The 63,755-nt window shown below is 38.1% G+C and overlaps 2 protein-coding genes and 1 long non-coding RNA gene across 5 annotated transcripts; all 3 read right to left on the bottom strand.

Moving 5' to 3' along the window:
• Positions 1-22,929: 22,929 nt before the first annotated feature.
• On the bottom strand, positions 22,930-24,672 carry LOC110896644. The gene is made up of 2 exons (XM_022143867.2): positions 24,355-24,672; positions 22,930-23,702 (listed from the first exon to the last, which is right to left on the bottom strand). The coding sequence occupies exons 1-2, from the start codon at positions 24,593-24,595 to the stop codon at positions 23,005-23,007; spliced, it is 939 nt and encodes a 312-aa protein (XP_021999559.1). The 5' UTR covers positions 24,596-24,672; the 3' UTR covers positions 22,930-23,004.
• A 2,604-nt stretch (positions 24,673-27,276) lies between these two features.
• LOC110896643 lies at positions 27,277-34,736 on the bottom strand. Of its 2 annotated transcripts, XR_004874836.1 has the most exons (5): positions 34,414-34,736; positions 34,262-34,317; positions 34,060-34,145; positions 33,209-33,342; positions 27,277-28,112 (listed from the first exon to the last, which is right to left on the bottom strand). It is a non-coding gene; the product is annotated as an uncharacterized LOC110896643 (long non-coding RNA). The 2 variants fall into 2 exon arrangements; XR_002568047.2 differs by lacking the exon at positions 27,277-28,112 and having other exon boundaries at positions 32,672-33,342.
• A 3,900-nt stretch (positions 34,737-38,636) lies between these two features.
• LOC110894784 (serine/threonine-protein kinase STE20) lies at positions 38,637-47,813 on the bottom strand. Of its 2 annotated transcripts, XM_022142013.2 has the most exons (9): positions 47,507-47,803; positions 47,180-47,322; positions 45,226-46,325; positions 43,476-44,610; positions 42,419-42,698; positions 42,222-42,329; positions 40,773-41,051; positions 40,178-40,321; positions 38,637-39,229 (listed from the first exon to the last, which is right to left on the bottom strand). In XM_022142013.2, exons 3-9 carry the CDS (start codon positions 46,316-46,318, stop codon positions 39,041-39,043), a joined length of 3,228 nt encoding a protein of 1,075 aa, XP_021997705.1. In that variant the 5' UTR covers positions 46,319-46,325; positions 47,180-47,322; positions 47,507-47,803; the 3' UTR covers positions 38,637-39,040. The 2 variants fall into 2 exon arrangements, with proteins under 2 accessions (XP_021997705.1, XP_021997704.1); XM_022142012.2 differs by lacking the exon at positions 47,180-47,322 and having other exon boundaries at positions 47,507-47,813.
• Between the last annotated feature and the right edge of the window lie 15,942 nt (positions 47,814-63,755).

Genomic DNA, 63,755 nt, shown 5'->3' with positions numbered 1-63,755 from the left:
ATCGGGTGGCACTCCATTACGTTGGACGAGCTGAAAATCGATTAAGTGTTGAAGCATAGTATCTCATGATCCGAAGAGTAATGTAATCAAACAGTCGTTCGATCGAACATCACTTCGTTCAATACTAGACTTCATCAAATTATTGAAATGTGGGGACCATATGTTAGCCGATCGGCTGGCCCGGTCGATTGGCTGGCATGTCCGATTGGCTGGTCTGTCCGTTCTGACAGCCTGTCCGATCGGTCAGCTTCCTGATCTGGTCGGCCTGTTCGTCTAACACTTGGCTGTTTTGTTTGTTTGTCGTTATATCGAGGTATTTTGACAACGTTTTGAACTATAGGGCCCTCGTTCCTACTTATTTCTCCTGCTCGGATAGGAATCACCCAAATCCGGCCGGTGAACGGTTCGGAACGGAGTTTAGAGTTTAACCCGGAATCGATGAACCTCGTAGATAGAATCCGAATCTTGAACCACACACCTATTAGAATGATTAGTGGGTTGGCTCAAGCTCCGTTTCTACCGGTTTGAAAGCGTTGAGTGTAAAAGAGTTGAAAGAAAGTTGGTGAATCCATCTTTCAATCCTTTACACCGTGTAAATGTTTAGATCCATGATAGATCTCTGTTTGTTTTTGTGGAAATCGGATAGATCTAAGTGATTCTTGGGGGGTTGAGGCCAAAACATGAAGTTCCTCAAGAACACCATGATGACATCATCCTAGAATACTTAGATCTTGATGATTTCACGGTTAGAAATCAGGATTTGAAAGATAGAAAGGTGTAGGAGTGTGCATTGTACAAGATTTAGGATGAAATCTTACCGAGATTGAGAGAAGTCTGAGAAATAGTGAAGAACACGAGCTGGTCGGTCAGAGAGTTTCCAAAAGTGGAAAGAATGACAATGACAGGGATATTTATAGGCTTCCCAAAGGGAAAAGGGCTGGCCGATCGCATAGCTTGTTCGATCGGACGGTCTGTCCGATCGGTTGGGCTTGTTAGGATCTGAGTTTGGATTGATTGTGATTTGTGTTTGAATTAAGATGAATAATGAAAGAGTAGTGCAGCGGAAATTAATGGAAGCAAACTTTTCACAATCAAACAGAAGAAATGCTTTCAAACATACATTTTCAACAAAGAACCAAATGCTTAAATTTATTTCAAACTTTGATTACAATTGCATGTATGCTTTGCAAACTCCCCCTCAGCCTGAGCTCAGTGATTTGTTCATACAGGAAGAAGATGGTGAAAGAGCTAAACAGAACAGTACAGAGCACTGTTCTATTTATAGGCACTAGCAAACCACTGAGCATCTAAGCTGACATCACCATGAAAGTCACATCTAACCTCTTAACAAACTCTTAACAACTGACCTATACAAACACTGTTATGCTAACTACTAATGTTACAATTCATTACATAAAGTAAACATAAACAGCTGCTGCATCCTTCCACTGCTGTGAACCCAGCAGTACTTGTCATGATCAGCAGTGCTTGAAATAAGGCAGTAGATTGAGCAGTAGAGCTTTAGCTCTTCAACAGTCTTTGACTTGATCAGCAGTTGTAGGTCAGCAGTTTGCATGATCAGCGGATAGGAGGTCAGCAGATGTTGAAACCACTTTCAAGGGGAGAGATTTGCATGCATAACATCTGCTTATTCTGGATCCACTGCTCTGATCCAGTTTTGGCTTTTATTATCTGTTCCTTTGGTGGGGTTCAATCCCAACAATCTCCCCCTGGAACAGATAATGCCAAAACTCTCCATTATTAAAAGATCTTTATTACCTCATCAGCAGTTCCCTTATTTGCCCTTTGAGTTGTAATTCAAAGGTTAAGGCGCCTGTGTCATCATCATCCCTGCTAAGTGGAAGATCAAGGAGATCCTGCAAATCTTCAATACTCTGGCGAAAAGCTTGTTCCCTTATTAATTTCTTCACTTCTCCACTAGACTTGAACACAGTCAGTACGTGGGTCTGTTTATCAGTTTTCCACTTTAGTACTTTTGAGCCTGGTGGGTTTCTTGGGAGATTTTTATTAGATGAGGTATTTGGTGATGCTGGCCTATTCATGACTGGCTGAGCAGTACTTGCAGATTGTTCCAATTCAGGATCTTCTTTCATCATTAACCTAATGCCCTCTTTTACAAGGTCATTACCAGCAATTAGATCTTGAACTGTTTCAGCACCCAACTGGTTTTATCTCCTTCTTTTGTAGATGGCAGCACCAGCAGGAGCAGTCGTTCTTTTGGCTTGCACCTTTGTTGGTCTTTTTGAGACCTCTGCTTTGGAGTAGTCAGGCTTTTGTGGAGCTGTTGGATCTTTCTTCCTAAGTTCCTCCAACCTTTTATAGGTGGCCCTGACCCTAGCTTCTCCCCACTTTGACATAGAATTCTTTGACCCATAATCAGTTGTTACCAGCTCCTCTTTCATTCTCTTCAACTCTAAGGCCTTGTCAGCTTTAAATTGTTTGAATTTTTCAGGAGGAGTCTGCTTGACCTTATTTTTTATCATTTCATGAATCCTGGCTACTTCTTTTTCAAGCTTAGGAATGGTCCAGTTTTTGTACATATGTTTCTCCCCCTTATATTTCTTGTAGGTCATGATGTTTTCGATGTAGTCCTTTCTCAAGGACTCATCTGCCCTTTCAGAGATTTGCTGACATACATTTTTGGCAAATTGCTCCATAGATCTGAACTGTGTGAGTAGAAATTGATAGTTTTGCTGAAATTCTCTATCAGATTTCCCATGTTTATTTTTGATTGGGATATCCTCTGCTTGCTTGGCCTTGATTTTCAAATATTCTTCAATATTATTTGGCCTGGGATATCCTTCAATCGATGGCAAACTCCTTTTGGCAGGGTTATCATCATAATAGAAAGATTTGATTTCTTCCCTAACTGCTATGAGTTCCAAAGGAAATATAACACCTGCAGGAGGTAATGGCTTTTGGATTTGAGCTGAAGAGAGAGGAATGGGTTTTGGAATTGTGACAAGTGCTTGGAATTTTGAAGCTGTTGGTGGTCGTGATGGAGAATCATCATCTGGTATGATAACCCTTCTCCTTTTTATTGTAGGAGAGGCAGATGATGTCTTGGATGGAACAGTGGTAATGATATGAGAGGCAGTGGTTTGTGATTGACAAACAGCTGTTGAAACAACTGGTGTTTCAACCACTGTTGTCATTACAGCGGATGTTGTAACATCTGCTGTCTTCTGCTTTTTGGCAGGAGATAATGGTGGAGATGTTGTTTTAAGTGGTTATGGTGGTGATGGTAAGGCATTGGTAGTGGTGTGTGTTGAAGTAGTGTGTGTTGAAATGAGAGCAGTTGTTGAAACAACTGAAGTACCGGCAGATGGTGATACAGCAGGAGTCTCAGCAGCTGTTTGGGTGGAGGTTTGATGTTGGTGGCTTTTGGATGGTGGTTTTGAAGTATACTTTGGAAGACTGGATGGTTTGGACTTGGGTTTCTGTTGGTGCAGTCATCTGTCGTCTTCGTCTAATGTCGAGTCTCGATCTCGTTGCGGATCCGATCAGGCGTGACATCACAAGTGACATCACCAAGTGACATCACAAGTGATGTCATGATTGAATGAATTATATAAGCTGCCGTTTTGAAGCCAAAGGATATAAACATTCATGTCTACAAAAGACAAATCACTAATAGGTCCAATGAAACATCACCAAATGAAGGTCCAATTACAATCCACTATTCAAAGGTTCATTATGGAGGATCGCTTTAAAGACATTATGGAGGATCGCTTATTTGGAATCAAGATGGATCGCTTATACGGCAATTTTGTCAGTTCGCTTTTATGGCATCCATGTGGATCGCTTTTATGACTGTCATTGGAGCGGTCCTAGACTAGTATAAATAGGCTTGATGTTCATTTCATTTGGAACATAGTTCAGATCTGGTACCGAGGTATTGCCGGTCTTCCTTGTAAACGAAAACATTGTAAAATCAATATACAAGAGGATTAAAGTGTGATACAAGCTGTGTACACGTCCGTTTCCTTGTTTCCGCCTCTGAAACGGATTTGAGCTCTTCCGAACGACTCGTTTAGGTCGAAATTCGATCCTACAATTGGTATCAGAGCCAAGGAGGAGGAGATCTCGCATATACAGCTCGTTTTCATCACTTTTTCTGCTTCTACACCCTTCTTTTTCGAAAAAAACAGAACTTTTTACGGTCAAAATCGCTTAAAATTCACACAGTATGTGCGTAATCATGAATTAACAAAACCTGGAAGTTTTCAGAACTTAAATCGGCCTAAAATTTGTTCAAATTGAGTTTTCGCTTGCATTCGGTTCGTGTTTTGCTGACGTCACATCTTAGGACCGCTCATAAAACATCATCAGTTCGCTCTTTGTGACATTTCTGGACCGCTCATATGGCATCACCATAACAACTGAGGATCGCTCTTTGTAACATCACATAGGACCGCTCAAATGGTTTATTGATATTTGGTCCGCTTTTCGTGACATTTGAAACTGAAATACCACTTGAAAAATACTTAGAGTTGTGTGAACACATTTAACGAAGTTGTCAGTAGTTAATCGGTGCAATTATAAAGGTGTAGAAGTGATAAAATTTGTGTAGTTCAAGATCTTTGAAAATAAGCAAATCAATGTTGGATTAATAAAATTTTGACGGCACAATCTTTTAATTGTCAAACCCTTTATAAAAATTGCCGCCCTCTTGAATATTAGTGGCCCAAGTCAGCGGCCCAATCAGATTTTGTTAAAAATATATAGCCGCCCATTTATATATAAATAATCAAGTTTTAAAAATTGTTGGAAGTTGGTGGTGTTGTCAGATTGCATGTGTTATATATTCAATACTCATGTGATCATGTCTATGTTGATGCCTTCATTGAGTTTGTAAGGTGCTTGAAGGTATTCTGTTTAGTCATACATCGGCCCTATCATAATCAAACAGTTGTCGGCACTTGGGTAAAAGTTTTGGTTGTGTTAGGTCAAGCCCAGTTACGGCCCAAGTTCAAAATTCAAAAAGAATAATATTCACGAGTTCGTTTAGTGTGTGTCAAAGTCAGTACATCAAATTTGTCAAAGGTCCTGATCTCACAGTTTGAGATTCAAAGTGTTCAAGAGTCCGCCAGATCGATTGGAAGTCAGGCAAGGTCATTTGAAAGTCAGTTAGTTTACACGAAAAAGGGTCACGCCATTCGTATTTGATCCAAGTCATGTCAGTCTGCACAGTGTGTCAACTTTCAGTCCGCACAGAAAATTCATCAGTTCGAGTACCAGTTCGTTTCCATTAATTGATAAATCTTTAAACTGATTGTGTTTTTGTTTGTTTGTTGTTCAGGTATTTCCCGAAGTATCGTCTGATTTTTGAAACATGGAAGAGAACTTTTACAATGCTCTTGCTACATCGGTTGATACAGTTTCAGCTGCGTTATTGAAAATCATTTGATATGTTTGTGGCTTTTGAAGATGAAACAACAAAGCAGACAATTGATAGATATTGTCATCTGGTATTGGAAATGGGTAGATTGGACATTAAGAAAGAGGATGATGAGTGGATCGATAAGCTAGCTGAGGCTTTACCCCAACAGAAGTGGGGAACTTATCTGTTGATTGTAAAACACATGAGGAAGTCTCAAGTTATGAATCTGGCACAGTTTATTCAGAAAATTGAAGAGCATGAGTTGGATATCCAGAAAAAAGCAAAAGTTGAAGAAAGTTCAACAAAGGAAGCTGAAGGACAGAAAGCTGAAAAAGAATCTGATGAACCAGTGACTGAGAAAGAAGTTGAAAAATTAGTGGATGTCGAGAAACTTGTTGAAGTTGAAAAGACTGTCGAAGTTGAAAAGATAGTTGAAAAGGTGGTTGAAGTCATTAAGCCTTGTGAGAAATGTTCAGAATCTTGCAAAGATTGTGAAGAAAAAGATAGAAAGATTGCTGAGCTAGAGAAAATGAAAGAAGATTTACTGTCAGATGTGAAGTATGTGAAAGAGTCATACGACGTATTGAATAGAACAGTTGACAGTTTAAAGAGAGCAAATGCAGAATTTGAAAAAGCAAATGACAAGATGAGTGCAACTTTGATGACAAAGCAAAGTGTCATAAATGATTACATTGAAGATTGTGCTAACTTGAAGAAGGAGTTGGAACTTGAGAGAATCGAGAGTGAAAGGATCAATCGATTACTTTTGAGTTATACTACATGTGATTATCTAGTTGATCGTGTTTATCCTACTGTCGCAGGTCTTGAAGCTTTCAAGAAGAAAGTAAAAGAAGAGGATACTGGTAAGAAACCAAGTGTCAAGTATAACAGATGTCCGCCTCCTATCTTTGAGAGTTATTCCCCCAGGAAACCAAATGAGGAACAAGTAGACAAGGCTCTAAACATCAAATTAAAGTCTGAAATCACTGATGAATTACCAGACAATATTGATGTTACATTCACAGCGTCTGACACTGATCATGAGTCCGAGTTAGTTAAGAGAGTTGTCGATCAGGTGTTGGATATGGATGAAGAGTCAAAGTCGGAGTCTAAGTCTGATAGTTCAAGTTCGTCTGAGAAAAGTCCGAGTTCGCCGATTAACAGGGTTTACAATAAAGAATTCCTGTTATCAAAATCTAATTTGAATGACGAATCAATCAAAGTAGCGTATACATTGAATGATTCAGACAAATTATATTCTGATGAGGAATTCCCAATAAGAAGTGTCAAAACTGAAATGATTAAACAGGTTTTCAAATTAACAGAAATTAATATTTCTGAAATAAAAGATTTAAATCTTGCTGAAAAACCTAAAAAGTACACTTCAAGAGTTCAACAGAGATTGAACAAGAAAAAGGGTTATGATTATGGTTCAGGTTATCGAAAGAATCCAAACCATAATGGTAATCTCAAAAAGAAAGTTCTTGGTTTCAATTCTTCAGAAAATCATAAAAATCAGAAAACTTATAAACCAAAAACAAAATTTGTTTCAGGTGGGAGTTCAGAGGATGAGCAGAAGAAACCGTTCTGGAAGCAGTCGAATAAAGAGTTTCTTGCTGAAGTGAAGAAGAATGTGCGAAAATCTGCTCAAAGAGTTGACAGAAGAACCTGTTTCAAATGTCAAGAAGTTGGCCACATAGCATGGAATTGCTCCAAAACCAACTACCAAAAACAGGGAGTTTCTTCTAACTCTGTTTGGAGAAAGACTTGTGCTGATAAGAAAGAACAATCTGAAAAAATTGTTAAAAAGTATGAAAATTCTACTTCTGAGGAAGGAGAAAGTTCAAACAGGTTTTACAAAAGAAGAGGTGATTTAAGTAAACAAAAATGGGTTGTTAAATCTGAGAGTAATTCTGACAATGAATCTGATTCCATAAAATCATAGGAGTCAATGGTTGATAAAAAGATTGTGAATTCCGTTCCAGTGGTGAACGATGAGAATTTTCCGAAATTGTCAAAAGAAAATTTGATGAAGAAAGTTGGAAAGGTTGAAATTTCAAATCAATTCTTCGCTGATAAAGGAGAATTTGATGTTGATAAGGCTTTCAACGGGAAAGTCAAACACATTTTTGGGAAGATGGTTGATAAGAAGGTAAAAGGTGCTAAAGAATTTTATAAATCAAAATGTTGGTGGGACAGATGTGTTCCAAAGTCACCCAAGCCTGGTGAGGCTTGGATAGACATTATGTTTGATTAAAACACCGGACTTGCCGGAGATCCCAAGTTTATATCGTGGATCAGGAATCGGCATCTTTCATGTTTAATTAGGATGATTTGAAATTGTCAAAATTTTCAGGTTGAAGGACTATGCCGGAGCTTCCAGGTAGGTAAACGAGGAGCAGGTATCGGCATCTTTCTTGAGGAATTTACTACGGTAATGTCAATCATGCAAATGGTAAAAAAGGTTTGTTTATAAGTGGTTAGAGGATTTGTTTGTGCATAACTTGTTCATACGGTAAATCAAGGACATTAATTTATACTTGCATTTTCCTACAAGTGATTGAGACAAGATGATGAACCACATCCCCGAACTTAGTATTGATATACCTACAAGTGGTAAAATCAACCAAACTTATTTTCCGGAAAAATCATTTTGATTAAAACAAACTTAAGTGTTTTGAAATCTAAATGAGAAAATAGTTTGTTGATAGGGGGAGTTCTGATTGTTTATGCCAAAGTGAATGGCGAATTGATGCGATTTGATATCGGTTGTCATGTTTCTGTACAGTTTGTTTTCAATTTTCGTTAATGTGTTTGCATTTTAGGGGGAGTAGAAAATTTCAGAAAATCCAAAAACATTAGAAAATTTGAAAAAGACAAAAACATGATAAAAACCAAAAATGAGTTTGTTGTGAAAAAGAGGAAATGATAGTACATCAGCGGACTATCACAACATGCTAAAGAATTGGAAAGATTAAAAGTGTTAAACAATCTTACTGTGGATATGTCAGTAGATTTTTGCACATTTAATAAACTGTGATGAGATATAAACATAAATTTCAAACTTGCTTGTTCTGTGGGTTAACACAAACTTGGATATATAGGTAACCCCTGAAATCTTGTTTGAAAGGTCCCTTATTCTGAGATACTAGGTCTTTATGCTCAGTGATATCTGGGGTATTATCCCGGGACTTCTGCTGTATGGAAGTACTGACCTAGTCCCCGGATAATACTTTCTGCAAATGCTTGAAAAAGCGCCGCCCTCAGCAAATCGATGAAACAATAAAATTGATAGTCATTGCTGTTGTAAAAAAGATCCTCTAAAGGGGACCCACCAAAAGTCGAGCCGTCATCTCTCTGCTGAACGGAAGTTCTGACCTAAGCTCTCACGGTTTCGCACCTAACCCCTTACAGATATCAGCTGTGGTATACTCACCTGTAAGACTGAATATTGGGATCTGGATACGGGAGTATATTCAAGTAGTGGGACACACGGATAAGTTTAAATGCTTAAAACATTAATATCGTATCTCGGATCAGTTGAACTTTGTGTGAAAATTTAAGTGGATCAGTATACTGACAATCTAGGTAAATTGTTTAGAACTTAAAATGAAATGAAGCTTAACGGTGTTGGTGATTTGTCTCATAAGCTGATATGATCCTATTGCACAAACTCACAAAAATAATGTTTGTAAATATTTCTTTACTGCATTTTATTTCTCTTATGTCAAAAATCCAAAAAGATTTTCAGTGTGTTTTAGCATAAATTTTTGAAAAATTCAAAAAGATTTTCGACAACTGGTATTGAAAAGTTGATGTTCAAAATTCCGAGTGCTAAACATGACGAACAGATGGTTTGGGAGAGTGTGTTGGTTTTTGAAAACAAAAATGATATATATCTTCAAGTGGTTCTTCAAATTGTAAAATCAATTTTTTGTGTGTGTACTGTCTGCGAATGATTCATTAGATCTTTACATGTTATCATCAGAAGATTTATTTTTGGGTAGAGGATGTGCAGGTTTCAAAGAGATAAAGAACCAGGTTCCGATACCTGAAGAATTTGTGATTACAACATGCCAGACTGCGATCCCAGCATATCGAAAGGGGGAGTCTAAAGACATCTGAGTAGAGATTGTGCGTGGAGAGTCTGTTGATGATGATGAGAAGAGAAGAGTAAGATTTGAGGATGCTTTCACTGTTAAAGACTGAAGTCGTTGAAGACTCGACACTTAAGACTCGTCAACATCTGAGGGGGAGTCTGTTGGTGCAGTCATCTGTCGTCTTCGTCTAATGTCGAGTCTCGATCTCGTTGCGGATCCGATCAGGCGTGACATCACAAGTGACATCACCAAGTGACATCACAAGTGATGTCATGATTGAATGAATTATATAAGCTGCCGTTTTGAAGCCAAAGGATATAAACATTCATGTCTACAAAAGACAAATCACTAATAGGTCCAATGAAACATCACCAAATGAAGGTCCAATTACAATCCACTATTCAAAGGTTCATTATGGAGGATCGCTTTAAAGACATTATGGAGGATCGCTTATTTGGAATCAAGATGGATCGCTTATACGGCAATTTTGTCAGTTCGCTTTTATGGCATCCATGTGGATCGCTTTTAGGACTGTCATTGGAGCGGTCCTAGACTAGTATAAATAGGCTTGATGTTCATTTCATTTGGAACATAGTTCAGATCTGGTACCGAGGTATTGCCGGTCTTCCTTGTAAACGAAAACATTGTAAAATCAATATACAAGAGGATTAAAGTGTGATACAAGCTGTGTACACGTCCGTTTCCTTGTTTCCGCCTCTGAAACGGATTTGAGCTCTTCCGAACGACTCGTTTAGGTCAAAATTCGATCCTACAGTTTCCTTACTTTTCTAGTAAGATTTCTTTTTGGAATAGGATTTTGAACATCCTTTTCACCAGAACAACCCTGCGCATTCAGCTTCATGAAAGCTCTCTTCTCCTCATTCCACCTTGACAAATCCTATGCCGCTCTATCCCTTTTTACACTTATGACACCATCATCAAGTGCATTATGGGTAACATCAACCTTCTTGCTACCATCTGGCAAGGGAATGTTTCTGAGCATTGCATCCTTTTCTGGATCAAGATACAACCCATTATCAATCCCTTTCTTTATCCACTCCTTAATTTTCTCCCCCTTTTTGGCATTATCTGGGGGGAGTTCATCAATAAAAAGAACTGTCGGAGGAGCAGTGCCAGTGGTTGTCAACAGATGGGCCTTGATAGCCTTGATGTCATCTTTTGTATCCTTGAACCTAGACTCCATTGTATTTTTCAGATCTTGAACATGTTTTTCATGTTGCTGTTCAGCCAGTTGATGTTGTTGTTGGAGAAAAGATTGAAAAAGGTTCCAGAGCTCATTTGTAACGTCTGCTGGTGGAGGAGCAGGTGCTTGAGGTGGAACAGCAGTGGATTGTACCATTTGAACTGTCAACAACTGTTGCAACATTTCTTTGATTTCTGCAACAGAGGTATCCAGTTTTTCGACTCTTTTCGTCAATTCCTGGTACTTTAAACCATCACCCAACTTAATGGGATCATCTAATTTCCCACTAGAAGTGGTTTTATCAGAGGTTTAGGTAGGGAGTGTTCTCCAAACATCAACAACTGATGCCCTTTTTTTGGTACTGGGGTCCTCTTCCTTCAACACTTGATAATCTTTTGATGGAACCAGTGGTTAAAACAAACTCACTAGCAGATAACAGAGGTGTTATGGAAGGAATTGCCTACAAGGAAGTCTGATTGATGTAACCACTATCCAAGTGTAAACCTGTAGGTTCAACACTTATAGTGGCTGCTTCACTTGGATTACCACCAAGAGTTACTTGTAACTCAAGGGGTGTAACCTCCTCAGGTTGTGTTGGTGGGTTAGCAAAGATTGATATATCAGGCCCAGTCTGTTGTTGAGGCATATTCTCAGGAACAGGTGATTGAGAAGGACTGGTTTGTGCCAGGTTCAAATCAATTGCATCCAACAAAATTTTGGTGTTTGGGGGAATTGTGGATGTGAGTTTGGGTGTAGAAAGAGGATTTGCCCCGGGTATTGGGCTGTGGATGATGGAAACAAGTGCTTCCAGAGCATCATGATGTGGTTACCTTGTTGTACAACCTGTTCTTTTTGTGAAGAGACAGGAGGAGTTTCAGCTATTGTTTGAGATATTTTTACCAACTGCTGTGAGGAAGTAGCAGCAGTGGTTTCTTGTGACTTTTGTGCTGTCACTGGCAGTTGCTCTGGTATCTCATCCTCCAGAGTTGCCTTTTTGGTAGGTTTGGGGGGTTTTTTTGTTTTCTTTTTCTGTGGCTTTTTGGTGATTATAGGTGTGGGTTTCAAGGAAGTTGGTTTGCTACCTTGATCACCTTGAGCAGTGGGCTCAGCAGCAGATACCTGAGGAGCAGTGTTTGCTGCTAAAATCTGCTCAGGCACCTCTGCTTGTGTTTTGCAAGGTGTTGACATTCTTGTAAAGGTTTCAGCAGTTAAGCTGTGCATTTGAAAGTAGTCACCTTGGTTTATTGCAAGAAGATCATCCTTACTGAATTTCTTTTCAAAATAATAGCTTAGAAACCTTCGAAAACAGTAAGAATGATTTTGTTTCAACATTTTTAACCAAATCATTGAAGATTACCGGGGAATAATTAAAGTTTTCTTCCTGAAGAATAGCATACCCCGGGTTTTGAATCTTGAATGGTATTTCATTAAAAGAAGTGGTTTTATTTGAAACACACATGAGGAGGGTATGGAACAAAAACCTTGTTGCAGGAGGGAAGAAACCTTTTTGCAAGGTATCCCTCTTCATCATTGTGTCTGCATACCCTCTCTCAATGAAGTCAATTTTCAACTCGTTTTTAGGGAAAGAATCTTTACCTTCCTGATTATCGAGCTGAAAGACCTCTGATATGGATTGCGGTGTGATGTTGACAGTTTTGCCCTTTAGAGAAAAGGTAATGGTAGTGACAGTTTCACCTTGTTTTTCAAGGGTTGCATTCTTCCAGAACTCTCTTTGGGTCGTCAAGTAAATTGGTGCATCGGCGGTTAACAAAGTTTTGTACTTTGTTGCATTAAGCATATCAAGGATGGAATCAAAGGTATCGGTGGTACCGGGCTTTGTGAGAAGGCCCAGAAGATTATGAGAAATTTTATGTGGAATTTCGGTGGGTGTAGCCTTTTGAGAGGCAGCTTTTGAAGATGATTTTGCGGAAGCCTTTGATTTGGTCATCGTTTTGAAGACGACGATTGAAGAAATTTATGGAGAAATTTGATGAAATGGGAGGAAACTGCTTTAAGAAGAGAATTTTTGTGAATTCAATTCGACAGTAAAACCCTGTTTGGGGCTTGAAAGGGGGTTTTATGGAAAAAAAAGTGAAGGCTGACGTGGCAGTGGTTACAAAAGGTCTGACCACTATGTACTGTCCACGTACCATCCCCTGACGAAGTGAAGGACAGTACTTTTGTGAAAGTTACTGAAGAAAGCAATGGTTGTAACGGTACGGAAGGCAGTGGATGATTTTTGCTATCAGTGGATAGCTCATCAGTGGATACAACACTGCTTTTGAACAACAATGTTTATCAAAGAAATGAGAGAACAGAGGATGGATTTCAGCAGTGGACAGTCTTTTGAGGTAGAACAGACTTTTGAACTCATCAGTGGTTATGGCAGACTTTTAAGGATTTTAATGAAAAATTCATTTTTAGCTATTTTTAAGGATGGATTTTTGATTTTCTGAAAACATTTTAATGCTTTTATTCATAGGAAAACAGGATTTTGCCTGTTATTCCATATTTAGCATGCCAATCCTAGAGATCAAGCTTTCAAAGGTGGATGTGTCTAATGCTTTGGTTAGCACATCTGCCAGCTGATCCTTAGTTGGAACATGATGCAGAGAAATCAAACCTTTTTCATAGCAATCCCTCACAAAGAGATGTCTGATGTCGATGTGTTTGGTGGTTGAATGAGAAACTGGATTTTTGATGATATTTTCTGTTGCCTGACTGTCCAACATAAGTGGTGTTTTCAAGGCAGTGATACCAAAATCCAGCAACTGATTTTGAAGCCAAAGCAGTTGGGCTGTGCAGCTTGCAGCAGCTATATATTCTACTTCAGCAGTGGATGTGGAAACAGCTGCTTGCTTTTTGCTTTTCCAAGACACTAAGCAGTTTCCTAGGAATTGGCACCCTCCTAAAGTGGACTTCCTTGTCTTGTCACATCCAGCAAAGTCACTATCTGAGAAACCTGAAAGCTCAATTTTACCATCAGCTAGATACCAGATACCAAGTGTGGGAGCACCTTTGAGGTATCTGAATATCCTTTTTACAGCAATAAGGTTTGACTTTCTGGGGGCTGATTGGGATCTTGCACAGACACATGTTGCAAACATGATGTCTGGTCTAGATGCAGTTAGGTATAATAAAGACCCAATCATGCTTCTATATAAGGTCTGATCAACCAAATCATCCTTTTCATCAGACATGACCAATTTATTGGTTGCAATGGGTGTACTGCATGGCTTACAATCATCCATATCAAATTTCTTTAAAAGTTCTTTGGCATATTTGCCCTGATGGATGAAAGTGCCATTTTGCAGGTGCCTTACTTGGAGACCAAGAAGGCACTGGAGTTCACCCATTGCACTCATTTCAAACTCAGTTGTCATGAGTTGCCTGAACTCTTCACATATTTTATTGCATGTGCTTCCAAAAATGATGTCATCCACATAAATTTGGACAATCATCAAATCCTTTCCTCTCCATTTTAAAAACAGTGTTTTGTCAATTCTGCCTCTGGTGAAACCAATGGAGAGTAGAAAGGTGGAAAGAGTTTCATACCAGGCTCTTGGTGCTTGTTTCAAGCCATACAAAGCTTTATTTAGCTTGTAGACATGATCTAGATTAAATGGATCCTCAAAACCTGGAGGTTGACAGACATATACCTCTTCTTGAATCTTACCATAGAGGAATGCACATTTTATATCCATTTGGTACACCTAACAAAGGCCAGAAAGAGTCTGATTGCTTCAAGTCTAGCAACAGGGGCAAAAGTTTCATCATAGCAATGCCCTCTTCTTGTTTGTAACCTTGAACCACAAGCCTGGCTTTATTCTTGACAACAATACCCCTTTCATCAGTTTTGTTTTTGAAGACCCACTTTGTGCCAATATTCTCTGGCAGTGGTACAAGCTCCCATACTTGTTGTCTTTTAAACTGTTGGAGCTCCTCTTGCATGGCTTCTACCCAGCTGTTGTCTTTCAGTGCCTCTTGGTACTTGACTGGCTGATGGAGTGATAGAAAACCAGCAAAAAGACAAATGTTTTGGGATTGACTTCTTGTGAGCACCCTTCATTGATGTTGCCAATAATTTAATCTTGTGGATGAGATTTCAAGAAGATGAGCTCTCCTTGGTATGGAACAATGGCATTGAGTGGTGAGGGCTGCAGATGTGTATCATCAGAGCTAACCACTGCTGGTGACTTTGATGACCCAGCAGTGGCTTCAAAAGGTGGTGGCATAGGGGGTAATGGAGAGGACACATGCTGACTTTGATCCACTGTTTGAGGACTTTTGTCAGCACTGTTTGATGAGGTGGAAGCAGGGGTTAATGGGCTACTTTGGTCAACAACTGTTGAGGTAGCAGTGGTTGAGCTTTGACAGCTGTTTTGAACACCTGCTGCTCTTCCCAAATTGACAGACTTTTGAGGAATGATGATTTCATACCCATAGTCTGGTGTTGAATCCTGTGATGACCCTGCACTATTAGTCTTCACAGCAGTGTTTTCAAAAGTGAATTTATCAAGATCAAACATATCAGCAGGATTTGTTGGGATTTTCATTGATGAAAGTTCATTGAACTTTACATTTAAAGTCTCCTCCGCTGCCTTGGTACGTGTATTAAACACTTTGTAGGCCTTGGCAGTGGTTGAGTATCCCAGGTGATATCCCATATCAATTTTGGCTGCAAACTTTGAGATAGAATCTTTTAAGTTTAAAATGAAGCATGGGCAGCCAAAAATTTTGAAATATGAGATTAATGGCTTTCTTTTATACAGCAGTTCATAAGCAGTCTTTTGATGCCTGGGATTGATCAAAACTTTGTTTTGGACATAGCAAGCAGTGTTTACTGCCTCAGTCCAAAAAGTTAATGGCAAACCTGAATCTGCAAGCATGGGTCTGGCAGCCTCAATCAAAGTTCTATTCTTTCTTTCAACAACCCCATTTTGTTCTGGTGTTCTTGGAATGCTGTATTTCCTCACAATTCCTTTTGACGCACAGAAATCATCCAACACCTTTTTCCTGAACTCTGTGCCATTGTCACTTCTAAAGATTTTCACTGGAAGGTCAAACTGCTTTTCAACCTGTTTCACAAAGTCTTGCAGAATGCATGTAGTCTCATCTTTTGAGTGTAAAAAGTAAGTCCATGTAAACCTAGAAAAGTCATCAACTATAAGCAAACAATATCTCTTTTTCTTGAGACTCATGACTTTAACTGGGCCAAACAAATCCATATGATGCATTTGCAAACATTTGGTTGTTTTGGACTCATCAATGGATTTGTAAGAGCTTTTATGTTGTTTTCCTTTTAGACAGGAAACACAATGCTCAGGACAGGAGAACAGTTTTTGAGGTAAACCCCTTACCAGTCCCTGTTTTGAAATGGCAGTGATTGTCTTAAGATTTGTGTGCCCCAATCTCCTGTGCCATAGTTTTGTTTCTTTGCTAGAAGCAACTGAGAAGAGACAGGCATCAACTCTGGGACACTCTTTTGACATATCAACAATATAAACATTGCCACTTCTTTGAGCAACAAGTTTAGTTGAGCCTTTGTTGATTATTGCTTCAATCTTATCGACCATTTCTGGTCCAACAATCCTACAACAATCCTTTGTGAAGAATGAGCCACACCCCTTGTCACTCATTTGTGATACACTCAGGAGGTTGAATTTTAGATTATCTATAAGATTGACATTTTCAAATTTTAAATTTCCAGATTTTACTGTACCAGACCCCAGAACCTTCCCTTTACTATTATTACCAAAGGATATATCACCCCCTCCATGAATTTTGAAGTCTTGAAGAAGGGCTTTACATCCTGTCATGTGCCTGGAGCCTCCACTATCTACATACCAAAGACTATCTAAGCATGCAGAAGCTCCCTGCACATGAAGTAAAAGGATTAGTTCATTAAGGTCTCCAAAGCCAATAAGGCTTTGGATGGGGTCTCAACAGTGTCTGGGATGGTGGCAAGTGTATGGACAGTGGTTAGCTTAGGGGTTTGAACAGTTTTGGGAATGTTCTTTTCTAACCACTGTTGGGGGTCTTGGCCCATCATCTGTTGATAACCAAAAGGATGCATGTTCACTCTTGGTTTAGAGGGCTTTTTGTAAGCCTCATAAACGTGTGGAATCCTTTGGTATGATGCTTTTTCCTTGCCTTTTCTGAAATGATTAGCTGGAGGTGCATCAGTCACCTGTACATCCCTTTGGACAGATGTTTGGTTCAGCTGTTTTGTGATAGCAGTTTGGACAGGGACAAACAGTGGTTGTTTCTTGGTGAATTTAACAGATGATGCTGATGAACTTAAGGATGTTTTTACAGTGTACTCCTTCTTTTTCTCATCAAAGTTTTTGAGATACACACATTCCTTAGTTTTGTGGTTATTTTTACCACAGATGGTGCAGCTTTCAGCAGGAACAGTGACATTTGTTTTGTTTAGATCATGTGCTTTTAGATGAAAACAGTCTTTTGTTAGATGATTCCTCGTTTCACAAAAATCACAAAACAGGTTTTTAATCTTTTCTCTTTTCTTCATTTTCTCAGATTCCTTTGCAACAGAGTTTTGAACCTCTGTTGGGATATCTTTGATAGGAATGACCCTTGCTTTTGGAGCTTTTACACCATCAGTGGTTGTGAAATCCATTGGTTTGAAGTTTTCCAGGATGTCACACTCATCAGACCATGTGGGTTTAAATTGGTATTTCTCAATCTCTTCAAAAGTTGAAGATCCCACAGATCTTTCCAGAATAATTTTGTTACCAAGTTTGTCAGTTATTTTAACTTCTTGGCCACTTTTGTTGGTTGGTATTATTTCAGATGAAACAGCTTGTATTTCAGCAGTGTTTACAAGATCATCATATTTTCTATGTCCTGTACCAAACTTGACATTGCTTTTAAGCTGTTTCTCAAGCATAACCTCATACCCTTTATAAGATTCTACCCATCTTTCACAAGTGATCTGGGTAGACTCTAACTCCTTTTTACAAACTTCGTATTTTTCTACCATAGTTTGAAGTTGAGTTTTGGTTATGCTCTGCTCTTCTTTTAGACTGCTGATCTCTTTATCTTTTTCAGCCAATTTGTTTCTAAGTTCTTTTAATGACTTTCAAATTTGACTTCATCAGATAAGACTTTATCCCTAAGGTTTTCATTTACCTCCTTGATGTTAGCAAATGCAATAATATATTTGTCTGAACACCGTTTTTCAAGAACTTGAGGTGATACCTTAGCAGCAGTCATCATGGCACAGTCACAGTGATGATCACCTTCTTCATCAGCTCTAACTTCTTCCTCACCAGCTTTCTTCTTTTCTTCTTCCTTTTTGTCTTCTTTGGACCAGGGGTCAGACAGTGGTTCAAGCAGGGTTTCTGAATTTTCTTCCAGCAGTAGTTCACCAGCAACTGCAGTAACCACTGCTTCAGCAACTTCATCCACTGTTTCAGCACTTAGCTGTTCACCTTCAGTTTCTACCCCTTCTGGTATTGACTCTAATGCCATCAAACAAAATTCATCATCAAGAGTATCATTAGAGGCATAGAGAGCAAAATTTTCATCACCAAGTTCATCAGGCATGCTGCTCCAATCAACAAAGCCTTGTGTGAAGAAGCTTTGCTGATCTGGTTGAGTCACTGTTGGAGCAGCTTGTTGAGGTGCAACAGGTTGTACTTGTGCCTGAGGAACAGGGGCCTGAACATACTGAATTTGTGGAACAGTGGTTTGAACATAATGCACAGGCACAGGGGTTGCAGCATAGTGAGCAGTGTTAACATGTGTTGCAGGGGCATATTGGGTATAGTGCACAGTGTTTTGTTGTTGTGGTCTAGGGTTTGAGCTAGGATGAGTAATTATTGGACCAGTGGTTTGACTCCTACATTCTCTAGCAAAATGACCTAGCCTATTACACTTGTAACACTTGATTTTTGACTTATCCAACCCCACTTTTAAATTCCCATGAAGCCCTGGGAATTTTCTCCCTGTTCTTTTGTAGAATTTGCTTGTTCTAACACTAAGCAAAGCCAATTGATGCAAAATGTCCATCTCTTCTAAGTCAGTGGGATCAAAGTGTTGCAAATCATTGAGTTCAAAGCACAAGTTATCTGACATCTGGTTTTCACAATTTGCAGTGAATGCACAATTTGCAGAGTGAGAATCAGAGTTGTTAAAATTCCCACCAGCAGTTATGTCAATAAAATGATCATAACTCTGATCCTTACTGCTGCTACCTGATTCTTCCTGACCAAGTAGAGTTGTGTTGCCAAATGAATAATCATCAGCAACTTTGCCAGACTCTTGCAACTTCTTTTTCTGGTTTAACTCCCTTTCATAAGTTAAGAGTCTACCATGAAGTTGGGTTAGGGTCAGATCTTTGAACTCAGCTGAGTTTCTAGTTACAAATGCAATTGTGTCCCACTTTTTAGGCAGTGATCTAAGGAACCTGCTATTTTGAGTTGAGTTAGCAAAAGTAACTTTAACAAGCCTTAGTTCACTAATGAGACAGCTAAAACGTTCAAATTGTTGGGTTAATGATTCACCCTTGATGTGACAAAATGTTTCATACTGCTGATTCAGAATTTCCCTATTATTTTCAATAACCTCTTCTGTCCCCCCAAACTGTTCCTTCAATGCATCCCATAGCTCTTTGGCACTGTTACAATGTAACAGTCCAGCATAGATCTCATTGGGTAATGCAGATGCAATGATGCTAAATGCTTTGGCATCGAGTTCAAACTTCTGAAAATCAGTTTCAGTATAATTTTCAGAAGGTTTTGGTACATATTTCATTGCATCCTCAGCACTTGGCACCATAGGAACATGTGGACCAAAAACAACAGACCTCCAACATCCAGTATTCTGTTGAGCAAGGATGTGACCCATCCTTCTCTCCCAGATGTTGTATTCATTACGTTTAAGCATAGGTGGTTTAAACAAAGAGCCAATGTTATTTTTATCATCTTGTGATTGTGACGACATCCTGGTTGTTTTACAAGCACTGATTAATCAACTTTGACGGTGATTAAACCTTGCTCCGTTTTTCAACAAAACAAACAAACTATCAGTATCAACGATTGCGAGCTGAACTATTTACGTCAAAATGATTGTTAAATCAAATTTGACTGTCCAAGCTCTGATACCAATTGTTAGGATCTGAGTTTGGATTGATTGTGATTTGTGTTTGAATTAAGATGAATAATGAAAGAGTAGTGCAGCGGAAATTAATGGAAGCAAACTTTTCACAATCAAACAGAAGAAATGCTTTCAAACATACATTTTCAACAAAGAACCAAATGCTTAAATTTATTTCAGTCTTTGATTACAATTGCATGTATGCTTTGCAAACTCCCCCTCAGCCCGAGCTTAGTGATTTGTTCGTACAGGAAGAAGATGGTGAAAGAGCTAAATAGAACAGTACAGAGCACTGTTCTATTTACAGGCACTAGCAAACCACTGAGCATCTAAGCTGACGTCACCATGAAAGTGACATCTAACCTCCTAACAAACTCTTAACAACTGACCTATACAAACATTGCTATGCTAACTACTGATGTTACAATTCATTACATAAAGTAAACATAAACAGCTGCTGCATCCTTCCACTGCTGTGAACCTAGCAGTACTTGTCATGATCAGCAGTGCTTGAAACAAGGCAGTAGATTGAGCAGCAGAGCTTTAGTTCTTCAACAGTCTTTGACTTGATCAGCAGTTGTAGGTCAGCAGTTTGCATGATCAGCGGATAGGAGGTCAGCAGATGTTGAAACCACTTTCAAGGGGAGAGATTTGCATGCATAACATCTGCTTATTCTGGATCCACTACTCTGATCCAGTTTTGGCTTTTATTATCTGTTCCTTTGGCAGGGTTCAATCCCAACAGGGTTGTTCGATCGGCTGAAGCCTGATCGATCAACAGCCTTTTTTGAGTGTTTGGGCGACGATTTCTGATATTTCGATTTCGATTGAGGACGATACGGATACGATAGAGTTTCCTATTCAAATTACTTTTAGTCCCAACCACTATATCTACATATAAGCATCTATATTACACACTATCTCTTCGCCACCAGTTATCATACTTCGATTTCGATTGAGTTTGATTGAGTTTCGAGTTTCGATTTGATTCGGTTGATCACCACACCCGTAGCATAAAGTAAACACACACAATTAACACATAAGGCACACACACACGTATAATAATACCAAGGTCGCATAATTCGAGTTCGAGTTCGATTTGATGATTTGATTAGCTTGCTTACTGATTAATTGACTTTATCGCATTGTTACTTCCTGCTATTCAAGGTTTCTTAACGTTTCGCATTGATGAACATTCGATTACTTTGATTACACAACACTTACTCCACATAATACAAAACATAAAATAAACTAATTACAGTCAAAGAGGTGAACCTTGACTTTGACTTTGACTTTTGAAAACACGGGGTGTTACAAAGATGATGAAGATGGATGAAGATGATGAAGATCGGTGTTGAGTGTTGAGAGTTGAGAGAGAGATTTAGAGATTTTTTGAGAAGTGTGATGATGATAATGATCGGTGCATTTGATATATATTTGAGATTATGTGGATATTAAGGGATAAGGGTATTAAGGACATTTCATACATGTTACAACAGTCAAACAGACGGCACACTGGCGGAGAGACTCAAACTGTTATGAATTCATAAGCTCGTGGGCTCAAAAAACGAAAAAATGAATTTAGGGGCTCAGGTTGATGTTTCGCACAAACCACAGGGACGCAAATTGCATTTTTCTCAATAGTTAATGTCCTATAATGTCTTTTTCATTCATTACTTTTCATTTTTTCTCTTCTTTAAGCATTAATCTAAAAATGTCTCTCTCTTTACACCCCCATAACGCCCAAAGGGACGATGTTGAGGACGTTAATCAAACTCTTTCACACTCTTATAATTCCCATTACGCATGAGCTAAAAGCTATGAACATGCATAAAGCACTCTACTTTAAATAATAACTTTAACTACAAATTTTTAGATTGCCATAACTGATCCATGCTTTTATTTGTGTTTAAAATAACCTTGAGACTTATATTTAGCAAAATTCTTGTTATTTTATTCCAGTGGCGGATCCGAAAATGTTTTCTACTGGGTTCCTTTTGGTAGATTTTCACTAATTCTCACTATTTTTTTAAAAAATCTACAAAATTTCCACTATTTTTTCATTTTTTTTTTCTAAACCGAGGGGGTTCCTGAGAACCCCCAAAACACTCCTGGATCCGCCACTGTTTTATTCACAATTAAAAGAATTATTTGGACATATATAAAAAAAAAGATAATTATTTCAGGGAATGTTATATTTGTTTTTGTATGAAAAAAAAGTACTTTAGACACTAAAAAGTACATGATATATGCTTTTGTGCGTTGTACTATAAGGTTGCTATGTCACGTTTTATCTTACGTATACGAAACAGATTTATGTCACGTTTAAGGTTGTAGAAAATATGAAGAAAAAGAAATAATAGTAAATTTATAAATAAAAAAGACGTGATATCAAACTTTCGAAAAAAAAGTCTAATTTAAGCCATTAAAGCATCCGTAATCAACCAAGCCTCGCCATGCCGATTTACAATGACGGATCTTAAAACTTTTTTCAGGGGGTAAAAATCCTCACTAATTCATACTATTTTTTTCCCAAAGAGTAAAATGCAAAAATCGTACCTGATGTTTGTTTACTTTTGTCATTCAGTCAAAAAATAAACATTTTGTATATGAGCCTCCAATATTTTATTTTTATTGTCATTTCCATCAAAATGGAAAACTGAGTATGAACTTTTTTTGTTAAATTAGATTTTCTGTTAGAATTTTGGCATTTTACGCTTTTTCTAAATCATACAAGGTTTGCATTAATTTTTTCCATTTTTTCCAAACCAAGAGAATTCCTGAGAAACCCCTAGATCCACCCCTGCCGATTTAGATGTCACAAGTTTCCCATTGTTTGTTCAGAGTTCCTATTGATATTTTGATAATATCTTTAGATAATGAGTAGTCTAGAAGAATAAGATGTAATTTCCTATAAGTTTGATGTACAAGATTAGCTTATTGGTACTTTTGTTTAAAAAACTTAATATCATGAAATATAACATAAATGTTGATATATTAGTTGCTACTTGAGGTGTAAACTTTGAGGTTTTATACAAAAAAATATGCAAACACCACATATACTATGTTATGAAGCTAGACAAAATGTGTTAACCCTCCAATGCATTAATATAAGGCATTTATTTTATTTCATTCACGAATAATACATGTAGTAGTGTAGTACAATGAAAGATGAACTAGGTATCCATCTTCGGAGCCCCATTTCGACTACCAAAACGGGAAACAATACAATCAGTAGCAAATATTCCCGAAGTAGAATACTTTGGTATGTTACCCATCACAGCCATATTTGCACTAACTTTAATCTTACTCACATAATTGCTCCTATAAGTTTGTCCCAAAACACCATCCACCACATCACTTAGGCTATAAAACTTAAACCTTAAGTCCAAATGTGCAAAACAATCATCATTTGTAATATTATAACCGTGAACTCTCGATTCATCCGCGCCGATTGGGACCACCTTGGCCATGATCCGGAAACTATTTTGCACTTCAATGGCAATGTTGTTAGTTGGACTTGTTCGAGTGATCATTAGGGACGAATTGCGATAATTCCAATTTTCCCCATTAAGGGATAGTGGCGTATCGTCATAGGATATATAGAGATGCTCTTCGCTATCGTCCCATGTTGATGTTTTCTTTGCCCCGACGAGGAGTTTGTGATCCTCGAATAATATTCCAATGGATTGCACCCATGTGAAGTCGCGAGTGAGTTTGGGGTTTCGTTTTCCGATGAAGTGACCGTTGATGTGGAGGTTGCGGTCGGATAGTAGGCAGAAATCTTGGTTTTTTCGACCATGGAAGTAGAATGTGACACCATCTCCGCCTACGAATCGAGGGTCTTGACACAAAGCTCCGGGATTATTGCAACCTTCAAAGGATCATAATCACACAATAGTTATTTTTTTTTTTTTTTTTGAAAGGATACACAATAGTTATTTATCAAGTTGAAAAAAAAAATAGGTAACATGCACTAATAAAATTATAGGGTATATACTTTTTTCCTTAGTGAGAATATGATGGCACAATTTTTTTTTAATTTAGAGTTAATTACTGTTTTCGTCCCTGTGGTTTGTCAAAAATCACTCTTTCAATCCATTAGTTTAAAAATTGTGATTTCAGACCCTGTGGTTTCACTTTCGTAACCATTTCAGTCCCTGTGGTTTCACTTTCGTAACCATTTCAATCCATTTATTCCGTTAGTACAGGGACTGAAATGGTTACGAGGTGGACTGAAATGGTTACGAAAGTGAAACCACAGGGACTGAATTCGCAATTTTTAAACTAATGGACTGAATTAGTGACTTTTGACAAACCACAGACGTAAACAGTAATTAACTCTTTTGTATAATATAACTAAAAGGCATAAAGTTACACAATTCTAGCAGAACTTGTCAAACCTAACAAAACTGGGAATTGAACCCGCGTATAGGCCTCAAGCTTCAGCTTATTTTTTGTATTTTTATTTTTTGTATTGTTGAGTCAGCCGAATAAAATGATTAGATCAATCGGTAACAACTTACCGCATACAGGCTTGCAAGAAACACAATCTATGTAGCAGTCTTTTCTACAGTCGGTCGGACAAGTGTGCCATTGACCAAAACATGACGGGAACAAAGGAGAACGACATCTCACTTGCTTAGGTATCAAAGGTGGCGGAGGTGGTATCGCGAAAAGAGATTGTTGCGAGGTGACTAGAGATTCCATGACCGAAGAGACTATCAAGAATGGAAGCCATAGAAGCAATGAACTCATTGTTTTCATGACTATAACAATGGGGATGTAGAGGTGATTAGTGTTAATTTGCAATTTGGTTTATGGTTTCATGACACTTATATATCGAATAATTAATCAGTTAAAGGTGTGGAGTTTAATGTAATGGTTCATTTTCATGTGTTAGATAGTAAAAGTGGCATTAAAAAGAACATTAAGGTTTAAAAGGGTTCTAGATCACATGCAAAAATCATAAGAAATGGGATTTACGTGTGTCAATGCTCTTTTTTTTTTTTTTTTGTAATTGGTCCGTTAATCAAGTCTTAAAAGCAAACAACCCTGGGAACAAAGGAGAACGACATCACATTTGTATAGTAGAAGTTAGTTTTGCTAATTATTAACCTCAACTTTCTTATTTAATTATGTAACAAATTGACAAACATACAAGTATACATTATGATACTTGATTTTTTTTAGAATATTGGATTTTAATAATCTAAACTATTCGTGGTTGGCTGCCAACAGTCTCAACTTCAAAAATAAACACTGGCAGTCCCACTATTGACATATTGGCCACCAATGGACCCTAACTAACAGAACTCTAGCGCCGTTGGTCTGTGGTCACCGAAAAACCGTTTTTGGCCAGAAAAAAAGTTTCTAAAGGTTCGATCTAAGGTTACAAAAAGGTTTGAGACGAAAATGTTGAGTATTCCGGCCAAATAGTTGAGTTTTTTGGCCAAAAAGAAGTTTTCCAGCGAAAAAGGAGTTTTCCGACGACTTCAATAATTGGGGTTTTTACAAAAAATCAAAACAACTTTGTTTTCTTCTTGGCTTGATCTCCCACAAGTAAAAAAGAGTAACCGGATTTGCAATCGAATTTTCGGTGTGTAAACGAGCCTAAGCTCTCATACCACTTGTTAGGGTATACGCACGCGGAAGCAACACACACAAACGATAACCTGTAGAAAATAAACGAACACAAGAACACAAGGATTTACGTGGTTCGGTCGACTGACCTACGTCCACAGGCAGCAACCAGGGTTTTTATTGCTTTCTACTTCTCACCACTCGTGATTAGGAATTACAAATACAAGACGCCTATTTATAATTACAAGATTAGGATTACAAACGCAGGGAATAAGAAAACTAATATATGGGCTCTAATTAGATGAAACGGGCAAGCCTTTATGTCTTTAATTTAACTAGGATTAGTACCCGCCGCAATACGGCGGGGTTCTTACATATGTATAAAAAGAATTAGTATCCAAACTCATCCGACAACCACATCCCAAACTATGTGCATGGAGATATCAATTGTTTCCAAATTCTTAATCAATTGTGCAAAGCTAATAGTGCAAACTTGATACTAAGCAACAATATTAGGGTCTAGAGTCATAACTGAACATAATAAGTCGATAGACTGAAAAATCGATTAGGCTTTGTAGGCCGCATTTGTGATACGGACACTCCATATCTCATATGTTCTCTGTTGAAGATAAATGGTGGAACGAAGTGAAAATCGGCGCCTCCTTTACACGTCACAATACCAAAATTCCACAAATGTGGACTAACAACATCCCACGCAGTTGCCACAATAGACCATGCAAATAAGGGGTAAACTTCAATAGTCGTGTTTCATTAGTCTTCTTTCTGGCCCTTGCTTCCGTTTTTGTTTCTGAAGAATGAAATATCTATTTGCGCTACATTAAAAACTAAATTATCAAGTGAATAGATAATAAAAATATATACAATTAAACATCAACTTCAATATCCAAATAAGGGGCTGTTCGGCAACTTCTGAATGGTTAAGTGCTGAACCAGTAAGTGGTCTGAACCATTAAGTGCTGAACCAGTAATAGGTCTGAACCATTAAGACAGTATAATGTTTAACCCTTCAGATGCAAATGTCTGACCAATTCAGACTAGAGGTCTTAACCATTCAGACTCTGTATAAAACTTAACCATTCAGAGGCAAATGTCAGAACCATTCAGACATCTGCTCACGAAACAAACAGTCTGAACCATTAAGTGCTGAACCAGTAAGAGGTCTGAACCATTAAGAGCTTCATTAAGAGGTAAACAAACAACCCCTAAGTTGGTTTAAGAATTTAAAAATAACACTATAGTTAATGATGAGATCCAAACTTCTAGAGCCATGTTTCTGTCTTTTTATTCTAGTAGTTACAACTGCAGAGATTACTATTATCATCATCATACTCAGTAAATCTCACCAAGAGTAAGGATAAGGTAGGATATTAGTGTTATTAACAAAAGACCATGTGGGTAAGCCATGACAAAATACTAAGTCGTTCTACAAAATAAAAAAAAAGTTATTTATAAATGAATCAAGTTTAATTACACATAAGGCAGTCTTGAAGAAAGAAAACGTAAAACCATGACAATTTAAAAAGAAGAAAAACACACGACTTTCACTTGCTTTCATTAACAGCAGACAACAATAATGCTTCTCTATCTCTATAAAATTGCAAACAAATGTAAACAACTATATATCATTTAGTCAACTATCTAAATTTAAGCCAATAAATAACTAATTCAGGCCCATAACGAAGAAACAAATTGCAATGTCGTAACTCATAAGAGCATATGCCTCATCCAACCTGACAAAAAAAAGATATAACTTTTTTAAACGAATATATATATATATATATATATATATATATATATATATATATATATATATATATATATATATATACACACTTTAGATCACCATACTTACATTTTCTCTAGACATCCAACATTGTTCTAAAACCATAAGACTTTTCTATCTTTCTACATAAAAAGTCTCAAAAATAACTTAATATCTAAAACAACAAAACAGCTGAAAAAGAGGGCATACATGCAACGTTAATCTATGAAGGTTGCTGAACAATTTTGAGTGAAGATTGGGATACCTTGGACTTTGAGCATCCACATCCTACCTAGCATACTACATACATTTGTATATCTAATAATCGGTATACAACTGTAAGACCATACGGTTAAAACAATAGTGAATGTGTGCAAATAAAATGATAAATATCCTACTTTAGGTAGCAGTATGTGGACCATGTATTGCTGATAAGCCATAAGGTATAAAAGACATCATCACCCAGATGATATAATCAAGGTAAAAATTACCTAAGTTGTAATGAGGCATGTCACCAGTTTAGATTGACAAGATACCGCAATATGCGGTTTGAACCATTAGAGCATGAACAAACTATTAAATAAGCAAATGCATGACAATTATATTAAAAGACGTCAAAGCAGACAAGAAATAAATGGGTTTGGGGCAGGGCTAAACGGATTCAGGTAGTATATATGGGTCAACATGAGAAACCCATATAACTAACGGCCTAGGCTCATGTTGGCCTACTGAACTTTATCCAACCCATTTAAAATGAAAATAAAAAAAGAATATCATTATTTGTTCATAAGATGCGCGGTTCTCCTCGCTTCTTGGGAAACCATCAATCAAAAATCTATCAGTTCACCAGATTTAATTGCACTTTTGAGTAATTTCGATGCTTCCTTTTTGTGATCGTCTCTGGTGTCATGTCACTACCTAGGAAAGGTGAAAAATATGTAAACAGGTCAGCTTGCTTTGTATTTATCTAAAAACGGGGTTGTTATAAGCATAGTTGTGAAAGGCGCAAGGCGCATGATAGGAACTGAAAATATGATTAAATTGAAACAAGAACAAACACGATAGTCGGCCCGATTCGAGAGGGGCTAGTCTCCTAAATTTTGATCAGAGATCACAATTCAAATAAAATATCCATACCCTTAAAAAACTAAACAAAACCTGAATATAAAGACTCTAAATCTAATGGCAGTTAATCAGCAGTTATGCCCCACTTCCCTCAATTTCTGGATCATCCAAACTTTCTGAATTTTTGAATACTTTCCCTCCAACCCGTTTACCTCTATCCAGCAATAATTCTGACCCAACAACTCTGGGTTTGTATCAGCGCACTCAAGACGCAAAGGGTTAGCTTTGGGCCTCAATGCAAGGCGCTTAAAAGGCGAGGACCTGAAAATGGGGCTTCTCAAGTGAAGCCTTCGAAAAGGCTACGTTGATATTAGAAAGTGGGCGTAGTCGCGCCCCTGGGTGAATGTTGACAACAGAGGTTACATGTAGCTAAAACTGAAATGGGACAGATAGGTTAAACAGGTCAAAAGCCATCTAATTTATTTAAGAAATATTTGTATTTATATTTTGTAACACCTCGTAAAATCACGTCCAATGATGTATTGACACGTGTAATAAACCCTAATAAAGTCCAATATTGAATTTAAGGGAATAATTTTTTGAAAAATCGAAAACTTTGATTATGAAAGGACTGGATGTGTTCGCATACCTAAAATAAGTTTCTAAATAACCTCTCATGATATTTATATTCACAAATGAGCCACTTGGCGATCGAGTGTAACCGTTTGCGGAATAAATTGAAAGTTTGCGCAATAAAGGGTTAAAAGCGTCAACATGTTAATTCTTACCTCTGAGTGACCTTTTAACTAACCGGGAGCTTCATGATATTTGATTATACTCTCAGGAATGCCAATTATTGGCCGATCAAGGTTTTTATGCCTATAAGTAAAGTTACGCGCAACTTTGCAAGTAAGAGGGACTAAAAGTGTCAATATGTTTAATTATACCTCTGAATGACCTTTTAGCAAACCCAAAGCATCGTGATGTTCAATAATACTTTCAAGAATTCCTAATATAGATTAGATGAGGCTTCAATGCTATTAAATGATGAGATGCGCAAGTTTGCGCAATAGAGGGACCTAAAGCGTCAACTTTTGAATCTACGCCTTTCGGTGACCATTTAAGCGAACAAGAGTGTAGTAATATTTAAGTATATGCTTGGTAATGCCCATTATGGGCCATGGAAGGCTTGGATATCATTAAACAACATTTCGCGCTACTTTGCGCAATTAAAGGACTAATTGCGTCAAACTGCAAAAGTATGTCGATTCGTAGGGTCTCGGACCTTCCGGAATATGGCCATGAGTTAAACATACCCTATTTATCCTTGATATAGCTTAGATATAGGCTTAGAGGTGTTTGGTGCGCAAAAATAAACTTTTATGTCATGCAGGGACTAAAAGTGTCAAAAAGTGCACAAGTTTGCACTTTCGCGCATATCTCGCATTCTGAATATCCCCGGACACCCAAAAATTTATGTAAGCAGTAGAATATTTTATTTTAGTGTGTGGCATGATAAAATTCCATTCATCGCGTAATTTGGTTCGTTTTTCGCGTCCGTCCGTGTTTCGTCGTAATTAACCGAACAACGTGACCGTACGACCAAACGAACCAACATCCGGCATATTTTTGGGCATGTTTCATGTTCCCCATACTTAGGCATCATTGTAGAGCCTTAAAAATGGTTTAACGGGCCTTAGATATGTCGGAAATGGCATTTGGAAGTGCAGGGGCTAAATCTGTCAACAAGTGAAAGTTGCTGTTTGCTGACCAGGTCCTTACGGACCGTATGCCAGGACCTATACGGTCTGTAAGCTTAGCCCAGTAACAGAAAAACAAAAACCAGCTTTGGTTTTGCTTCCATACTCTCATAATTGAATCTAGGGGCTGTCCATTGTTTAGTAAACCATGGGTAAGAGGTGTATGGCTCAGATTTGATCATGGTTTACGAGAGACGATCCTAACGGTTCTCAAAAACCTATAAATACCCCTCTTGATTTTTCTCTCATTCACACCTTGATCTAAATTGTTCTAAGTTGGGGCCCTTGTGCTTCATACCTCAACATCCAAGATTAATTCCCTCCTTGCTTGGACCCTTTGTAAGTGTCCTTTCGTGCTTAGTTTAATTTTAGCGGTTATAACCGAAAGTCAAGCATTTTCGATAAACGCTTTGACTTTTAAACGGTTGAGCCATGGTTCGCAACGAACATGGCTATGTGACCGTAATTAGGTAGGTGTTTAACCCTCAAAAGGGCCCTCCTAATTACCACGTTTACTTAGTTAAATTGTCGGGTCAAATAAAAGCAAACGGGTTAGTTTTAAATAAAATACATAACTACTAATATAAAAGCCATAAAATCAGTTTTATCACTTTAATAACTTGGTAAATATTAGTTGAACGTGCCTAAGCATGATTCAACCCGACAATTCTAAGTATAGGCTCGGTTCGGAACCGAAAGTCGCAAAAGTTGACTTTTGTTTTGACTTTTAGTTCTGACCCGATTTAGATTAATTTAGATATGCCTTAGGATACCATTAGGACCATATTATAGGTTAGTATAACCCTCCGAGGTTATACAACTTGGTTCCATAGAAATCCTAGATCATGCATGTTTCCGTTAAAATGCATAAATGTTGACCGTTATGCCCTGTTGACCCTAAAACAATAATTTTTGAAAATGTGAGAGAACAGTAATCTTTATTACTGATTTTATAAACTTGTCCCTAAATTTTGACATCAGTTTGAGGTCTAGATTAGGAGTTATGCTCAATAGCGTAAATGAAAAGCTTTTATGAATTAAACGGCATAATTAGCGTATATCCTATCTAAACCCAATTTTTGTTACCAAAATTTTTACCTACTGATATAAAATAATATTTTGGGATTTTTGAAGATTTTTATTTATTTTTAGACTGAGCATAACATAGGGTTCTAAGCTTGATTCGGTAATTGCCGGTTTTGCCCTTTTGGCTTATAAATTGAGTTTTACAAAACATTTTGACCCCAAACCTTTTGCTACTGATTTTATAAGATAAATAAAATATTTTAAGCCTTCTGGAATGATAAAAATATCATCTTTTCTTTAAAAACCCAGAAATTGCTTAAAACCTCCTTTTTACGCGTTTTAAGCGCATAGTATGTATAAAAACTATTTTTAATATATAAGACTTGATACCTACTGATATTTTAAGTAAATTTATATACTTTAACAGTAAGCAAAAGTTTTTAAACTCAGATTTTCAGTTTTGACCTTTAAGCCCTATGTGAAATTACCAAAATGCCCCTCCGGTGCATAGTTTGGTTATAAATAATAAAATTCACATATAGGTAAATATCCTACTGTTATAACTTATTAAATTAAGTATTTTTACTGATTATATCAGACCTGAAACTCAGAATAATATTTAATCTCTCTTATAACCTTTAAAATGACCAAAATACCCTTGCGGGGCATAAATTGGTTTTAAATTCGTTTTGGGCATAATGGAAGGTATCCTACTGATATCACAACATATTTAAGGCATATTAACTTAGGAAACCTGTTCATGATTTTTTTGGTTACCCGTTACGCAATTTTCGCGTTCGGATCGGCTTATGTAACTAGTTTGCATAAATTAGCCGAAACGGGTCAAACCTTATCATTTTTGTCTCAAAATCCAGAATGTGTTTAGTTTACCCTCATTGCACAAGTATACAAGCTTGTCGGGTCTAAACCACATTCTAATCCGGTTCTCGCTTAATCATGCGTTTTGAACCGTATCCTCCTTTAAAACTAACCGGTCTAAGCATACGCTTAATTAAGACCCGTTAGGAATCTAATAGGTTATCAAAAACCTTCGTTCCAGATTTAGGAGCCCAGTAAAAGCTATCTGTACTTGCTTGGTGGTATACGGCTGGGATAAATTATAAAAATTTGCTCAGGTAAATACTTTTAACTTATTTTCCCTTATACGGGCTTGGGGTACGATATATAAAATACCGCTTGGTCGGGCATTGAATCTTTAATCAAATGAAGGATAAATCATTGAAATGACCTGTTTAAATTGTTTTGTTTGCTTAAAGCCTTTGGGGGGTTAATGACCATGTCCCGGATATCCTTGGCATCATTTTAAGAAATGGCCACGACCTAAGCATACGGGTGTAGGCGTACACCCGTTAGTGCAAAAATAATTAATAAGGTATAAACGCCGGTTTCGGAATTAACCGTTGCGGGACTATATCATGTGGTGTGTCTATTGATCTTTAACCCAGCGTAAACCCGGGCTACTGAACGCATAAGGAACACGTAATTCTTTTACAAGTTTATATTCAAATAATTATCCCAAGTTATAAAATGTTTTTGTGCCTTGTGCATTCAAATCAATTTTCTAAACCTTTTCAAAATGAGTCAGTTAAATTGTATTTACCAGTGTAAACTGACGTATTTTCCCAAAAAGGCTAAGTGCAGGTACTACTCGTAATAGGCTGGTCTCTCCTAGCATCAAATAGAAGTCTCGCAAGCTTAGATGCATAAAGTTTGTTGAACATTGATCCTATTTATCTTTGATCCGCCTGTGGATCCTTTACTTTCCGTTTGTAATACTTTGATATTAATTTATATCGGTTTGTAATACATTCATCTTTTGCTTCCGCTGTGCATTTAAATTGTGTTGTTTGACTATGATGATATCAACTACGTCACGATACTCACCACCGGGCCCACCGATAATATGTGGAAATATCGGGGTGTGACATATTTATAGTATAGTTCTTAATTATTTTATTACCTTAATATTGACAAAAATTTTAGGAGTGCTGGCTGGTAGACACAAACCTAATTCAACTTTTTTTTGACTTTCACATGAGAATTAATCGACCCGAACCCATTATAATCCTTCCCAACTTGCCCTTTTTTCCACCTCTAGTTTTTGTGCATCGACCAAAAAAAAGTGAAGTCGGGAATCCATACAAATATACACTGTTGTAAGAGATTCCTTTTCTGAGCAAATCTCCAACACTTGTGTGAATCCATAATTGCTTGATAAGTTGGGAACCTGGCCCATGTATTGTATAACACAGGTATACACCATCAGCAGATGCAAGCTGCATGAAAGGGCAACATTAAAATCATTATTCTTAACAAATACAGTATAATAAACACAACTAACATTTAGGTTTACTATTTCTATGATTGGTGGACTTACACTTATAGTTTTAAGTGAGCATTAGGTGTGCAGAATTTGGATTTAGGAACAGAAAATAAGATGGATTGAATTACTGAAAACAAAGATAGATAGTCGGCCCGATTTCGAGAAGGGCGAGATCTCCGATACAAATACTGGAACACTTTAAATCAAAATCAAAAGACACCCTAAATCTAAAACAAAACTCTGAATATATAGAGATAATTCCTAAACTACTCGGTGGTTTTCTACCCCACTCCTCCACTTCCTGATTTCCCGCTCTTTTCCCTCCACTCAGCATATTTCTCCCGCCACTCAACTTGTATTAGGTTTGACTTAGCCCAGGTGGGCTTTCTGATCCACTCCAGCCCAAACCTAGCCCAGGTGGGCTTTCTAATCCAGTTCGGCCCAGCAGAGGCTTTGGGTTCGTATCAGATTATGCAAAACATCAACAAAATTCATCATAGTTTCAATAACATGAATTTTAAATAAAATTTAAAAACTTCCAAAATGTAGGATAAAAATATAAATTAATGCAACACATTTCACAAAATTCTAGCATAGATTTATGGTTGATACTTGATTCAATAAAACCAAATATTATGAAGGAAAAAATATATATTTAAAACATAAATACCTGCTTGAATGGCTTTTTTCCTTAGAATTAAACCCATGAAATCTCTCTCCATATTGCATATAAAGGTAGGTGAAATTCCAAACAGCCTACACTTTCACATATATTTACGCTTAGCTCAAAAGTTATGCCCTAAATTTTAAAACATTGAAGTAACTGCAAAAATTAAAATACATTAAAGTTAAAAACCGGCCATGTTTCTCACCTCTGCTCATACACAACATCCTTTGCTGAAGAGAAAACCCTAACGGATTAAACCACCTGCGATGAGAGGAAAACAACTCCTAAAAATTAGGGTTTCTTAATAATTCACTGATATTCAATTCAATGAAAAAGAAACACCTGACAATCCCATACATTCATCGCCGTTCTCTGGTGAAGAGGAACTGAACAAACGACCATCGATTGACGATCCTGGAACGCAAAATCAGCCACCGAAATCACCATGTAAACAAACGATTGTCACAAAAACGAAGAACACAACCATCATCGCTTTGATTCCTCGCCGTGTTTGTCGGCTACGATGGGCGCTTCTATATCTTCATCTCTATATCCCCACATTTCCCCTTATCTCTTTTTTTATTAGGTTTATAATCAGTTAGACTATTGAGTGTTGACAGAGAATAGAACGGGTTTTTTGGGAGGAAGAAGAAATGAGATGGTGTGGTGTTTTGGGGGAAGAAGAGGAGATGTTGCAGTGATTGGCACGTGTTTGAAGCAGAACCATATATCCAATTTTTTTTTTTTTTTGAGAAACACCCAAAGCTAAGGGTACAACCACCCTTAGCCCAAACTTGTTGCTTATTTATAGTGTTTAATGTTTAATTTAATGTTTAATGTTTAATGTTTAATGTTTAATTCTTTTGCTTCAAAAGTGTCTTCTAAACTGAACCAAGCCCCACCCAAATCGAGCCTCCACTCATAACCTAAGGCTATGTACATTGGTGACTAAAGTTGAGTTGGTCACCAATAAGACAAAACTTTGAGTAATTAATAAAATCATAAATGAAATTAAAATTGGCAACCAAGTTGGTGGAGCAACCTTGGTTGCAACCCAAACTAATTCCCCTATTAGTTTAATTACTTAAATAACTTATAATATTCAAACATTTAAAAAAAACTAAATACATGGTATTTCTTATTTTCTTTTTGTGAACATCCTGATATAAATTTTATTAGAAACCGAGTTCGTTAAGAAAACATACTTTTTAGGTTGGAATGGGTTGTGAATGTGTGTTAAAAATTGAGTAAGGTTTGGTTGTGTAGGTGGAAGAAAGAGATATTAATTTTTTAATAAAAAGTTGGGTTAAGTTTGGTCACCAATGGAGATAGTCTAACACCTTTGTGATAAAAATGCTAGATGTTGTATTCTGTTATATACTTATAACTAACATGAGTTAAAGAAGAAAATCAAACCTTTTCTGTTAAGGATAAGATTGGTACAGTACCCGTACCGAAAATACTGGTATTATTTGAACAAAACTGGGTACCAAATATATTGGTATGGTACGGGTACAGGTATTTCGAAACGGTACCAGCTTTGGTACCATTTTGTTTTTATTTAGTTTTTGAGCACTCGTATGAGTACTAAATAGATTGACATGAGTACCAATATAGTACGAGTACCAAATAGGTAAAATTGGTACAAGTACCAATATAATACGGGTACTATATATGTAAAATCAATACGAGTACTATAAATACCATAATACGAAATAAAACATAATATAAAAAGGTCTATATAAAACTCGGTACCAGTATCCGCTTTTACCCGTACCAATACCGAAAGTACCGAATACCAAAATCAATAACCGATGCATGTACCGAATACCTTAAATCGGTATGGGTATAGGTACGGCCGTACGGGTACGGTATAGGTACAACTACGAGTATTTGGGAAAAAAAACTCATCCCTATTGTCTATCCCTAAAGAAATACATTTTCTGTTCAAATACAAATCAATTAATAAGGTTAAATGATTAATATACAAAATGTGATTAAAAATTTAGACAATCAAACCTGCATATGCTTGACATTAGGCTAAAAATAATGTTCAATTACAAAATCAAGAAAACTTGACTATAATTGAGAAGTCCCTTGGTGAGAACTCAACTGATTAGAAACATAATTGATTAGAAATAAAATTAGAAAAACAAAACTGATTAGAACATTGAGAATCGTGAAGTTAGTCAAGACTGAAGATTGTAGTACGGATTATGAAATAGCTTCGTAAATTTGATAATTTCATTATTTTCCTAAAGTAAATTTAATAGAACAAGTCTTCCCTTCAACTCAACTATATTTCCCGCCCACCAAAACTCTGCGGATCACCTGGTGGTCCGCTCGTAACCGGACCTCGTGTCACCCTCAGAGATGGAAGACATCTAGCCTATAAGGAATACGGCGTCTCCAGACACACAGCCAAGTATAAGATTGCTACGACGAATCTTTTTACCATCCGGTAATTAGTCAGTCTCACACCGCCAATTATAGCAGAACCAAAAGGAGGTCAGGAGGGTCTGCTGAAAATAAATTATTTTGACCATTAAAGTCGATAAAAACAAGTTTTAATTCTGTCACTACAGTCATTGTTTTCTTTGTCTTCTATATATACACATCCAATGGCGGAACCAAAGGAGGTCAATAGGGGTGTATGGACCGAAAAGTCATCAAAATTTGTTTGATTTTTAGAAATAAAATGGGATATTGGATTTCACCAGTTGGCTGATAACACTCCCAACTTTCGATTTGTACACCAGCACTCCCAACTTATTGGCCGATAACACTCCCTAACTAACTGAACCTTAACCCAGTTAGTTTTTGCTGACGTGGCATCTGATGTGGCCATTTTTTGCTGACGTGGCATATGACATGGCAGTTGATGTTGCATTTTTGATGACGTGGCATTTTTGATGACATGACAGTTGATGTGACAGCTGACATGGCAATTTTGATGAAGTGGCAGGTGACATCAGCTGACTGTGTTAGGGTTCAGTTAGTTAGGGAATCTTATCGGCAAATAAGTTGAAAGTTAGGGGTGCTGGTGTACAAATTGAAAGTTAGGAGTGTTATCGGCCAATTGGTGAAAGTTGGGGTTATTTAAATCCAATATCCTAAATAAAATCGAAGGTTCTTTTAAAAAAAACATGAGTTGGACCACGTGACTTCATAACCTTATGTTGACCCTTTATTAAAAAGTGTTATGTTTCCGTCATAGTCTATGATCTTGATGCATCATTAGATTGATTTTACTGAATCTGTCAGGAATTGTTTGAAGAACTTAAGATCTACATGGTGACGTTCGATAGGCTGGGTTATGGAGAGAGTGACCTGAATCCGAAGAAACGACGGTTAAGAGTTTAGCTCTGGATATGGAAGATCTTGCTGATAAACTAGAGTTTGGATCAAAGTTTTATGTAACAAGGAGCTTGGGGGAGTCTCAAGTACATCACTCAAGTCATAGGTATGTTTCTATAACCAACCCAATAACATGGTCAACTAAAGATTTTGACTAAAACAAAAAGTCAAAAAGGTTGAAAATTGATTCAAAGCAAGTTCATTTTAACTTTTGGAATAATGGAATTTAATAATCCCAACTTTCATCAGTTGGCCGACAACGGACCCAACTTCAAAAATAACCACTGGCGGTCCCAGCTTTTGACATTTTGTAGAACATTGGACCCTTGCTAGGAGAGTAGGAGAGGGTGGTCCCAACTTCAAACATTGGACCACTGGTGGTCACCACTAACATCCCTTGGACGGTGTTTGCAAGGGTCCAATGTTTTACAAAATGTCAAAAGTTGGAACCGCCAGTGACTATTTTTGAAGTTGGGAGCGCCACCGGCCAACTGGTGAAAGTTGGGATTATTAAATTCCATTATTCCTTAACTTTTTACAACTTTTATGTTTAAATTGTTTGTTCAAGAACCTTAATCTTTATTTAATAAATAAACCATTGTTGTTATTAAGACTTAAAGACTATGGTTGGACCAGGAAGTGAACCTCTAGCCGATTTAGTTGTGGTATGGGTTGAACCGGAACTGGTTGATTTTTGACAAGTAACGGGTAAACGAGTGATCTAGTTCATTGATAAGAACTCTATAATTTATTAGTTGGAAAGTGTTTGATCATCTGTTTTGAGTGTTAAACGATTTATAATACCTTTTTTCTAATAGGTTAGCAGGAGTGGCGTTAATCGCTCCTGTTAATTATTGGTGGTCTAGTTTTCCAACCAACTTAACAATGGCGGCATACAAGTTATAACCTGTTCAAGATCAATGGGCAGTCGGTGTGTCGCATTACGTGCCATGGCTGGTCTACTAGTGGAACACTCAAGAGATGGTTTCTGAGATTCATGTAACCCGCCGCCGAGTTGTTATTATCATTATCAAATATTCATCAATATTTTTAATTTTTAATTAGTTACGACGCCTCTGATTTTATAAACAGATAAAGGGTAACGCCGTGCCAATTATATAATCGATTTTTAAAACATTGCTTAAAACAAAATTAGATTTCCTGAAAAGTTAATGAGAGAGGAGTTGAGATAAAACCTGAATGATATAAATAAAAAAGGGAAATTGAACAAAAAACATCATCACATCACCATAAAACTTGTCATGTTCATTAGTGGCTTACACACATGGCTAGAGCCCAGAGAACAACAAAGCCAACCCAAAAAATGGTTAAATGGCTATTTCACAAACTAATACTAAACCGCCACACTGTCATGTACAACAAGATTCACCTTCCACCACAACAAATCAATATCAAAATCACTAAAATCGCGCTAAACGTATAAGTTTTTTTTTTTAATCTGGTTATGCAAAAATATAAATACAACTTGGCAAAGGAACCAACCCGGGCACGTACCTTTACCTTTGCTGACGTGGAAGGCTAAAAAACCCGTTTGACGATCAAATCTCTCTATCCCAGGTATTAAGGTACACGGTTATGTAACTTGTATTTATCCGATGAGCATATTTCAAGATGAAATTGGTTCATAAGGATATGATAGCCATGGGTGTTTTAGTGCTTCTGCAGCTGATGGGCGTTTTGTGGGGTTGATTTCAAGCAGATGAGTGACAAAATCGATGAACCCTTGATCACCCATTGGTAATCGATGCCTCAAGGATGTCTTTTTCGGGATTAGGTACTCCAATCTGTTTGTGTCCTGAAATTAGAGTACCATTTGATTAATAATGCTTCTATAAATTAAGGTGTTACAGATGCATAAAAAGAAATATTCTGCTTTGTTTAAAAAAAAAGAAAGAAATTAGTGTTAGAAGAGCATATTGATAAAAGACAAAAACACCCTTATAACTTTCCCACTCATCATTAATTAAGAATTTCATGCCCGAGCTAGGGGTGTGCATAAAACCGAATTAACAGATAAAATCGAACTGAACCGAACCTAACCAAAAACTTATGAGTTGGTTTGTAGTTTTTTTCCTAAGCCTAACTTAGTGGGTCAGTTATCGTTATTAATATTTCCATCACCGACCCAACATTTAGTAAAATAACAATGAACCAAACCAACCCTCTACATTTAACCGATCCATACGACCGAAGATAGATGGCATGGCATGAGCAGGAGGCTTCTGACTTTTCATATTACTACCCTGACTCTTCGTATATCTGCATTTAGCTATTCACAAATCGGAAATCATTAAGCGCAATCCCGCTCAAATTGGTAGTTTCTAAGTCCCCTAACCCTTTTCAACTAAACTCCACATCTCGATATTCAGTCCTTCATTGTTTAAGATGACAACCTAGCCCATAACAATTCCGGTGGTATAAACTGATTTTAATTAATTTTTAAGGCTGCTATATCTTTGATTTGGATGAGTATTAATTTAGAGAGTACCCTGAAAGTTCAGCTACTATTAAAGATGATAGTAAAAAGGAACTAAATACTTTAGGTGTTGTTTAATTTAGTTTTTACAAAGATCTTATCATTTTAACCGACCCATAAATCATGATGAAATCTAGTTCACATCAATAACAATTGTAACTGATTAACTGAAACCAGTAGAAGAAGCCATGGTTGTAAAAAACGCTAGACAGATAAGCAGATCAATTTAACATAAATAAATGGCAAAAAAAAACATAAATGTAGTACCTGGTTACGCTCATAAAGCATGTGATTTTTGGTAAAATATTTGTGTGTATCCCGTCCCTTGGCAAGCATATCTTGGCCAATTGGAGATATAATTCCAATCACCCTAGCAAGCAAAGTAGCCGGCGAATCATTCTGGAAAAGAACCTATAAAAATACAAAATATTAGTTCTAGAACAACAAAAGTTCTAAATTACAGTTAGAGCAAAATGCCATTTCCGTCCAATGTTTCTTTTACCGCATACGGATCCAAAAGGTTTGCAATCTTGCCATTTTTCTCCGTTAATTCAGGGGTATTTTCGTCCTTTTTGTTAACTTAACGGGCAGTTCGATTTTTTTTTTTCACTTTATGTACAAGCATTTAGCATAATGTACAAGTATTCAAAAGATCGAATTGCCCTCTAAGTAAACAAAAAAGACGAAAAATATGGATGGAGTTAACGAGCCGGATGAAAATGGCAAGATTTCAAACCTTTTGGATCCAAATGCAGAAAAACAAACCTTTGGGGGAAAGTCGCAAAACTGGCGAAACCTTAAGTGGGACGAAAATGGCATTTTACTCTTACAATTATGTCCCCAAAATGTTGCAGATACTTACATTGCCAGTACAAAGTTCAGCCAGAATGCAGCCAAGTGACCATATATCTATCTTTTTGTCATAAGGGAGTCCTAAAATAACTTCTGGTGCACGATAAGACCTTGATTGCACATAAGAGCAAAGATGGTCGGTTTCAAAACAGCTACTTCCAAGATCGATAACTTTCACTTCGCATCTGCTGTAGCTTTTCACCAAAATATTCTCAGGCTTTAGATCACAGTGTATAAGCCCTAGACCATGCAGAAATTGAAGCGCTTCCAAGCACTGGATCGTTATTGACTGCACACAAATATGAGTACAAGTAAATATTATATTTATTTTTTTCTCCATAATAGAGCATACTACGAGAGATGACCGTTAAAATCCATTTACCAATGAATGAGCATAGTTATCGACAGCAAAAAATAGCAACAAGGTACCCATATGCTACATAGCGATAGCGAAGAAATAGCGCCCGCTATTTCGTGTTTAGCGATAAGGTAGTTAAAAATTTAAGAAATAAAAATAGCTATTTATATGTTTATATTATATAGGGGAGGGATATCTTGAGAACGCTAAATATTGCGAGAACCGTGAGAACGAATGAAAAAACCAATCAAAATCATTTTTTTTAGTACAAACCTCAATATAATTAAAATACAACATGAAAAAAGAAATTAAAAATTATATAATTCATCTATCCTCTCAAAATCACTCTTAATAAAGTTTTTACACATGTGTAACTAAATACAACAAATTTACACATGTATAATAGCAAACGTACACATGTGTAAATTTTCTTTATTTACGAATACATGTAAATTTAATTTCTAATATTCTATTCCAATAATAATGATAAGTGTAAAGGGAAATTTTGAATTTGAATTGTTTTTGACCAAGTTCTCGTGGTTTGTTCATTCGTTCTTGCAAGTCTCACGATATTTTGCGTTCTCATTTAAACCCTCCCCTATATATACAACTATATATAATGTTATTTTTATACTTTTTATGTATAAATTTATAAGTTTAAGGACCTGATGTAAACTAGTGAAAATAGAGGGGTTAAATGTTAAAATACATAAACTAATTTTACACTTTTTATGTAAATTTTACAAGTTTTGGGGACTAGATGTAAACTAGTGAAAGATGGGGTTAAATGTTGCAAAGTACATAAAGTTATTTAACCCTAAAAGGCTAAAACGCAAGAAACAACCGCTGCTCTTCTTCTTCCTGGTTTCCGGCAGTTTTCGGTCAGAAATTGCAGCACCGGAGCCAGAATTCGTCATCGGAATCCCGCTATAATCACGCTATGGAGTCGCAACTTAACAAAATGCGAGGTAGGTGCGATACGCTATGAAGCGCGCGATAGCTAACGCTATCTTCGCTATCAAATATCAATAACTATGCCTATTACCTAACCTACACTAACCTCCCATTTTGCAATCTCTAATGTATACAAACGTGACAAACCTGCAATCTTGGCATTGTGAAATAAACTTCCCCACCAGATTCTCTATTAAACTTATGAAACTCGTATAAGTTTGCCTTAAGAAGTTCACACACAATTAACAGATGTTCCTGAAAAGACAAATCATGAAAAACGTATCAATACAGAAAGTATACCCTACAAAACAAAGGTCATAAATTATATGATCATGATCACTTACTCGGTAATAAAAGTAATCATAGAGTCTGAGAAGATGGTATTTGTCACCAGGATCGTGCTTGTTGACAAACTTTAGAAGCTTTATTTCATCAAGACTCTGGTCAAAGAAATCTTTATTATTTTTGATAATCTTCACACACACATCCATGCCGGTGTGAAGGTCATGTGCTTGAATAGCTTTGCTAAATGCAGCGGATCCAAGATACTCGGTCACATGATAACGGCCGGCAATGACGGAATTTAATACGACGTGGAAGTTTTTGTCCTCCTCGAAGCCAGTTCTGAACAAACGATAAAGATATATTTATTTACCAATTAAATGCAAAGTCATTTTCACTAGCAATTAGACCCGCGCGGGTACATTGCAAACATCGAATTGATTAGCCCAAACGTTATGTGGTGCATTAACCATATGAAATTTTCAAAGTTGAGGATGTGTATAAAGAAAGTAATAGTATAAGGAGTAAAAACGTAAAGTTTATAACCTGACGGGGTGGCGGCGGTAAAAATGGAGTAACAGTGCGAGTAAAAACGCAAAGTTTAAAACTTGAGGGGGGTAATAGTGCAAGGAGTAAAAACACAAAGTTTAAAGCTTGGAGGGGTGGTGGCGTTAAAATTGGAGTTATAGTACAAGGGGTAAAAACGCAAACTTTAAAACTTGAGGGGGTATTAGTGCAAGGAGTAAAAACGCAAAGGTTAAAACTTGAGGGGGTGGTGGCGTTAAAAGTGGAGTAACAGTGCGAAGGGTAAAAACGCAATGTTTAAAAGTTGAGGGGCTGGCGCCTGAATTTAAACTTGAGGATTAAAAAGGCAAACTTCAAAGGTTGAGGGGTGTAAAATGAAGTAGTAGTACATGGGTTAAAAATGCAGATCTTAAAAGTTGTTATAAAAATTGTAAAATGTAGTAATATTACAGATGTCAAAATTGAAAATTTTAAATGGAGGGTGTTGGTGGTAAATACCAACGAATTTGTGTTTTAAGAGACATAAGAATAAGAATAAGACAAGCCCAAAAACGAAAAAAAAAGTTAAAAACTCCTGCTTTTTCAATTACATACCTGTTTTTCCTGTGTACTATTTTAAGATTAAAGGTCTCGTATTCTTCCTCTTGAGCCTTTATCTGCTTCACTTGCTCTTGAACAGCAACTACCTCTTCATCTTCCAATAATGCACCTGGATCTTCTTCTATTGGATCGGCAACTTTCTCATCTTCCTCTTTATCGGCTTGTTCAGCAAAACCGTAAGTCGAGGACATTGTGGGCCCCGAAGTTTCTGAGCCTACAACGTCAGTTTCATCTTCTTCGTCCCTTGAACTTTTACCAGTTGAAGAATCGTTACTTTTCCGTCTCCATGGTGGAAGCAAGTCATCGTTTCTATCTCCTATGATACTGTCATTGTTTGACTTTGACTTTGACTTTGGCAATGAATGTTTATTTACCTGCCCGTCTCTAGGAGGAGGAAACGAAAATCCACCTTCATTTACAGTTTTAGTTAGCTTATTAGAATCAAGATATTTTTTATCAGACCCGTGCGGCAGAATAGTGACATCATTATTATGAACATACTCCGTGTCAGTGATGTCACCTTCACTGCCCAAATCACCAACATCAGTATTGATTCCCACACCAATTGATCTAACCGAACTTTGTTGATTCTCATCTTTACTACGCTCGGGTTTGGGTTCGTTAAACATAACAAGCTCGTTTGTTGGTTTGACAAAGCCTTGCCACACAGGCTCGGCACTCATCAGACTCAATTCTTCTTCATCTATTAACTCGCCATCATACTGAACAGCAGTGTTACGTTCATCAGAATTGGCAACTGGATCGATGTTTTTCAAATGAAAATACTGGTCACCGGATAAGTACGAATCTTCTTCTGCAAATGATTGATCGTCGTCTTCGGTTTTGTTTGTTGTTCTTTCTTGTGGATCTGGGATTGTAACTTTTTCGTTATCGCTTGGGTAATCGATTTCGTGAGCTAGAAACCATGTTTCGTCTTCGATAGGTTGTCTCATGTATCCAACGTCATCGTCGTCTTCGTATTCATCAGAATCCCAATATTCATGCGGGTAATCCATAGATCCACTTAAACCATCCCCAACAGTTGCGAAACCGGATACAAGATCAGAAGTGTCTTCTGTTATCCCTTGACTTATTGACCTCCAGCTACCTCCAACGGGCCTTTTTAAACCTAAATCATCAACCGCAAGGATAGTAAGAAACACATAATAATGTACACAACAATAGACTCATGACCTATATAAAATTTATTATTAAGATGGAAAATGGCACAAAGATGCAGAAAAAAAGCTGTGAGATGTGTGCATGAATTAACATGTGTAACTGAGTCACTGACTCACTGCTGTCTAATTGTGATGATAAGATATAGTTAGTGTTGAAGTTAAAAATCCAAATATTATAATTTTACCATTTCTAGTTTTCAAGAAAACTATTAGAGTATTAGTCAAGTATATTCAATCTCTAGATATGTATTAGTTTTGGTATTACCATTAGATTATTAGTTTGCGATGTTCTTAGTTTAGGATAGAACAAAATAGGAACTCAATAGCTGTTGGGGCCTCGTTTTCTATGTATATATTCATTTGTTTGGATCATTAATTAATAAAACAGTAGTATATTCATTTGTTTGACATGATCTACCAGTAAAAAGCAGATCAAATTCAAAATAAATTCATCTAAGAGCACAAATAATTGATCCATTTGAATATAAATGTTTGCTAAAAGGTGGGCCAAACACCAACAAAATTCTTAAGGGATATAAGTGTTGACAACGATATCAATGTACCTGAGGTACTTATTTCTTGACCGATAGGAACATCCAAAAAAGATCCAATATGATAAGCATTGTCAGCAGTAAGAATCTGTTCAGGCCCATCATGTTCATGCTTCTCATCCCAAGCAAAACTCGACAATTTCTCAGTTGACTTAAGTTTGACAGGTGGCAGTCTAGGTAACTCCTCTTTCTGATTCTCCGAAACAATCGGAAGACTCAACCCACCAAAAGCTTGCGGCTCAATGTTTCCTTGAATTTTTCCGAAATACAAAGCTCTTCCAATCTCATTTTCTTGTTCTTTAATCGCTGCCCTAATATTGTCGGTTTTTCTCTTTCCACCTTCTTTCTCACTAGTACCAAGGCTCGTAATATTATAACTGGTTGACGCATCTCCTTCGGAAAACGGGAATACGGTTTTAACAGAACAAAATTCATCATTTCTTGACCATGGGTTTTCCGCAAAATCATCCTTTGACATAACGGTTCTTGTTGGACGTTGCGAATTAAGGTCCTTCAGTTCAATATTCGGAACCAAACTCGCCTTACTGTTACTGTTACTTACGGGACCAAGCAATGAGACTTTCGTGTCAGAAGCCTCAGATGGATGAATTTTTGATTGAGACGAAATTTGATACTCCACGTTTTCCGTTCTAATACCGTCATCGTTATCACTAGGATCAGCTGACCCGTTACTTGGATCAAATCTCCATGTGTACAAATCAAGCAGATTATCCTCTGAACCATTAGAGAACATAAAATTCTTACTTGTTGCTCCGTTTTGCTCACTATTATACTCTCCATCAAAGGAAGTGATTTCGAATTTACTATCAGGTCCGTTCCTTCCTGTCCCACGTTCTATTTCTTTCACTATATGCTTTTCCTTTGCAATGTTGTCACTTGTTGAGGAACCCTTCCCTTGGTTGCCAGCTGTACTCACTTTTTCTAATAACTTGCTTCCCAAATCTTTATCTTTTAGGTTTAGATCTTGCATCAAACCATTCAAATCAGGGCGATTATCTATCTCGGATCTCAATGCTGCTTCGGCCCTAGCGAACTTATTCTTTTTGAGAAATTCGAGTATGGCATCGACCTTCGAGTCTGCCATTTCTGAACTGCAATAGAAATGCAATAAAACCCTTATGCTACCAGAAAAAAAAAAAAAAAAAAAAAAAAAAAAAAAAAAACCCTAAATAATCCATTATATTTTCAGCAGTAAGACACATATATAGGTTAAATACCTTTCAGATGTTACTTTCAAAGTCGAAAACCCGATCTAAATTCTCAATCATCCCCTATGAATTACAAATTTGAAACTACCAACACTAGAACAGGAAATTAAAACAGGAAACTGACCTATAAACCTATTCAATATCAAATTTATTCAAAATCACATATTGTAGAGCTTCACCAGGTGCAAGAGATTAATTAAGCAGTTTAAATCCTATATACACCCCCCCCCCCAACAAAAAAAAAAGAAAGAAACCATCCTAAAGAACCCTAACAATTTTAATAGCAAGGCATAAATATAGGTAATTCCCAATTTCAATTCTAGGTTAAATACTTGTCACAGAGCCACAGAGGTTACTTTCAATGTATAACACAACATTTAGTACAAACAGTAAAAAATAAGAAACTGTACCTACATCCTCATAAATTAGGTGACAGATCGTACGTATAGGTTAAATTCCTATCAGAGGCTACTTTCGATGTTGAAAACTGATCTAAATTCAAAACTAAATCCTCAATTATCCCCTATCAATTTTACATTTGAAACTACCAACCCTAAAACAGAATATTAAAACATAAACCTTACCTTGTACAAAACAACTCAGTATCAAACTAACGAAATCATTCAAAATATCTAATCATTGAGCTTCACCAGGTGCAATATTAGGCAGTTTGAATTATGTATACATGTATAACACAACAAAATGTAATACAGATAGTAAAGAATTAAAAACTGTACCTAAATCCTCATTAACTAGGCACCGAATCATCCGTATAGGTTTAGTACCTGTCAGATGTTACTCTCAAGGTCGAAAACCGATCTAAATTCAAGCCTAAATCCTCAATTATCCCCTATCAATCACACATTTCAAATCACCAACCCTAAAACAAGATAACAAAACATAAAATTAACCTTCTATAAACCAACTCAACATCAAATCATTGAAAAGCACATATCATATAGCTTCACCGGGTGCAACATAAGCAGTCTGAATCCTATACATAAACATATACACGTATAACACAACAACATGTAATACAAACAGTAAAGAATAAGAAATTGTACCTAAATCCTCATAAATTAGGGAACAAATCGTGCGGATCTTCGTGTGTGTAACCCTAACAATGCGGTTTTTGATTACGTCAGATTTGAACCAAATTGTGTGTGAAAATCTGCAATTGGAAGGTTAATTAACGAGTAAAAGAAGAGATTAAGTGAGCAATGAATGAGATGATTGAGGATTGAAAGAATTTTGGCGAATCGCCAATGGCGAATGGGGGAAGATGATGGATGCCCTAGAGTTGAAGCATTTATTCCATAAGGGAAGTATTTCTTGTTTTTTTATTTAATTTTGGTGTATACCCCCATGCTTGATGGGGTTGTTTCAACTTGTGATATTTATGATAAAAATTCTATATTCTTCTATTTTTTTCAAATGTTTTTTTTTCTTAAAATTATATCAAGCATTTCTTTCATGACATATTATCTAACATGGGAAGGATACCTAAAAAGTGGATTTTGCCTAAGACTCTCTGTTGTAGGACGATATACAGCTCCATAGCGCCATATAGCGCCGCTGCACACCGGGATGAAGGACGCCATGGCCCAAAAATTTTGAGAGGCGCGATTTCCATAGCGGCGCTATGGTTTGGTGATTTTGATTTTTTGACCGTAGGTAACGGTCATAAATGTAAAAAAAATCAATTAATTTTCAAACTTTCCTTTAAATAATTACTCCATTTTCCCATATTTTTAAATCCATACACACTCAAACACTCTTTCCCTCTACCCTTTTTTTAAATCCACAAATTTTTTATACAATGCATCTATTCAACCGTAGCTTCATTCCTCCCCGATCAAGTGCGGACCCAAACCAAAGTGGTAATCCTACTCGCCCCGTGTCGCCGGTTCCCACTCGACCCAAACCTTTCGGCTCTGGTTTTCTCGATTACAATCAACAAAATCCCGGGTTCATGAATCTTTTGAACCAACCGCTATCATGGGACCCGAATCTCTACAGGTGGAACCCGAATCAAAACACCGGTGGAATGGGGTCGTCTCAAGCGTTCGGGTCGGCTCAAGCTTTCGGCTCCCCACTACACGAACCAGATGTTGTTCCGGAAACACGACCCGAAGTTACAGAGACGCAAAAAGGAAAAGGAAAACGGGCACATAAAAAGAAAGCGGAAACCACCACCCGAGCGAAAAAAATGCGATATCGTGGGAGTCCGATAAGGAGTATGCGCTAACCCGCGCTTGGATCGATGTGTCGGAGGACCCGGTGATAGGTATTTTTTTAATTTCCTTTATTTTTTCATTTTTTCTGTTTTTTTCCATTTTTTCTGTTTTTTTCTGTTTTTCTAGTTTTTCAGTTTTTTTTTATTTATTTCTGTTTTTATTTATTTTTCAGTTTATATATTCTGTTTTTTATTTCAGTTTTTTTTTTAATTTTAGACTAATTAATGATATCTTTTTTTGTAGCAAACGATCAAAGTAAATACGTTTTTTGGGGTCGAATACGAGATCTTTTTTTTCGATCTCATGGGTAAAGGAGACTAATACCGGCCACCGGACTCGATATCGGGCAAGTGGACCAATATCAACAAAAAATGCACGAAATTTCAAACCGTGTACCAACGCAATTTTGCCGGATGGAAAAGTTGAAGCAAGGACGAGAACATTACGCAAGCGGCTTTGGTCGAGTATACAAATGCTAATGGCCATTTCCCGTACCTAAGGTGTTGGCAAATCCTTCGCCATAGCCCCAAATGGGCCAACATCTCAACTCCGATTGGTCGGTCGGAAAATAAACGGTCGTCAAAGAGGTCCAAAACAAACGAGTCGGGTGAACCCGAAACGCCGACCTCCGACGCTCGAAACACCGTGGTGAACGAGGATATTCCGGATGAAGAGCCGGTGGAAGAGCTACCAAGACCGCCCGGAAGAAGAAGCCGGGCGAAAAGGCCCGAATCGTCGTCGATGTCGATGGGAACGGAAATGAGTAACGCATTTTTGAAGATAAACAATGTGACAACTCGTATTTCAAACCTTTCGTTGTACCTTAATGTAACATGCTTGAACGTTATGTGATTATGTGACACGTTGATGTTAATGGAATGTTATGTTTAGTATGTTATGTGGTTATGTGTAATGTATGTATATATGTAATGTGGTCGCACAACACAAATCCAACCGCACAACTTGAGTCGGATCGCATGACACCTTTGGGCCGCACATTATGTTTCTATCCACTTACTCCTCTCGGCCCACTATACTTGAACTCGAGACCAAGGGGCAGCTCATGCAAGGGTTAGGCCCACTTCCCTATTTAAACCAACACATAACCCTTATGAGGTTTTTTTTCCTCATTATTTGAAAAACACTCAAACACACCAAACCCTACACTCTCTTTCTCTCCTATCGAAACCGACGACAACATCTCCCCTCCTCTCGAAGCTTTCTTGTTCGGATCGACCCTCGTTCTACTTTCTAACCGGACGTGGTTGACCACAAATAGCTGAAGTGACCTTTGTTTATCTGCCGAGCTAATCTAAGGTGAGTTCACACTTTCTATAAGGCATGGGATTCCCGATGGTTGGGAATGGGTAATTGATTGAAAGGAAACCTGCGTATTCTCCTTGGGTAGGATACGTACCTCCACCCTCTTAATTGAAGGGTGACAACATTGGAACCTGCGTGATCACATTATATGGGACACGTACCTCCACCCTCTTAACTGAAGGGTGACAACATTGATGCTAGACCAAAAACTCTATCATTAAGTCCTTCCTTTTTATATCGACTTAATCGTCGGGCCAAAGGCGAACGGGTCATTAGTTAAATAGCGCTATTAGGTTTGACAAGCCTCACACCGTGCCGCATAGGACGGGAGTGGACTAATGGATCTGGGCACGTCAATGATGATAGACATTGACTTAGGGCACCCAACTTTCTCAGTCAGTAGTCGATATGGTAACGGGTCTAGTGGGATATTCATGGGGTAGCCCCCACGGCTGGGAGCCAGAGAAAAAGGAAAGGATTAATCATGTTTTTAAACTATGGGGTAACCCCCACGGCAAGTAAGCCAGCTAAAGGAAACCTATGTTTTTGAAACAACTTACAACAAACACCCAACTGTGAACTCGCTCAACTTTGTTGTTGCGTTACTATATGCCTTGCAGGTCGTTAGGTGCTTTGATGGAGCTTGCACAGGAGGACGAGGTCGTTGTGGGATATGGACTGTTTAGTTCCATGTTAAACTTATGAACTTTTAAACTTATGTTTTGGTTTCAAACTTATGCTTCCGCTGATAACTTGAACTTAGTTAATTCATTTTTGGATACCAATTATATTGTTGGCTGGTTTTATATTTACTTTAATACATTGTTCAATATGATTGGTGGCTTGATCCTGGTCAAGTCACGCTCCCTGCGGTGATACTCCACTTGTGGATTTTGGGGGTGTGACAGATTGGTATCAGAGCCATTGGTTATAGTGAACTTGGTTTTAAAAAGGGAAAAGCTTTTTGACAAAACCAGACTATAGCATGTACAGTGCTCAACAAATCCACAACGACACTTCACTTCACGTGCAAGGCTCAACACTATAGGTAATATGGTTTGTGTTTGTATTGCCTGCCTGTTAGTTAAATAGTGCATTGTTCATAGCATGCTTAGTTGACATAGCAACTGATTGAAAACCCTGTGTGCTTACTCTCTTCTACCATCCCATACTTACGCACTTTTGCGACACCTTTCTCACTTGTGTTTACTTCAACGTGAAGATCATGAGTGGACGCCTGAACTTGACTCAAGCCCAGCTGACGGCTTTGATCAAAGAACGAGTTGCTGAGGCTCTCGCAGTAGCTCAAGCAGGAGGTCAGAATGCTCAGCCTCGAGTGTGTACGTTCAAGACCTTCATGGACTGTCGACCAAGTACCTTTGACGGCACTGAAGGAGCCGTGGGTCTCCTCCACTGGTTCGAGAAGATCGAATCTGTTTTCGAGATGTGTGAGTGCTCTGTGGCTAGCAGGGTGAAGTTTGCTACGGGAACTCTTGAAGGTGGTGCGTTAACTTGGTGAAACGCACAGGTTCAAATGCTAGGGTTGGCAGCTGCTAATGCCACCCCATGGAATGACTTTAAAGATCTGATCAAAGAGGAGTATTGTCATACACAATGACATTCACAAGCTGGAAGTGGAATTTTACAATTTGAAGATGACGGGGTCTGAGATTGAAGCGTATACCAAGAGATCGAACGAGTTAGCTTGTAATGCCCATAAATTTAAAATCATTATTCTAAAAATAAAAAGAATAATAGACCACTAGAAAACCCTAATTAAGACACCCAAGTAATTCTGCACAACCCCTGAAAATTTCAGAGCAATCAGAATCAGGATCAGGACCCCTAAAACTCAAGGGGGGGGGGGGTAAACCTTAGTTGACGATTATCTACTTAAAACGTTGTCTAAATATAATTGGACCAAATTTCTGACCAATCAAGGCTTATCCCGTGAGGGGCAAGCAAAAGAATTTTCGGTGTCCCTTACGGACCGTAAGGGACCAGGCTTACGGTCCGTAAGCAGTGCCAAATTTGTGTATAAATAGCAGGCTTTGGGACTTGCTTCTGTGCACAAAAACGACGCTCAAATTCTCAATTGACGTCGAGTTATACTTCTTCCACTACCCAAACACACACACACCTCGAAACGCTGCCGCAATCAGGGTAATAACTCGATCGCTATTACGATTCAACGTCCGACAGTGGCGAAGTATTGTAGGTGCCTGGGGGTGCACCCGCCCACCCCAATGTTTCAGTTAGAAGTGTATAAGTTTCGATTTTTCGTCCGAGAATTTTAAAATTATATAGGATCGCCCCCCGGTTATTTTTCCTAAATTGTATATCCTAAATATTTATAAACTTTGTATATAAATGATGGGTAGTTTGGTAAATATATACTTTGTTTTATTTGGAACTATTATTATTTGACTCGACTTGAATCGAATAGCCAACCCGACCTGACCCAAAACATAACGATAAGAAAAAAAATTGGGTCCCATCACTTTACGCCCCCTCGAAACTTTTGGTCAAGCTTCGCCACTGACGTCCGATCGATTATAACTATCCAACGATTGTCTGAGTGCTGCTCAAATTGAGCTTCTACTTTGATTATTCGTCGTGATTTCAACTTGAATATTTGAGTGCTGTTCGAATTCGGACGATGCTCTGTTATTCGTTGTGAATCCGATTGAATTATTAAGTATTGCACTTGATAATAGTTGTGAGGGTTTGATCTCGTGAATTGACGTAAATGCTGTATTAAGTTACTAACCTAGTTTGTGTGCATGTTATTTAAATTAGGTGAAAAGATTAATCAGTAGTCGAAACTCTGCCCATATAAATCTAAAATATTAGCACAAGGTAGCTTCACTTTGAAGAAGTTAAGGTACGGATCCTTACCCCACTCTTTATTGTTTCATATTCAAGTTGTTATAAACCACTAAATTACTATATCTGTTAAAAACTCCTCACGTCTTTGATTATCGATTCATTTGACAGTCCGTTCGATTCCTATCCTGATCATTTGATTTAGCTTTCATGTCATGCGATAGTATTATGTTATACTCATTATCGCATGTTCCAATATATGTTCCGTTTTGTTATGAAAATAAGTTTTATAAGTTATGTGAATAAGACCATTTGTACTCTGATACCCTGAGTATCGCTTCTCGTGGAGTGTCCCACGAGCATGTTGTTGTGGCATTGACATCATGTGCTCCATACGTGACGGAGAGATCAGTTCACGGCGTCTCTTAAGTACAAGTGTGGTACATAAGGCTATTAGGAGGCGTATGGATCGATCCTAGGATTTAAGTATAAGGAGGTGGATAACGGGTATGCCAATTCGCCATCTCATGTGATAATTATGCAGGAGTAGCTACCTGTGTATTGTCACGTTTTAAGTTTGCTCATGGGTACATCCGTAAGATATGATAATGAAATTATGTTCTTGCATCGTATCATTTTCGCATAAAGTTCCATCCGGATAAGATTTCATATGAAGCATTATTTGTTATTTGAGCCTAAAATTCCGTACTGAGCATTCGGCTCATTCCGTAAACTTTTTGTATATACAGGTCCACAGGTTACTTTGGGAGGGGAAAAGAGAGAAGAATAAAGCCTAGGAATAAATCTAAAGATGTTAGTTAATTAAGACGAATATCTCCGCTTGTATATAAATCTTAATTTTAATAGTCGTGTGGTTGTATCCTTATCAAATAAATAAATGGAATTATGACTTTTGTTTATGTTACCGTTATTGTGACACGTCAGCCCTTTCGGGTTGGGGTGTTACAGCTATGGTATTAGAGCAAAGGCTCTTTCCTGTAGAAAACTTGAAGATAGTAATTAAGACCTGTGAGGAATGGGTAGATATCTATGATAGGATTCAACTTGATCTCTTATTTGGTTTAACTCCTATGTCTATTCTTATAGATGCCTCCTCGTCGTCCGCCACGTAGGAATACTCGTACTAACCATGAACGTAACAACACTTCTTCGAATGAGACTCCAGTTGATCCAAACATAATTAATGCTATCAACCAGGCTGTTGCTGGGTTGCTTCCAAACCTTGTTGCTCAAACAGCTGAGGCCGTTATTCAACAAACTCGTCATCCAGAATGCACTAACACTAATCCAACCTCTGGTGGTGAAATTCGTGAGAATACCACGAACAATATTACTTATAGTATAGACATATGGATTAGTAAATTCCAAAAACAAAAGCCGAAATCCTTTAGTCATGCTACTAATCCAGTCGAAGCAAGAAACTGGATAGCTCATGTTGAAAAGATCTTCGGAGTTCTTGGAATTCCGGAGCAATACAAAGTTAGACTGGCTACCTACAAATTTGAAGATGACGCACAAACTTGGTGGGAAGGATATAAGCAAGTCAAAGGAGGGGATGATTTTGACGCTAATCTTTCATGGGTCGACTTTCGTAATATCTTTTACGATAAGTATTTTTCAACCGCTGATAAAGAAGCTTATATCAGGGAGTATGCAATAATTCGACAGGGGAGTGATGAACCAGCCTCTGAGTTCATTACTCGATTTTCAAGGTTGGCTAGTATTGTAGGAGATGTTGCAGGATCAGCAGAAGTCCAGGCAGAAAAATGCAAGTGGGCAGTTAATGATCGAATTCGGAAATCGATCATGTACATGAAATTTAAGGATATCACCGAAGTTGCTGATGCAATCAAAACTTTTGAATTCGAAAGGAAAGAATTCCTATCTCGAACTGGGGATAATAAGAAGAGAAATAGGGAAGGCCAATTTAAGCAAGAAATCGACCAATCATCCACTACGCCACAGCATCAAGATCGTAAAGTGCAAGGAAATCAAAACTTTGGAAATCAAGCACGTCCATGGCAACCTAGATTTCAAAACCCGAGGCCTGCTCAAAACCAGATTCAGTTGTATACAGAACCTATTAGAGCTCAACCACTGAATCAACAAGTAAACCCGAATCAGATTACATATCCTCTATGTAATACTTGTGGTAAGAGACATCAGGGCGTATGTCACCGAAGTACAGGAGCATGCTTTCGATGTGGCCAAACTGGACACATGATCAAGGAATGTCCTAAGAAAGATACTAAGAAGAATAATCAACCCAATGTTGGAGGAAGAGTTTTCACACTTTCTGCTACTGACGCTGCTAATATTCCAGGTACTGTATCTGGAACCCTTCAGATTGGTGAACGTAGTATCTATGTGTTATTCGATACAGGAGCGACCCATTCTTTAGTATCCCACTCGTTTACTAAGTATCTTCCGATAAGACCAACTCTCTTAAATCATACTTTAACCATTTCCACTCCCATAGGAACTTCATCCGTAATCACTTACGTATATAAAGATTGTCCGATCTGTATTGAATCTATTGTGTGTAAGGCAGACCTATTTCCTATACATATGTGTGACTTTGATGTTATTCTAGGAATAGATTGGTTATCTCGACATCACATAACTATAGATTGTCATTCTCGCCGTGTTATTTTCGGTAATCTTCATCATCCTAATATTATATATCAGGGAACTCACGCTCATAAATCTCTTAAAATCATCTCTGCGCTTAAGGCTCGAAAATCCATATCAAACGGCTGTGTTGGATTCCTAGCATCGATTAAGGATACTTCTGCTAGTATTGAGAGTATCGATAGCCACTCCGTTGTTCGTGAATATCCTGATGTATTTCCGGATGAACTCCCGGGATTACCACCCGACCGTCAGTTAGAATTCACCATCGACTTGATCCATGGTGCCGAACCTATTTCTAAAGCTCCATACCGTATGGCCCCGATGGAACTGAAGGAGTTGAAGGAACAATTGCAAGAATTGTTAGATCTAGGATTCATAAGACCCAGTGTTTCACCTTGGGGTGCTCCGGTCTTATTTGTGAAGAAGAAAGACGGTAGTATGCGTTTATGTATTGACTACCGAGAACTGAACAAGATTACTATTCGTAATCAGTATCCTCTGCCTCGCATTGATGATCTCTTTGATCAACTTCAAGGGGCTCAGTTCTTCTCAAAAATCGACCTGAGGTCTGGGTACCATCAGCTAAAGGTCAAGAATGATGATGTTCCAAAGACCGCCTTTCGTACTCGATATGGTCATTACGAATTTTTGGTTATGCCCTTTGGGCTAACTAATGCACCCGCGGTCTTCATGGATTTGATGAATCGCGTATTTCACCAATTCCTAGACAAATTCGTTATTGTCTTTATCGATGACATTCTGGTGTATTCTAAGAGTCGCGAAGAGCATGAAGCACATCTACATGTAGTACTTGGAACCTTGCGGCATGAGAAATTGTATGCGAAGTTTTCCAAATGTGACTTTTGGCTTAGCCAAGTGTCATTCCTAGGTCATGTCATATCAGCAGAGGGAATTATGGTAGACCCAACAAAGGTTGAAGCTATTACAAAATGGCCAAGACCCACTTCTGTTACCGAAATACGAAGTTTCTTGGGTCTTGCTGGCTATTACCGAATATTTGTTGAAAGATTCTCGGTAATTACTTTACCACTCACAAAACTCCTAAGGAAAGGGGTGAAGTATTCATGGAATGAGGAACAAGAGAAAAGCTTTGAAGAATTAAAGAAACGACTCGTATCCTCTCCGATACTCGCTCTCCCTTCTGGATCAGGAGGTTACCAAGTCTACAGTGATGCCTCAAAGAAAGGATTAGGTTGTGTGCTAATGCAACATGGGAAGGTTATCGCTTATGCCTCCCGTCAGTTGAAGCCTTATGAAGTTAACTATCCTACACATGATTTAGAACTAGCCGCAGTCGTCTTTGCACTTAAGATTTGGCGACATTATCTGTATGGTGAAAGTTGTGACATCTTTACCAACCACAAGAGCCTCAAGTATATATTTACGCAGAAGGAGCTAAATATGAGGCAAAGAAGGTGGTTAGAACTTTTAAAATATTATGACGCAAATATTCAATACCATCCAGGCAAAGCCAATGTTGTAGCTGACGCATTAAGCCGAAAGAATTCCGGAACTATATCTTGCCTACAAATTCAACCTCATATTAGGAGGGATCTCAAAAGGATGGACATTTGGCTTCAGGTTAGTAAATCTGATGGATATCTAGCTAGAATGCAGATTGAACCCGACCTCATATCCCAGATCAAAGATGCACAAAAGCAAGATGGAGAACTTTGGGCAATTGTGCAAAATCTCGAGGTGGGTAAGCAATCTGAATTTAGTATAGACCATCAGGGGGTGATTTGGTGCGGCAAAAGACTTTGTGTACCCGATGACTCTACCCTTCATGAGTCATTGTTAGCCGAAGCTCATAGCTCACCATTTTCGATTCACCCAGGATCTACCAAGATGTATAGAGATTTAAGACAGAACTTCTGGTGGAATGGCATGAAGGAAGACGTTGCTCGATACGTAAGTAAATGCCTCACTTGCCAACAAGTGAAAATTGAACACAAACGAGCAAGCGGTCTGTTGCAGCCATTAGATATTCCCATATGGAAGTGGGATGAGATCACAATGGATTTTGTTACTGGTTTACCTAAGACATTCAAGAAGAATGATGTTGTATGGGTTGTTGTCGATAGATTATCAAAGTCAGCACATTTTCTACCAATTCAGCAAGGATTTTCGGTTAATAAGTTATCCGAAATATTTCTTCAAGAAATTATTCGACTCCATGGCACACCATCTTCCATTGTTTCCGATAGAGACCCACGTTTCACCTCACGATTTTGGAAAGGTTTTCAGGCAGCTTGGGGGACACGACTAAAGTTTAGTACGGCTTTCCATCCACAAACAGATGGGCAGTCAGAACGCACGATTCAGACCTTGGAAGACATGCTCCGAGCATGCGCACTTGAATGGTCTGGAAACTGGGATGAATATCTATGTCTTGTTGAGTTCGCTTACAACAATAGTTGGCAAGCAAGTATTGGCATGGCACCTTTTGAACTTTTGTACGGTCGGAAATGTCGCGCACCATTATGCTGGGAAGAAGTCGGAGAAAAGATTATTGAAGGGCCAGAATTAGTTCAGATTACAAATGAAAAAGTCACTATGGCCCGAGAAAAACTGAAAGCAGCTCAGAGTAGACAAAAGAGCTATGCAGATCAAGATAGACGACCCCTCGAATTTAAAATTGGTGATCACGTATTCTTAAAGGTATCACCTTGGCGTGGCGTTCGTAGATTTGGAATTAAAGGGAAACTTAGTCCCCGTTTCATCGGTCCGTTTGAAATTCTTGAAAGAATTGGAGAAGTGTCATATCGACTGGCTTTACCGCCTCAACTCTTTCACGTTCATAACGTTTTTCATGTATCCTCTTTAAGAGGATATAATTATCATCCACTCCATGTCATTAGTTATCCGTTACTTACAATTCACGAAGATTTGTCCTACGAAGAGGAACCAGAAGCCATCTTAGATCGACAAGAAAGGGTTTTGCGTAGGAAAGTAATTCCGTTTGTTAAAGTCCTTTGGAAAAATCACTCTGAACACGAAGCAACATGGGAATCAGAAGAATCAATTCGTTCTCTATACCCTAATCTATTCTCGCAATAGAATTTTAGTCAAGTAACGGTAAATCTTGCTCTTTGATATATGTTCATTTGTTTCTGTTTACGGTCATTTATGCTTTACCTTATGTGAATATATTTTAGCTATGACTAGGCATATCTATGTAGAAAATATCAGTACTAATAGCCACTCTAAGTATCTGTAAGTCTCTGTTAACTTTTCGTACGGTAAGATATTTTATTAAGATGCGTTATAGAAGGACCATTAGGGCACATATATAAGGTAATTGACAAGTATAGTCATGACTTTAGTTATGAATTTCAGATACACATGTGTGGTTAGGAGATTCTGGTTATATAAGTTCGTAACTCTGCTATGAAATTTCGTTTCTGTTACTTATGCGATAGGTAATCTTCTTATTTGAAAAATTTCGAGGACGAAATTTCTTTTAAGGGGGTAATAGTTGTAATGCCCATAAATTTAAAATCATTATTCTAAAAATAAAAAGAATAATAGACCACTAGAAAACCCTAATTAAGACACCCAAGTAATTCTGCACAACCCCTGAAAATTTCAGAGCAATCAGAATCAGGATCAGGACCCCTAAAACTCAAGAGGGGGGGGGGTAAACCTTAGTTGACGATTATCTACTTAAAACGTTGTCTAAATATAATTGGACCAAATTTCTGACCAATCAAGGCTTGTCCCGTGAGGAGCAAGCAAAAGAATTTTCGGTGTCCCTTACGGACCGTAAGGGACCAGGCTTACGGTCCGTAAGCAGTGCCAAATTTGTGTATAAATAGCAGGCTTTGGGACTTGCTTATGTGCACAAAAACGATGCTCAAATTCTCAATTGACGTCGAGTTATACTTCTTCCACTACCCAAACACACACACCCCTCGAAACGCTGCCGCAATCAGGGTAATAACTCGATCGCTATTACGATTCAACGTCCGATCGATTATAACTATCCAACAATTGTCTGGGTGCTGCTCAAATTGAGCTTCTACTTTGATTATTCGTCGTGATTTCAACTTGAATATTTGAGTGCTATTCGAATTCGGACTATGCTCTGTTATTCGTTGTGAATCCGATTGAATTATTAAGTATTGCACTTGATAATAGTTGTGAGGGTTTGATCTCGTGAATTGACGTAAATGCTGTTTAAGTTACTAACCTAGTTTGTGTGCATGTTATTTAAATTAGGTGAAAAGATTAATCAGTAGTCGAAACTCTGCCCATATAAATCTAAAATATTAGCACAAGGTAGCTTCACTTTGAAGAAGTTAAGGTACGGATCCTTACCCAACTCTTTATTGTTTCATATTCAAGTTGTTATAAACCACTAAATTACTATATCTGTTAAAAAATCCTCACGTCTTTGATTATCGATTCATTTGACAGTCCGTTCGATTCCTATCCTGATCGTTTGATTTAGCTTTCATGTCATGCGATAGTATTATGTTATACTCATTATCGCATGTTCCAACATATGTTCCGTTTTGTTATGAAAATAAGTTTTATAAGTTATGTGAATAAGACCATTTGTACTCTGATACCCTGAGTATCACTTCTCGTGGAGTGTCCCACGAGCATGTTGTTGTGGCATCGACATCATGTGCTCCATCCGTGACGGAGAGATCAGTTCACGGCGTCTCTTAAGTACAAGTGTGGTACATAAGGCTATTAGGAGGCGTATGGATCGATCCTAGGATTTAAGTATAAGGAGGTGGATAACGGGTATGCCAATTCGCCATCTCATGTGATAATTATGCAGGAGTAGCTACCTGTGTATTGTCACGTTTTAAGTTTGCTCATGGGTACATCCGTAAGATATGATAATGAAATTATGTTCTTGCATCGTATCATTTTCGCATAAAGTTCCATCCGGATAAGATTTCATATGAAGCATTATTTGTTATTTGAGCCTAAAATTCCGTACTGAGCATTCGGCTCATTCCGTAAACTTTTTGTATATACAGGTCCACAGGTTACTTTGGGAGGGGAAAAGAGAGAAGAATAAAGCCTAGGAATAAATCTAAAGATGTTAGTTAATTAAGACGAATATCTCCGCTTGTATATAAATCTTAATTTTAATAGTCGTGTGGTTGTATCCTTATCAAATAAATAAATGGAATTATGACTTTTGTTTATGTTACCGTTATTGTGACACGTCAGCCCTTCCGGGTTGGGGTGTTACATAGCTGCTTTGTGTCCCACCATGGTAGATCCTCCCTACAAGCGTATCAAGCTCTATATCAAAGGTTTAGTGCCAGAAATCCGGAGCATGGTTACTTCAGCTAATCTCCCTACCATTCAGCGAGTTATACGACTATCCCACCGCCTCACCGATCAGGCAGTCGAGCAGAACAGACTGCCAAAGCGTATTAGTGCTACCACTACTTCTTATACTCCTAGCGACAACAAACGCAAATGGGATGGAAATTCAAGCAAGGGTTCAACTTCTGTTCCGTCTCAGTCTCAGCAGCGAAGGAGTGACGACTACAAGAGCCCTAGTCAACAATCCTCTTGTAATCAAGGTCAGGGTGGGTACAGGGAAGCCACCCTAAGTGCAATCGATGTAACTTGCACCACAACATGCCTTGTAGCAAGGGCAACTGTCAGAGATGTAACAAACCAGGTCATGCAACCAAAGATTGTAGGAGTCCTTATCCTGCGAATATGAGGCGACAACAGCAGACTCCACAGAACCAGCCCCAACAGCAGCAGCAGAGGGGTAACAATAAAGGATGTTTTCAGTGTGGTGCTAAGGGCCACTTCAAAAGAGACTACCCCCAGCCGAACCAGAATCAGAACAACAACAACAACAACCAGGGGAATGGAAACAACAGGGATAACAATGATGGCAATGGTGCCAGGGGACGTGCTTTTGTGATTGGTCAAGGTGATGCGAGGAACGATCCCAACGTTGTGACGGGTAAGTTCCTACTGGACGATTTCTTTGTTTTTGTTTTATTCGATTCGGGTGCCGACACTAGTTACGTGTCCTTAAAAGTTAGTCAGATGCTTAAGCATACCCCAATTCCCTTAAACACCAAGCATGATGTAGAGCTAGCAAACGGTAAACATCTTGAGGCCACACACATAGTTAAGGGTTGTAATCTCTCCTTAGCTGGTCAGATCTTCTCTATCGATCTTATCCCCATCGTTCTTGGTAGCTTCGACGTCGTCATTGGGATGGATTGTTTATCCCATCATCGAGCGGAAATACTCTGCAAAGAGAAAATTGTCCGCATCTCTCATGCAAGCAGTGAACCTCTCATCATTCGTGGCGACAAGAGTGGTGCTGTCGTGGGCATCCTCTCTTTCCTTAAGGCCCAGAAGTGTCTGCGAAAGGGCCACACTGCGATACTAGCTCTCGTTACTCACACCTCAACAAAGGAAAAGAAGATAGAAGACATCCCGATCGTACGCAACTTTCCTAAGGTATTCCCTGAGGAATTACCAGGACTTCCGCCTCATCGTCAGGTCGAGTTTCAAATCGAGCTAGCTCCTGGAGCAGCGCCAATAGCTCGTGCACCTTATCGCTTAGCTCCATCAGAACTAGAAGAACTGTCTGCTCAGCTACAAGAACTCTTGGACAAGGGTTTCATTCGTCCTAGCTCTTCGCCCTGGGGAGCTCCAGTCTTGTTTGTGAAGAAGAAAGACGGTACCTTCCGTATGTGCATAGACTATCGCGAACTTAACAAGGTGACCGTGAAGAATCGTTATTCTCTTCCTCGTATAGATGACCTGTTCGACCAATTGCAAGGGTCGAGCTTTTACTCTAAGATTGATCTGAGATCAGGCTATCTTCAGCTGAGAGTCCGAGACAAGGACATCTCCAAGACAACATTCAGGACTCGTTACGGACACTACGAGTTCCTGGTCATGCCATTCGGGTTGACAAACACACCTGCGGTCTTCATGGATCTTATGAACCGAGTTTGCAAACCTTACTTGGATAAGTTTGTTATTGTTTTCATCGACGACATCCTGATCTATTCCAAGAGTCAGGAGGAACACGAGCGTCATCTGCGACTCATCCTGGAACTTCTTCAAACAGAACAGCTTTATGCTAAGTTCTCGAAATGTGACTTCTGGCTACGCGAAGTCCACTTCCCAGGTCACGTGGTTAATGAGGATGGGATTCACGTTGATCCATCCAAGATTGACTCAATCAAGAATTGGCCTCCACCTCGAACACCAACTGAAATCTGTCAATTCTTGGGTTTGGCGGGTTACTACAGAATGTTTGTAAAGGATTTCTCAAAGATTGTGCAGCCTCTTACTGTTCTTACTCAGAAGGGTGTCACCTACCGTTGGGGTGATGCACAGGAAAACGCGTTTCAGCAGCTGAAGTCGAAGCTTTGTAGCGCACCTATTCTCTCATTGCCTGAAGGCACGGACGATTTTGTGGTTTACAATGACGCGTCAATCCAAGGACTTGGTTGTGTGTTGATGCAATGTGAGAAAGTCATTGCTTACGCATCACGCCAACTTAAAGTTCACGAAAACAACTACACTACTCATGAATTGGAGTTGGGAGCAGTGGTATTTGCTCTTAAGATATGGAGACATTACTTGTACGGTACCAAGTGCACCATTTACACCGATCACAAAAGTCTCCAGCATATCTTCGATCAGAAGGAGTTGAACATGCGACAGCGTCGATGGGTCGAACTTCTTAACGATTACGAATGCGCAATCAAGTACCATCCAGGCAAAGCCAATGTTGTGGCTGACGCCCTTAGTCGAAAGGAAACTAAACCTAAGCGTGTACGTGCGTTACAGCTTACTATTCACTCTAGTCTTCCTGCCCAAATTCGTGATGCTCAAGTCAAAGCATTGAAAGAAGAGAACATCAGGGCTGAGTCCCTGCGAGGATTGGAGAAACGGTTGGAACTAAAGGAGGACGGTGCTTACCACTTAGCGGGGCGCATCTGGGTTCCACTTTATGGTAATCTACGTGAGCTTATAACGGATGAAGCACACAAGTCTCATTACGCGGTACATCCTGGCTCTGACAAGATGTACCACGATCTCAAAACTACGTACTGGTGGACCCACATGAAGGCTAACATAGCGACCTATGTTGGTAAATGTTTGACCTGTGCTAGGGTCAAGGTTGAGTACCAGAAGCCATCAGGCTTACTTCGACAACCAGAGATCCCGACATGGAAATGGGAGCAAATTTCCATGGACTTCGTTACTAGCTTACCTAGATCTCAACAAG

Source organism: Helianthus annuus, chromosome 12 (genome assembly GCF_002127325.2).
Source record: "Helianthus annuus cultivar XRQ/B chromosome 12, HanXRQr2.0-SUNRISE, whole genome shotgun sequence".
In the NCBI taxonomy this organism is placed as follows: domain Eukaryota; kingdom Viridiplantae; phylum Streptophyta; class Magnoliopsida; order Asterales; family Asteraceae; genus Helianthus; species Helianthus annuus.
Note: the sequence above shows the minus strand (reverse complement) of the source record. Positions and strands in the feature narration are given on the sequence as shown.

What these genes read in the sequence shown, in the direction of transcription:
- LOC110896644 (XM_022143867.2), bottom strand. Translation starts at nt 24,595, where the DNA reads ATGAAAACAATGAGTTCATTGCTTCTATGGCTTCCATTCTTGATAGTC. An exon ending in TTCTTGCAAGCCTGTATGCG is followed by an intron (nt 23,703 to 24,354) that starts GTAAGTTGTTAC and finishes GATCCTTTGAAG; the next exon opens with GTTGCAATAATCCCGGAGCT.
- LOC110894784 (XM_022142012.2), bottom strand. Translation starts at nt 46,318, where the DNA reads ATGGCAGACTCGAAGGTCGATGCCATACTCGAATTTCTCAAAAAGAAT. An exon ending in TCAAGAAATAAGTACCTCAG is followed by an intron (nt 44,611 to 45,225) that starts GTACATTGATAT and finishes TTGATGATTTAG; the next exon opens with GTTTAAAAAGGCCCGTTGGA. An exon ending in TCACAATGCCAAGATTGCAG is followed by an intron (nt 41,052 to 42,221) that starts GTTTGTCACGTT and finishes ATTTGTGTGCAG; the next exon opens with TCAATAACGATCCAGTGCTT.